This window comes from Quercus lobata, chromosome 9 (genome assembly GCF_001633185.2).
Source record: "Quercus lobata isolate SW786 chromosome 9, ValleyOak3.0 Primary Assembly, whole genome shotgun sequence".
Classification (NCBI taxonomy): Eukaryota; Viridiplantae; Streptophyta; class Magnoliopsida; order Fagales; family Fagaceae; genus Quercus; species Quercus lobata.
Window position 1 is genome coordinate 38,985,216 of NC_044912.1, and position 72,089 is coordinate 39,057,304.

The following is a 72,089-nucleotide window of genomic DNA, read 5'->3' on the forward strand; positions in this document are numbered from 1 at the left end:
TGTCTCAGTAACTTTATGACCAAAAGTTTGAATTAGATGATGAGCCATAAATAATCAGGCAGATGGATATTTTCTATGTAATTTGACATTCATCATTGGGAATTTTGTAATCCTGTGCCAGATTAATTATTTGATAGTTTGATTATTTAGAAAAACCCTTTTCTGGGGTGGTTGTTACAAACTTTTCCAAATTATATGACAATGGACTTTTTGGTAGTCAAGCAATCATACTAATTTGTGCTTTTTGTGCTATTGGCTTTGTTTAGGCAATGAGGGTAATGGATGGCTCATTCCATATTCGTGGAAGACAGTGTATGGACTACCCCCAGATATGTCTATCTTCTAGGCTGTATTGACCTGATATTGGATCTGCAAGAACAAGAGTACCCCTTGAATTCTCATTGTTGTTTCGTCAAAGGCTGCAAAAATCAAACAGTGATCCATTGTATCTTGCATATGTAAACGTTAGGTTCTTTTGTTTAGCAATGGATTAGTCAATATAGAATCAATGATTTGAATATCGTTTTCCATATGCTGGTGCATCACTTCTTTTCCGTTTTCTGTGTCTTCCTTTTTTTCCAAACAAAGTAGGAAAAAATCTACTGCATGTGACAGTTGAGATTCTTTAACCAACAAAGTAGAAAAACTAATGCATTATGCTTGTATAACGTTAAGACAATGGCGACACGACATTGCTTCATCATATGCATAGAAAACTTAATTTACCTGACCAACCCAATCCAATCCAACGTTTTACCAAATCACGTGAAACTAAAAGTTGAGATTTTATTTCCAACAAAGTAGAAAAACCAATGCATTATGCATGTGAAAGTTGAGACAATGACGACGTTGCTTTGTAATATAACTTTGCATGGAACTTGATTTACCTGACCAACCCAATCCAATCCAACGGCCAAGGATTGGTTTTTCTGGAGTTGGTAGATTGGATCGAGTTGATTTTATGTAATAGTTATATATTTTCCATGATATATTTTTATTACATATGTCTAGTTTTAATTGGTGCCTTTTGTTTCATTCTATATACGAAACCCACATTCAATAATTTTCTCACCTAAAGGCCACAACCGTATCTAATATTTTAGGTTTTCATTGAAATCTCAGATTCTCAATGAAAGTAAATTAGACTTAGGGTCCGTTTGAATGAGATGATAGAAAATGGAGAAGGGATAGAAAAGTAAGAGGATAGAAAATGGAGAGGGAGTGGAAAAGTGAGAAAATAGAAGAGATTTTAATTTTCCTTATTTGTGTTTGGTTAGAAGGGTGGAAAACTTTTTTGTTTGGTTGAAAAAAAAAATGTGAAGATAAAAAATACAGTTTATATAAATTTACTCATATGCCCATATTAAAAAAATGATGTCCAATTAAAAATAAAATAAAATACCGCAAACAACCAACCAAAAAAAAATACACAAAAAGAAAAATCATGCCCAGTACAAAATAAAAAAGTTAAAAAAAGAGAGGGAAAAAAAAATGAAGAAGGGAAAAACACCCAACCAAAAAAAAAAAAAAAAAAGCCGAAAACAAAGAAATGGTCAACACAAAATAATAGGCAAATTGATAAGAAGAGAATTAAAAAAAAAAAAAAAAAAAGAAGAATGGATCAACAAATAAACAAAAAAAAAAAAAATGCAAAGAAGTCAAAAAAGTAATGTGGAGGTGCAATTGTGTCCAAAACGAAGCCCTTTTTTTTCTCTCCAGTTTTCTCTCCTATTTGATAAAAAACATTTCAGTGGGCTCAGAGAGAAAAAACCTGGACCCCACAAAATTTTTCATTCTCTCCACTCTCCAATCAAATACTCACAAAAACCATCTCTCTCTCTCTCTCTCTCTCTCTCTCTCTCTCTCTCTCTCTCTCTCTCTCTCTCTCTCTCTCTCTCTCTCCCTAAAATCTACCCAAACAAATGGACCCTTATAGATTTTTGCAAACAAATTAAACCTTGAAGTTGTAAACATACCAAATTAAACCTATGTGGGGTCCGAGGACCGAAGAGGACTAAAACATGAAATGTTTCGCACAAACATGCTTGTAGAAGTGTATCAGCCCTGAGGACTTCACTGACCCGAGCATGGGAGGGGATACGGAGTAGCCCTTCATGGAAATCCGTGTGGAAGAGAAAGGACCATGAAAAGGGCAGTGACGGTGGGAGAAAGCTTCTTGGAGAAGTTTACCTTCCCCCTCCGCATTAAAAATCTTGGAACAACCTTATCAGTTGCATTTAATGAGGAAATGACCCCTGAACAGTATCTTCACAGCTAGCTGCCCTTTCCACCACCTTCAGCAGAGCGTTGATGGGACAAGTGTCCTTAGAAATGTCTGGAGGCATACAGATGGAAGGCTAGGATATAAAGAAGAGGGGTATAAAAGGAGAGGGATCTCCTAGAAAGGGGGGGACCTTTTGCTGGTGGAGAAACTAGAAAAAAGAGAAAGTGAACAGTGTATTATTGGATGTAAAACTCAGACTTTATATATAAGAGACTAATCCCCGGATCTGCCCGAAGAGAGATATTTTTCTTATCATATACTTGTATTATTCATTTTTGTTACTTTTAACATTATAAGGTTTAATTTGTTAATTTTTAAAACTTTAGTGTTTAATTTATTACATTATAAGGTTGAATTTGGATGTAAAGATAATTTACACCCCATGAACTATAAGGCTTAAAATAATGTGTTCCTAAAAATGATTGAAATATAAGTTTAAGCGTTTGGATGTAAAAATATGTAATATTAAGTTGTGTCTTTGAATGGAAATGCTAAAAGTATGTAAATATTATTTGAAATAAATAACTTAATGAGCTTGACAAAAGATGGTTCAAATCAACTTATGCAAACCAAATAGAGTTAGAAATGAGTCAAGTGACTCAAGTTAAGTTGAGTATTAAAAAAATGGGTCATTCTACTGCACCCCTTATATTTTTTAGTGGGTACGGTACCCACCCAAATCTAAACCATTAATTAGTGTTATTTCAATAGTGACCGTTGATTTAAGTTTAGTGTGAAACCTGTTATCGGTAAGCTAGATCAGTATATAAAAGCCAGAAACAAAAACAAAAAACAAGTGGGTCTCTCTCAACTTCATATCCTCTCTCGTCTCGTCTCGTCTCGGGTGCTTCCTCTTTCTCCTTCCCTTAAAAAACTCAAATTACTGTGTATTTAAGGTGGAAGGAAGGGTTTTTATAAAGAAATAATTTTTTTTTTCCTTTTATGTCCTAGGGAGGACACGGGTATAGAGTTGCTATTTCTTTGTTTCTATTTCATTTCTTTTCTATGCGATGTACATCTAAGCTGTAATTCTGTAGCTATTGCAGCATCTTGGAATCACATTTTGATTTTGATTTTGAGTGTTTTCTAGTTTTAAAGTTTGAGAGCTTTTGTGTTGCATTTTGGCTAGTACAGAATTGGGTTTTTTGTACTTTTGCTTGCTATTTGTCTTGTTTTGAGAATTGTGTCTCAGGTTGTTTTTGGTGTCTGTGCTAATAAAATTTTCTGATTTATCAAAAATTTTTTTTAAAGAGATTGTAGATGAAAATAACGAAAATTTTGAAACATCTTGTAATTTTATATTGACATATTGAATCAGTTAATAGCATTTTCGGATGGCTAACTAGGGTCAAACGGACTGCTACTTTTGATGCTAGTGCTTACTTAATGGCAAGGTTTTCTTTATGACTGTCTCACTAGGTAAATTGAGTTGTATCATATTCATATCTTCATATCAACAGATGCTTATTTTATTTCTTGAAAATTTGTTCATATGAAATAAAGAGAGCAGGATCCCCCGGCAAATGCTGTTGAGGACATTTCTAATGTCATTAGTTATGTTTTGTACTTAGTCCAGAGAGTTGATACACAAATAAATTATAGAACTTGAAAGATACATACTAAATTTTCTTTTCTTTTCATTTCCACGATAGTAAAGAGCAATTGATACACCTTTTCTAGTGCTGTACACTTGTCCTTTCATAGCAGTGCCACTATGTAGCTGGACCTTAGTCTTCTCGGTCTGGACCAAGCAAAAGGATATGGGTGGAGACAATTAATGGGGTTCTCATACTCTCATAGGCCCTAGCTAGCAAAATCATGCATTTCTACCCAATGTTAGTGCTGTACACACGGCAAACTTTTGTGTATATATTTGGATTTTGGACCATATATAGTCCCGAACTTTAGACTAACAGGTAGAAGAAGACAGAGACATTCAGTCTCCAAGCTAGCTAACTCTATCAACTACCATTTCCCGAACCCCTAAAATGGGAAAGTATCACTTCTAATCAAATGATGAAATGAGGGAATTGTTTTTCATGTATAATATTTTCCTTTATTCTTGATATTTGGTTCATATTTTCAAGCCCTCTGTTTCAAAGATAACTTAAAATATGTTTTATTACGTATGTTTCAGGTCACTGTTTTGACTTTGATTCAAGCATGGTAGCTTTTGTTCTGGACCTCTGGTTACGTGTCCACAACCCATTGATTTTAGGTTATAATGTGGATAATTTTTGTGAGGAGCTCAATGATTTGTCTTCTAAAGATATCACAAAAACCCTACTTTTTTCATTGCATTTTCTTTTTGTAGTGTACTTTCGTTCCATGTTCAATAATTTGATATGAGGGCCTGCCTTGCCATAAGAGGATGCACCACTCCCTTGACAAGTTTATTTTCATTGATTTTTTTTGGGTCAACATTGGATCATTTTGTTTCAATAGTAAGTTGTGTAAAAGACTTTTTGTATTTAGAAAATGAGAGGTTTGATGGTGAAAATAAGCTAGAATTTAATCTTAAATAGTCAAGACAATATATTTGATATAATTTTATGTTGAATTGAGACTATTTCATTCTATTCTAGCTCCAAATTACTTTCTGATGTAAATTAGGTTGAACCCAATCGATTTGGTCTGTCAATCAATTAATTTGACTATTTAAGTGTTTATTTGGTACAGTTTATTTTTTCAGCATTTTGAGAATGAACTGTTTAAAAAAAATTTACCTAGAAAAAAAGAAGTAAAATCTATTAAAAAAAAAAACATTATAAAAATAAAGATGGATTGGAAACGTGTTATCAAACAGACACTTGTAAAAACATGATTGTCTACCTATGAAATTGACAATCAGGCATATTGCTATAAATTTGCTACACGTATGTCTACTAGTTCAATCATTTTATAGCACTTGTAGGAATATTTTACAAAAGTGAATAAGTTATGCAAAAAGTTTTAAAGATTAAAGAAAAGAGGGAGATTACCATTTATCCATGTGGTATTGGCGTATTTCTAAATTGTTATGGCGGCCCAACAAACTTAGAGGCATGAGGCAATATATTTTTGGCCTTTTTGTTATTATTTTAATAATATTTAAATTTTTTTAATATTATAATTTTTTTATAACAAATATCCATTTTTATTTATTTATTTTGTAATATGCTTTTTTCTATTGAAAAAATGCTAAAGTTGTAACAAATTTTACTACAAAACTTACAAATTATGTAGCAATAAATGTAATTAGTAACATTTCAAGAAGATAATAAACAAGTATTTGAATGAATGATGTTAAGGATATTATAAATTTTATTACATGAGGCTTGTATCACCAATCACAAAAAGTAATTCAAAAATGCATTTAATAGGTTGTTGATTTTCACAAATCATATTAATTGTCACATCTATTTATAAAAGTTTTGAAATAAAATTTATAGTATTTCTAGCATTTTCTTATCTGAATTATTTCTTGTAATTAGTGACACATATTTGTAAGACTCATGTATTTAAAGTTGTATTATCTCTAGCATTACTCAATTTTTTGGAACTTCTTAAAATCAAAGAAAAAAAATGTAAAACTTGTTTTTTTTTTTTTTTTTAATACTTCAAATTTGCCCTAAAATTTAATGGCCTTTCTCTAGTAGGGGGCCCTATGCTCATACTACACAAATTCAGTTGCACCAACTTCAATGAGTTCATATAAATTATAATGCTACCCTAATATATGCATATTCACCACATTTGCTCTGTAATTGGAGAAATTCACTTTTCTTTTGTTTTTGATATCTCGATTCCGAATTAGTTATGAGACTTGAATAGACAACTACATAAATCCTAAATTAGAATGAAAGGAAAAAATTGACAAAGAAAAACAAAAGAGTCTTTGAGGGGCCAATGGTAACTAAATTCTTTTGTATATTCCAATGCACAAAATTGAACCTGTAGGTATGATTTTAAATAAACGAATTAACAGAATAAACTACATAGTGTTACAACAAATGGCTACAACTCTCATGACTCAAATAGAAGTCACTTAGTGGCATGATTCATAATTTAGTGTCAATTGTCCAATGACATTACATAATGTCGATAATTATTAAGGAGAATTATATTCTTAGCTTATCAAATGGAAGTTATTGAGGTGAAATATATTCTTAGCTCATCTATGAATATGTTGCTAAATAATTACTAAGAAAAAAAATGCGAGGGATAATTCTGCAAGCACAATCTCTAAACCTTTTTAAATTTTAATGGAATTTCTACCGCCAAAAGTTGAGATTATTATCATTGAGCTGTGAAAAGGCTGAAGTATGAAGAATGATGATGAGAGTTGGGAAAGTGGCAATTAGATGGGGTCGGTGAGAGCAAAAAAGTAGGATCACTTTTGTCTTTTTTTTCCCAGCAAGCGTTTACACGCCTCTTTTCTTTCCATTTTGAGGAGACAAGTTTTACGTGGGCTCGGGTGAAAAATGCATGGGCCCTACCTAAAAATTTTCTCCCCCCTCCCCCCCAACCAAACAACACACAAACTTATTTTTTTCTCTTATTTTTTCTCAATTAATTTCCATCCACCCTATTCTACATAAAATAAGGAAACAATTTGTTTTTCTTGGGCCACTTGCATCAATTTTTCACAATGCTTGCGTCAATAAAATATTATTAGGCTTTTGCGTTTTAGGCCTAGGCCCAAATGGTTCACTCATCCTTTATCATCGTTCTTCTCCTCCAAAAGAAAGAGAAAAACAGACAAAATCCTAAAACCTTAAACTTTGGTCCCTTTGTGAATCTTCTTGATGTCTCAGACTAGAGATGACAATTTTACCCCGCCCCACTTGACTCACCCCTCCTCGCTTCGCCCCGCGCAGGTTTTCCCCACCTCGCAAAGGTGGTGGGGCGAGAATGGGGACAGATTTTAGCCCCGCACCACGGAGCGGGGCGGGATGGGTTTAGACTTTTTAGACCCGCCCCGCCCCGCCTTGCGTTGATAAGGGTTAAATTGTAAAATTTTCATACCCTAAAATCCTATAGTTTTAAAAAACATATTATCACCTTATTATATTCTACCTAACGTGGTTCTCTGCCTTTTTTTTTTTTTTTTTTTTTTTCTTCTTCTTCTTCTCTCTCTCTCTAGCAATGTTGGAAATAAGGTACCAATTTTAACGTTTTCTTTTGTCTTTATTAGAAACAAATTTGTATACCATTGAATCATTGATTTTGTACTATGAGATTTTTGTTTTTATTGTGATAGTGTCTTGTTAAACAATTGGATAATATTATTTAGTATTTGCTAAAAATTAGTTTGATTTGATGGGATAAATTAATTTGTAATTTCAAGTATATATTTTTTTAATGAAATAGGTTTTATTAAAAAAAAATTTAATAACTTTGGGCAAATCAACAAAAACTAGAGTTTTGCGGGATGGGGTAGGGCTTCGCGGGGCCCCAAGGGGCGGGGATGGGGCAAAAAAAAATTTCCCGTCACGCAGGGCAAGGCGGGGATAAGGGAAGACAAAACCATGTGAGGCGGGGCCGAAGATCCCATCCTTCGGCCCCACCCCGCCCCATTGCCATCCCTATCTTAGACTACTACAACAACAGGCGTGAGCTTCTTCTAGATGACGTCGTGGAAGACATCCTGGGTCATCTAGCAGTGAAATCCATAACCCGCTTCGGGTGTGTTTCTAAATCTTGTGACTCCATCATCACCGATCCCACTTTCATTACCAAACACTTGAAGCTCAATCTTAACCAATCCGAATCATTAATATCCACAAAAACTCACGGTGGGTATTTGCTATATACTACAAAGGATAAGAATAGTTCATCATCTTCTAAACAAGGAGATTCTAGCCTATTGCCCCTATTTTGTAAAAAATTTGGCAATATGTCTCTGTTTCTAAACTATTTAGGTTCATGCTCCTGTTTTGAAACTTGATTTTCTCTAAATCAAGTTCAGCCCTATAGTGACGTATTAAGGAGCTCTATAGCGACGTTTTAAGGATGTATAGCGACGTTTTGAAACTCGATTTTCTCTAAATCGAGTTTCATGCAAGTTTTTTTTTTTTTTGGCCTATAGCGACGTTTTAAGGACCTATAACGACGCTGAACTCAATTTTGAGTAAATTGAGTTTCAAAATAGGGGCATGAACCTAAATAGTTTCAAAATAGGGACATATTGCCAACATTTTTACAAAATAGAGGCAAAATGCTAGAATTTCCTTCTAAACAATTGTGTACTGTTGTTTACAACAACGACCGCACTTTGACCCAGGTTTCTAGGTTTGAAATGCCCTCTTTTTTTGACGAATGCGACATAGTTGGTTTCTGTAATGGCTTGTTCTACCTAGCTAATTATGGTAAAAAACTTTGTCACATTATTTATCTGTGGAACCCATGTATTAGAATGTTCAAGAAGCATCTAGCTACACCCTTTACTGGTGCAGGAAACACCTGCGTTATTGAACTTGCTTATAATCCTCAAAAAAATGACTTGAAGATTCTTAGACTTGTGTCTTTTTTTTTTTTGGACGAGGCTGAAGCCGAGATTTACAGCTTGAGTACAGATTCGTGGAGAAAGGTTGTAATATCGATGGAGTCCTTAAGAGGGTATGAACCCAACTTTGGAACTATTTTTGACATTGCTCAAACCTGTATATTTTTTAATGAAGCTTTGCACACTGTAGCAGACAGTAATCACCACAGTTTCATTCTGTCCTTTAACGTCAATGATCAGATCTTTCGTGAGATAATGTTGCCTCCTAATTACTTGGATGGTGTGCCTGTATTTTCCACTGAACCTGCAGTGTTCAAGGGATCCCTGGCTATTTTATTTTACGCTTCTGATGATGGGGATGCTTCAGTCACATATGGGTTATGGAGGAGTATGGTGTGGCCCAGTCTTGGACTAGAAAATATATGGTACAAATGGACTAGAATTTCTATCTTATATATAAAAAATAAAAAAAATTATAAAGGAGTGATGTTATATTCTTATAGAGAATCGAAAATTTTTAATATAGAACATTTATGATATAAATAACAACCCAAATTTGATTACAACATCACTCCCATGTATAACATCACTTGCCCAAAGATTACATTGTTTTTCATTCATTTCAAAACAACTATCCAAGATTGATGTTTGTTAGTAACTCAGTGATTTTTATTTCCCTATTTTTCTGAGTACAACCTTGTAACTTTTGGTTTAACAAATTAAAACATCTTCGGTTTGATGTTAAACTTGGGTTGGGTTGATGAAGGATGGTAATAAGGCCACAAAATTCTTAGCCCACATTGAGACTGAAACTTATTCACTATCAAATATCACAATCAATTATATGACAAAATTCTCAATATTATGTACTTAAAATCACCCACTCTTTAATATCCAACCTAAATAATTTCAATTAGTGTGGCTTGAAAAATCTCAACTCAATATCATTGAAAATTATAACATACACTCCTGCCACAATCATAATTTCACTTTAGAGCCATTCCTAACAACCTAGCGTGCAATTAAACAACCAAACTGGGGCCATATGCCTCTCATTTCTTATTCTTGATCCACATAAAACAAGAAAGAGAGTTAGAGGAATAAGAACCCTCCCCTAAGATCTTGCATCTGGCTTCCATAAAATGAGATGGCCAGAGCTAAAAAGGAACACAAGAACCCAACAATGACTCGGGGGAAAATTGCTGGAAACCACCAAGGACAAGGTTGCTTTATCGTGCTTGTGTATATTTGGACTCTACATCATTACATATTTGGGGAAAATGGCTGTTTAGTCTTAATTTTTGAACTATGTAGCCAAATAGCCTCATTTTCAAACAATGTAGCAAAATACCCTTATTTTGAAACTTGACATTACTGATGTCGAGTTTTAATTGGAACTCAACATAATCAGTTTCAAGTTTTATGCATATTCTAAAGTGGAACTCGACAGTCCTAGTGTTGAGTTATACACAAAATTTTCGATAAAATTTAAATGAAAAAAATATACATAAAATACGATATTGTTAATGTCAAGTTCCGAAACTGGGATATTTCGCTACATAATTTGAAAATGAAGTTCTTTGGCTACACAGTGCAAAAAGTAAGGCTAAGCAGTTCCAAAATATTTGGCATTCCATAGAGTTGGAAGGAGCCGTAGCACTACCCAAAAATTCTAAATAAATACTTATTGGGCTTTTGGGTTAGACTTAGGCCTAGGACACCAAATATCAAATGCCATGGATTATCAACAAATAAAAGCCTTGTTGGGTTTTCAGATTAGGCCCAATAGATTCACTTTCCTAATCTCCATCCTTGTTTTTCTTCACTCTTTTTCTCCTCCCTATGACACGCACACATTGCCGATTTGCTCTTTATTTTACACTCAAACCTCAAACCTCAAACCTTGGACCCTTCGTGATGTCTCAAACTGCAACAACAATGGGTGAGCGTGTTCCAAACGATGTCGTGGAAGGCATCCTGGGTCAGCTACCAGTGAAATCCTTAACCCAATTCAGGTGCGTTTCGAAATCTTGGGACTCCATCATCACTGACCCCACTTTCATTACCAAACACTTCAAGCTCAACCTTAACCAATCCGAATCGTTAATATCCACAAACGCTCACAGTGGGTATTTGCTATATACTACAAAGGATGAGAATAGTTCACCATCTTCCAAACATCTGTGTACGGTTGTTTGCAACAGTGACAGCACATAGACCCAGATTTCAAGGTTTGAAATCCCCTCACTTTTTGAGAAATATAGTATAGTTGGTTTCTGTAATGGCTTGTTCTGTCTAGCTAGTCGTGTCTATGATCTTGATCACATTATATATTTGTGGAACCCAAGTATTAGAATGTTTAAGAAGCTTCTATCTACTCCCTTTACTAACGAGGATAATAAGATATATACGATGTCTGTTGTTGGACTTGCTTATAATTCTCAGAACAATGACTTCAAGATTCTGAGACTTCTGTCTGTTCTTTGGGGAGAGGCTGAGGCCGAGATTTACAGTTTGAGTACAGATTCCTGGAGAAAGGTTGTAATATCGATGGAGTCCTTAAGAGGGTATGAACCCAACTTTGGAAGAATTTTTCAGATTGATCCACCCTGTATATTTTTGAATGGAGTTTTGCACACCGTAGCATACACTAGCCGCCACCCTTTCATCCTGTCCTTTGATGTCAATGATGAGAGCTTTCGTGAGATGTTGTTGCCTTTTAATCACATAGATGTGGTTACGTTTTCTCATCATGCATTGTTTAAGGGATCCCTAGCTCTTTTTTGCTTTTGCTGTTAGTCGTATGGGTGTCTTATGCAACATATGGGTTATGGAGGAGTATGGTGTGGCTGAGTCTTGGACTAGAAAATATATGGTACCAATGATTCAGTGTAGGGTTGTTCTATGGCTGCACTGATAAGGGTGAACTTTTGATTAAGAATGCCACTGGGCTGATTTCATTTGACCCTGAGAATCAAAAGCAGAACATTCTTGCAATTGAAGATGCTGATTGGGTGGGTTTCACAGCTAATTCAATGGAGAGCTTGATTTTACTCAATGGCGGTAAGTAAATGTGAAAATTCACTTTAGCTATTATATCACTTTCAGTTTTGCCACCATCATTGTGAAAATTAACTTTAGCTAGTATTGCTGAATTTGTATATAACTTTAGCTGGTACTTTTGATGCTGAAACTAAGGTTGTAATTGTTTCCATCCTTGAGTTTAAGTAACTTCTCAATATGAATGGGTGAAGTTAGCTAAATTACATTTGAGGAATGATCAAATGGGATTTCAGATGGCTAAGCCATTCTGTTCTGTTGTGCTTTTGCCATTGAGCATTCCAAAACCCTTTAGTCTAATTGGCCCACTTAGCAATACTTAGTTCCATGGCTATATGTGATAGATTATAGTGGTCACTTGTTCTCAAGTCCAACAACTAGCAGTAGCTGAAATTTTGCTCCCTTTCAGAAGTTTAAAACAATAAAATCCTAATTGACCATAATTTAACAGTGCCAAAATCCAAAATTGCATTAATATTACTAGTAGGTGTTGATGTAACATTGAAGTAGGACAGATTTGAAGTACCTACGATATGCATGTGCTGGACTTTAATAGGAAAAGTGGGCTCTCATTTGAAGTATCTCTCATGGCTGGAGATGTATCCAGTACAGTCTCCAAAGAGTATCTAAAGATTAAAAAATGTTTTAAATTTTGGATAGTTGTGGATGTGGTCAAGACGGCCTTGATACGATCTTGATGCGGGAGTTGCTTAAATTGGGAAGAAAAACTAGTTGGTTTCACTTTGAATGAGTCAAAATCCTTCTCTTGTTTCTCTCTCTCTCTCTCTCTCTCTCTCTCTCTCTTAGACACACACACATACCCTTCGATCTTACACTTACTCATCAATTGATCATGATTTCCTGGTCATGGGGGTTGATGGATATTGTTGCATCTGTGTTTGCACTTTGAAGGAGTTTTGCATTTTGAAAATGTTTTTGAAGGATTCGATGCTTGTAATTTATTTTTGAATCTGATAACATAAAAGAGTTAGTGGAGATCTCAGGATTTATTTTTGATGATTTAAGTTAGTTTTAGACCCAAGGGGGAGTGGAAAGAATGTCAAAATTTTGATTGGAAGGTTGTTTTTTTTTTTTTGAAAAAAAAAACATATCTTTGCTTTATCACTTTGAGACATTGAAGGATAAAAACTTACAAGTACCCCCAGGCCCCAAGCTTTTAAGTGCTGGAATGTCTAGTTGTAGGGCAAGCATCTTAAGCCGTAAGCTATATTTCATAGATGAGATTAAAACATAAAAATAAGGTCAGGTTAACATCGTGTCTCAAATCTGGATTCATTACCCTTCTATGAGGTTTATGCATAAGGCTTGCCATTTGCGAGATTAATTAAAAAAAGAGTTGTTATTTAGAAAGAGTATTTCAAGCTAATAGCTCCTACTTTTCATAACTTGTTCCAATTATTCTCAAAGATTGTATTAATGGTTAGAGTTCCCGCTCACATGCTCTTTTTACTTGTGTTTGAATCCCAATGCAAGTTAAATACTATGCATGTTTGAGAATTATAGATGATTGGGTCATTAATTGCTATTTGCTATTTTTTGGTGCATGAGTCAAATTTTGTTCTGTTACAGGGCTTAAAATGTAGATTTATAAAATATGAAAACACAGGGCTTTTCTAGCCTAGTAAGCAGGCATTTTGTGAAGTTATTGACTTCAGCATTTGATAATGAACTTGTTACTTAGAATGTCAGAATGTATAACAAAATTCTTCCAAACACTGTTTGGTGCTACTGAGATGGGAATGTGCTTTGTGCCACGTAGCTTCAGAGAGTGAAACCAAGGAAAAGCCTTCCGGTCATCCATTTTTGGTACATGGATACTCTTTCCTGTTTGACTTGAAAAACTTTTTTGGCCTACTTTTAAACAGCTTTTGTCTTTTTGGTTAGTTATTTGTTAAAATGGAATCAGAGCCTAGTTTGATGTCTCTATTAGGGGTGTCTTTTGGTCTATCTGTGTAAGACTTATTATTCGGCCCCAGTTGTTAGGCAGGCCTGCCTGCAAGGGGGTGTGTTACGTCTTACCCTAATTAACATATATTTTGTATCCTCTTCCTTACTTATGTGTATTTTGGATTGGATGCTTTAAAAAAACAAAAAAAAAAATTGTAAATACCTCTGTTTCTTTATTGTTTATGTGCCACAGGGTAGAGCAAGGCAGATGGTTTTAAGCACCTGCAAAACAAGCAGAATAAATCTTGTTGATCTAGCTGGTTCAGAGCAACAAAAGTTAACTGGTGCAGCAGGGCTGCGTTTAAAGCAAGCTGGTAATATTTGTAGATCACTTTCATAGCTTGGGTATTGTAACACCTGCCTCACTTAAATTTAATTTAGTTACTTCTAGAGTGGAGTTGATGAATTATTTAATTTATTTTTAAGGTGATATTATTTTATATTATGATATCTACAAAGAAAATAAATAAAAGAAGATATAACGTAAGAGTTATTTTTGTGGATTATTTATATTTAACTTTTAATCTCCTTAGATAAGAGATTAAAACCTATTTGGATTAGGAGTTTAAGTGTTATTGGAATCCATTTAGAGTCTGTTTGGATACCGCTTATTTTGCTGAAAATTGAAAACTTATTGTTGAAAGTACTGTAGTAAAATAATTTATAAGCTAGCTGATTTTTTGGGCTGAAAGTACTGTAGCTTCAGCTAAATAGTAATGTGAACAGTACAAAATAATTCATCTGCGTTTTTCATCTTGTTGTGGGGTTTGTGAAAAATAACGTGGGACCCAAGTAATTTTTAGCCAAACACGCAAAACGTGGACGCAAAACGCTATCCAAACACTCACTTAGAGTTCTAACCTATCTAAACAACCTTAATTTGAGTTTAATTGGGAATTAAAGTCTTGGAAGCTTATTTAAGTTATAGTGGGTCTTAAACTCTAGCCCAAGTAGGATTGTTATTTAAGAGTACTAATTGGAGTGAGCTTGATCTTCCTAGACTGAATTGGAGTGTTATTTAGAGGTATATATACTGGGTCTTTTAAGTCTTTCATGTGAAAGGTAGGGAGAGACACTGGATGCTAAAAGCTACGGCAAAAAGGATCATTGCCAAACTTGACAAAGATGACATCAAGGTAACTTCTAAGGAGCTTACTATAGATTGTGTGTGTGATATCATAGGTTAAAGATACATGTTGTATATCTCCAAACAGTAGAGTCGATATTACAAGATTTACATGTTGCAGGATATCTCTAAGATGATGGTATAGGATTTCTTGAAGTTTCTGCGTTATGACTTAATTAAGTGGCATGATACGCATCTATATATATTATATGTAGAGAGTAAAGAGTCATAATTGATGTACATAGCATGGTGAGTCATAAGATTACATGATATCAATACCCCAATTGAGATCGAATTCCCTATATCCAATTTAAATAGACTATCATGAGATGTAAGTAAATACTGATGCTTGTGGATTATTTCGGATCTGATGGTAAAATATTAAATACTAATGATAGGCCTTTGGTTAAGAAACATTGTTAGGATTTGACATGTAGGTATGATGTATAAAGGTCCATATATGATTTTGGAAGAGGGATAGCATGAATGGATTATGTAAATAGAGTAAGAATGACTTAACAAAGCAAAATCATCTCTATAGCTAATGAAAGAGCTTTTGGTGGCTGGTTTATTTATTTTAGTAAGAGGATTTTTAATTAGTAGTGGAAAGCTTAGCACTTAATAAATCATCTATTTATGTATTAGGTTCGAGTGACATCGGCTTGGATAGTTGAGTTCTAATGTGTTTTGGTGATTTGAGATTAGTGGACTTCAGAACAAGATGTCTCTCAAGACGTATATATTTATATAAATTTGTGGTAAAAATATATTTATATATACATAATTGCAAAAGTGAAGTTTCTAAAAACTTATACCATTGTTGATGCTTTATACATACCTGAATTTTATTATTTTTTGTATATTATTTTGAAACTATATATGCTAAGAATGACTCAAAATCATATTTTTGAGAAAGTATTTGTCATATGATATATGATTAGTATTGACAATAGTATAATAAAGTAAGAATGTTTTCAAACGAGTCATCTAGATAGTCTGTAACCTTTGCTAACATAGGGTTAAGTGTTGGTCTTCGGCGAATGTAGTGTTATTGTAGTGTGGTGCAGTGTTATTGTTTGCTCTTCGGAGCCAGTGTTATCATTTGCTCTTTGGAGTCAGTGTTGCCTCTTTGAGGTTAGTGTTATTGTTCCTCATGGGAATCACCTTCCGAGTGTTTAGCAGTTTATGTCTTTGTCTGACTAATGTTTAACGTTTTTCATATCAAACTATTGTTTTATTGTTATTGACCTTTATAAGTAGAAAAATTGTTTATTACTATAATATATTGTTTCTACCTATTTAGTGTATTTTGGCCAATTAAAGTGATTATTATTTTATTTAATGATTACAGCGTTATAGTTAAATGTTTTATTTTTGATAGTTTTACAAAGTATATTATATTACTGTTAAAACTATTTGTAAATGTTTTGTAAAGCTTATATTTTATCAATGATACTATTGATTTGTTTTGAAAGACATGCTCATGTTATATAGTCTCTTATTAAGCTTCTAGCTCACCCCCCTTTTCTCCACCCTTTCATATTAGAGTAGTGGAATATATTTTGATGTTATATCATTGGAGTCATAGATTGAAGATTCCTTTGGAGCTATGTTAGTTGATGAACTGTTTTAGTATATTTTTCTTAAGATAGTGAGTTTAGTATTCTTGAAACTATTTGGGATTGTATTTGAAGACTTTATTGATAAAAGTTTTAGTTTGATGGATTTTATAAGAAAGACTTGATGATTTGATTCTTACTTGTGAATATTTAATTACGTTTTGTTCCATTATAGCAAATGTTGATTATTTATAAGATAGGTCATGCATCTAAATCCTTGGTATGAGTTTGGGGTGTCATAGGTATGATCAAACATATCTTCTATCTTGTTTGGTTTAGTTTACCAATTGCTCAATATTGCTGTATGTACAAAGCCGCCAAAAACATATATGATCAATTAGGTACAATATGGCATAACACATATTTGAGTTCTAAATTTGATGTCATCATGATTGATCCATCCACCTTCAAAATTATTTCAGTAATCCTATTGATTCAAAATGGGTGGGTTGATTTCTCTCCTATAATTGAATGCTACATTGAAGGAGATGAGATGTCAATGGAATGCAAAATAATGGAGAAGGAAGAATATTAATTTCAAATAATATATATATATATATATATTTTTTGAAAATAAAAAATAAAACAGTGGAGAAGGAAGCTGGTAAGAAGGTAACACATTTGAGTACAATCTATAAAAAATGAAGAGAATACTGCAAAAAAACATCCTAAACTTTTGGTCAAAATCAACCTAAACCCCTAATCTTCTAATTTGAAATTAGAAGCCACTGAACTTTGAGAAATACCCAAATTGTTCCTTAATTTAAGGATCTAAATCTCTAAGTATTGAAGTGCTTATGGAATAGGTTCAGTTCATTGCACGCTTTTTAACTGCTTGCATTGATGTTCACTTGGACCATGGTCTTGCCACAAATATTATCATTGACTAAAACAGTATTTGATGGCTCTAGTGGCACGCCAAACTCATTTAAGATTCATATAGATCATGGTGTTTCTTGCGTCTATCTGATCTTATAGAATTCTCAATTGCTCCTACTACACAAATTTAGTTGCACCAACTTCAATGAGTTCATATAATGCTACCCTAATATATGCATATTTAACAAAATTGATTTTTAATTTGAGAAATTCACTTTTCTTTTATTTTTTGATATCCCCAATTAGTTATGGGACTTGAATGGACAACTGCATAAATCCTATATGAGAATGAAAGGAGAAAATTGACGAAGAAGAAAAACAAAAGAGCCTTTGAGCGGCTAGTGGTAACTAAATTCTTGTGTTTGTGTTTTCCGATGCACAAAATTGAACATGTTTGTATGAATTTAAGTAAATGAAAAAAAAAAAAAAAAATGAACTACGTAGATTTAAAAGTAAATGGCTACAACTTCCATGACTCGTCACTTAGGCTGTGTTTGTTTTTGGTGAAAATCACTTCCGGAAATGCTTTTTCGTAAATGTGGGTGTTTGGTTGCGCATGGAAAATAAATTTTCTGGAAATGCTTTTCAGTTGACCATGTGTTGGGGTGTAAAATGATTTCCGTTTTTATTTTACCTTCAAATATCATTTTCCGGAAAACAGAGAGAGAGCTGAGTGAGAGTGAGATAGAGGAAGAAGAGAGAGGGAGAGAGCACACCCCTCCGGCCAGCCAAGCTCCGGCCAGAGAGATCGCACCCAGAGAGAGATCGAACCCAGAGCCCTTTGACTTCGACTTCGAATCGCACCCTTCGACTTCGCCGTTTGCCTTCAACTTCGAATCGCACCCAGATCGCACCCTTCGACTTCGCTAGCGAACCCAGAGCCCAGATCACACATTTGACTTCGCCAAGATCGCACCGAGACGGCACCAATTGCACCGATCGCATTGAGATCGCAATTGAGAAATGGTTGGGTTTTGATGAATTTGACTAGATTTGACCGGATTTGATGAATTTTTTTTTGTTGGGTTTTGTTTTTGTGTTTACCTATTGAGAAATGGTATTATATATTTGTTATTATATATTTGTTTAGAAGCTGAGAAAATGTGAGGAATAAGAAGAAAATGTGTTTTCTATATTATTTTCATTAACACAACCAAACACTAGAAAATATTTTCCAAAGCATTTTTTGGAATGCAACCAAACACTTGAAAATATTTTCCTTCCCTGAAAATAGCATTTCTGGAAAATATTTATTTTCTGGAAAATATTTTACATAAACCAAACACAGCCTTAGTGGCATGATTCATAGTCTAGCTCCAATTTTCCAATGACATTACCTAATGTTGAGAATTATTAAAGAGAAATATATTCTTAGCTCATCAAATGGAAGTCATAGAGGTGAAATATATTCTTAGCTCATCTATGAATAAGTTTCTGAATAATTACCAAGCAAAAATGTGAGGGATAATTATGCAAGCAAAATTTTTAAGCTTTTTTAAATTTTAATGGAGTTTTTGCTGCTAGAAGTTGAGATTATTACTATTAAGTTGTGAAGAGGCTTGTGAAGAGGTAGAAGTTTGAAGATTGATGATGAGAGTTGGGAAAGTGGGAATTGGGTGGGGTAGGTGAGAGCAAAAAAGCATGGTTATTTTTGTCTCTCTCCTAGCAGACATTTTCACACATCTTCTCTTCATTTTAGAGAGACAAGTTTTGTGTGAGTTCTATTGGAAAATGCCTGGGTCCCACCAAAAAATTTTCTTTCCCTCCCCCCTTTCAACCAAACAACACACAAACTCATCTTCTCTCCTATTTTTTCTCCATTATTTTCCATCCATCCTATTCCACCCCAACCAAACATACGCTTAATCCACATAAAACAAGGAAACAACTTGTTTTCCTTGGGCCACTTGCATCAATTTTTACAATACTTGTGTCAATAAAATATTATTACGCTTTAGGGTTGTTAGGCTTAGGCCCAAATGGTTCACTCATCCTTATCTTCGTTCTTCTCCTTCAAATCATATACTATATAATAAAAGTTGGGCTTAGAAGCAATACTTGCGCCAAGTGACTTTACCAGATAGAGGAAATTTTTTTAGATTTTTAGATTTTATAAATATCTATATAATTTTTTTCTCCTATAATTTCTAAGTTGATAAAAAACTTAATTTGGATTAATTTGATTACAATCTAAATTCTTCATCTAATCCATTCCATTTGCTATAATTTCTAAGTTGATGAAAATATTAACTTGATAGCAATCTAAATTCTTCATCTAATCCATTTAATCCTTATTTGTACCTGTAGTGTATTATAAAAAAAAAAAAGAGTTTTAACAAAACATGCAACTTACATTAAAAATAAGTGTTTTAACAAAACATGCTATCTACCTTCAACAAAACGTAAAATTTTAGAAAGAGATTAAATTTAGTTGGTTTTCTTCTTTGAAAAGTAAATTTAGTTGGTTGGTGCCATACAGCTACAACCTTCAATTGTGACTATCTAAATATTATCAACAAAACCTAAAATAATATTAAAAAATGTTTTAAATTCTGGATACAGTCTGATATGTTGTGGATGCGGTCAAAACACAGCCTTGATACGATCTTGATGCGGGAGTTGCTTAAATTGGGAAGAAAAAACTAGTTGGTTTCACTCTGAATGAGTCAAAACTCAAAACCCTTCTCTTGTTTTTCAGTACATAGTCTTTCTCTCTCTTAGACACACATACACTTCGATCTTATAACTACTCATCAATTGATCATAATTTCTTGGTCTTGGGGGTTGATGGATGTTGTTGCATCTGTGTTTGTACTTTGAAGGAGTTTGTGATGCATGTGGGAGATAATTGAGTTTCTGTTATTATTTTTTACCAGTATGATACTTGTGGGTTTGAGAAGTGGGGGACAATTGGAGATGAAGCTGCAGATTTTAGGCTTAGTGCATTTGGGCATTTTGAAAATGTTTTTGAAGGATTCGATGCTTGTAATTTATTTTTGAATCTGATAAATATTCCTAAAAGTGTAGATGAGTTAATTAATTATTGTATATCCTAGTTATAAAGCAATAAGCAAAGGTTATAAATGGCACTTCCTTGTCTCACTGTTGATGTTGGGTATATATATATATATATATATTCTTGTTTTTAGGAGTTGCCATTTCTCCATATGCTTATTGTATCTTGTGTTGGTATTGATTCTTCCTCATATTAATTTGAATTATGGTGCTGATTGTCATCAAATTTTGTATGGGTGAATACTGCCTTTAAATTCTATTCCTGCACCTTAAATTACCTATTAACAATAGAAAAAAAAAGGAAGGAATTGACTGAAGTTAGAGAATTGAATATGGTGATTCAAGGTTCTTATCCTTGATTAAGGAGTTGCATTGATGCAGAATGTTGTTGTAGTGTAATGTTAAGAAGCTTAATACTTACGATTTACATTAATTAAAAAGAGGTAATGGAGATCTCAGGGTTCATTTTTGATGATTTAAGTTAGTTTTAGACCCAAGGGGGAGGGGAAAGAATGTCAAAATTTTGATTGGAAGGTTGTTTTTTTTTTTTTTTTTTGAAATAAACATATCTTTGCTTCATCACTTTGAGACATTGAAGGATAAAAACTTAAAGTAGCCTAGGCCCCAAGCTTTTAAGTGCTGGAATGTCCAGGTGTAGTGCAAGCATCTTAAGCCGTAAGCTATATTTCATAGATGAGATTAAAACATAAAAATGAGGTAAGGCTAACATCATGTCTCACATCTGGATTCATTACTCTTCTATGTGGTTTATGCATAAGGCTTGCCATTTGCGAGATTAATTAAAAAAAGAACTGTTATTTAGAAAGAGTGTTTCAAGCTAATAGCTCATACTTTTCATAACTTGTTCCAATTATTCTCAAAGATTGTATTAATGTTAGTATTAATGGTTAGAGTTCCTGCTCACATGCTATTTTTACTTGTGTTGAATTCCGATGCATGTTAAATGCTATCCATGTTTGAGAATTATAGATGATTGGGTCATTAATTGCTATTTGCTATTTTTTGGTGTATGAGTCAGAATTTTATTTTATTTATTTATTTATTATTATTTTTTTTTTTTTTCTGTTAGAGGGCTTAAAATATAGATTTATAAAATGTGAAAACACGCGAATTTTCTAGCTTAGTAAGCAGGCATTTTGTGAAGTTATTTAGTTTAGCATTTGATAATGAACTTGTTACTTAGAATGTCAGAATGTATTACAATATTATTCCAAACACTGTTTGGTGCTATTGAGCTGGTAATGTGCTTTGTGTCATGCAGCTTCAGAGAGTGAAACTAAAGGAAAAGCCTTCTGGTCATCCATTTTTGGTCCATGGATACTCTTTCCTGTTGGACTTGAAAAACTTGGTTGGCCTACTTTCAAACACCTATTGTCTTTTTGGTTAGTTGTTTGTTAAAATGGAATCAGAGCCTAGTTAGATGTCTTTGGTTCAAATTATGTGAAATCTCTATTAGGGGTGTCTTTTGGTCTATCTGTGGAAGACTTATAATTCGGCCTCAGTTGTTAGGCAGACCTGCCAGGAAGGGGGTGTGTTACATCACCCTAATTAGCATATATTTTGTACCCACTTCCTTACTTATGTGTATTTTGGATTGGATGCTTTAACAAATCAAACAAACTGTAAATACCTCTGTTTCTTTGTTGTTTCTATGCCATAGAGTAGCAAGGCAGATGGTTTATGCACTTGCAAAACAAGCAGAATAAATCTTGTTGATCTAGCTGGTTCAGAGCAACAAAAGTTAACTGGTGTAGCGGGGCCTCGTTTAAAGCAAACTGGGAATATTAGTAGATCACTTTCACAGCTTGGGTATGGTGAAACATATCTTCTTTATTGTCTTTAACGTGAAGGTGCATTTTTGTTTTAGTTTACCAATTGGTCAATATTGCTGTATGGACACAAATCTGCCAAAAATATATATCTGCAATTAGGTTTAATATGGCATAGCACATATTTGAGTTCTCAATTTGATGCCATCATGATTGATCCATCCACCTTCAAAATTATTTCAGTATTCCTGTTGATTCAGAATGGGTGTGTTGATTTCTTTCCTATAATTGAATGCTACATTGAAGGAGATGAGATGTCAATGCAAAATAATGGAGAAGGAAGATGGTAAGAAGGTAACACATTTAAGTACAAACTATAAAAAAATTAAAAAAATAATAAAAATGATATTAAAAAAAATGAAGATTGAGCAAAACAATACATTACATAAAACACAATCTTTGAGCCACATGTTGAGGCCAAAGTCGCATTTGATAAAAGCCTATTTAGCTATGACTACAATACGTGTGTGTGTGTCTATGAAGGCATTCTTCACCAACTACTACATTGGCCGTGCATGTGTGCGTGTGTGTGCATATAGGGGGGAGAGAGAGAGTTTATTCACATTGCATATACAAATATTAAAATTTTACAGTAATATACCATTTTGGTACCTAAACTTTACTAAAAGTTTGTTTTCATCCCTAAACTTTAAAAAGTTTGTTTTTCATCACTAAACTATTAAAAAGTTCGTTTTTTGTTCAATAACTATTGAAAATGTTTTACTTTCTGTACTTAAACATTACAAAAAGTTTGTTTTTTGTCTCTAAATTATTGAAAAAAGTTCTTTTTCCATCCTTATTTTTGTCTATAAAATATTTTTAAAAAACTCTTTAAAGTTTAAGGACGAAAAACAAAATTTTTGTAAAGTTTAGGGACCAAAATAGTATTTTATCCTACATATATATATATATATATCCACAACGAAGACAACACTGAAAGTCAAGATTCATTCTCAATTCTCTTAGAACAGGTAAACTCTCAGCTGCCATTATGCATCCAGAAATCCATCTAAAGGAAGAGTATGAAACAGATAGACTCTCAGCTACCATTATGCATCCAGAAAACCATCTAAAGGAAGAGTATGAAATTCTATCATTTTTATTAATCATAAAAAGGATGAAATACTTAGAAAGCTTTTTCTAAAATGCTCTTTCCACATGTAAATAATACCTTGAGAACAAAATGAATATCCTCGTAACAGATTCTACAATTTTCACTCAAAGAAGATATTATGTCAGATTGTTTCAAATACAAAGAACTAACACGATTTAGTTGATTTCCAAAGGGTAGGTAATGGAACTTTCTTTCAAAAAGTACTTATTGAGAAAAGAAAGTACGCAGACAAAAAGGTGAATGGCATAAATTGTAACAAACAAAAAAAAATTATAAGTAAATTTTGATTTTCAAAGAAATTTACTTTAAAAAAATTATTTAAAAAAAAAAACCAACAACGATGATGCGCTTAGTGCTTCTTCAGAATGCACCAGAAAAGGCACACCAAAAAAATTACATGCTCAAGCTTGGAAGAATCAGGATTTGACTTGTGGGAACCTAGTCAAAATAGAAACCTATTTCTGCAAGTATTTTAAAAAGAAAATCAAAAGCTATGTATACAATCAACACATGAAAATTTGTGATGTGCACCAATAGCTCTTGAAAGCGTAGATGTTTCTCTGCTTCTTTTTGTTCTTTCTTTTGCTTCCTCTCCATCACTAGTGTTCTTTTCTTCTGATAAGCAAGTGCTGATTGTTCTTCAGCCCCAGCTTTTTCTTCTTCACATTTCTCATACTCTCCCTTGAGTTCATCAGACCCAGATATCTGCTCAATAAGTGCAGTAAGTTCTTTGGGATTTTTGGATGCAATGGACTCCACATCACCCTACATAATAAATTCAATTGGTCATTTGGAGTAAGCTCCAACTTCCAAAGAAATCAAATATCCAACCCATTTACTAGATGTGCAAAGACGAGTACCTAAAAGGTCCATCCAATCAAGTACCAATCTGGGGAAAAAAATGCATCAAGTAAGCACAAAGTAATATAGTGGTCGTACATTTTTCTGTAACAAAGTGACCCCTTAGACCATGTATTATTTCATCCAATCTACTACCAATCCCAGGGCCGAAAAAAGTCAAGTAAAAATGTAGACTATGTAGTAATTTAGTGTTATTACATATTTCTGTAACAGAGTGATCCCATTAGACCATGTCCTAATACTAATATGACTATTTCTTTTATTCTGTCTCTCAGAAACACAATAATATGGTGCTCTTACATGTTTATACAACCACTGTGTCTCTTGCAGTGTATTTGGAGGACGAGAAATGCTATTAGTATTTGATGGAGTACAGCTCTCAATAATTAAAAAATGGCTGTAGAAAAAGTCAAATTGTGATCTTTTTTTCTCTTCTTTTTTTTTTTTAAGTCAAATCATGATCTAATCAATTCTCCATTTTCTACATTAATGATTAGGTTAATTCTACATTTTCTTTTTTGGTAATCAATTCTCCATTTTCTAATCATCACGAAATTGTATACTATATATTATAAATCGCATCACACATTGTGGTTACGCAAAGTGGACACACTCCAATTTTTTCTTTATATTTTTTTTTTTCTCCTCATTATACGTGTACTGTCCTTCTGTCCATTTATTTTACACACTTAAAGACTATACATCTTGACAAAAGAGTACTCAAATGAATCCTCGACATTTAAAAATATTACTCCAATTAAAATTCTATAGTCAAAAGTCTAGAAATTTTATTTAAAATTTGCATTATATTCATTTTAAATTATTTTAATAATCTACATGACATGCTTTCACTCATATGACATGCTTTCGTCATGTGGTATACCATATAATATAAGCACATTCAAATTCTTTTGTTAAGTTATAAGCAAATTCAAATTATTATCATTCTTTACTCTAAGAAATTTATATACTATGATTAAAATTCAATTACCAAAGTTTCATGAAACTTATACGGAGTTTTTTTTTTTAAGTTATTTTAATAAACTATTATAATTTTTAATTTTGATACAAACGGGGACGTACATGTGCTTTCACCCTATAATTTAAAGAAATTTTTGTTCCTTTATTTTAAACATAAATTTTAATTCTTCAATTTCAATTAGTTTACTGATACGGGATTCGTAAGAGGCAACACAAACTTAACCGATATGATAAATGGAAATAAGTTGGATGAATATATTTTATATTTTCTGGTTTTATGGGATAAGAAAAACACTCAATAATTTAAAAGATACGTAAGCTCACCACCAAAGTAATCCCAAAGGGATACAGATAACACCATCCAAAGGAATTTAATTAAGGATACAAAACTATTTTGGCTCACCATTCTATGGAATAAAGATTAACACCACCCAAGAGATACAGAAACCAACACTCGACGTCCAAAGGAATCCACACAAGGGATAAGAGATGATATAGAAGAAATCCATCTTCCGAAAAACACAAGGTTTTTTAAATTCTGAAAATACACTCTGAATTTAATTTGATTTAGCTAAAGGCTTTAATAAAGCTTGTAACAGCCCCCCAGCATAGGAAAAAGAAAATAATAATAAATACATTCACTTAACTTGACTAAAGTCAAATATGACTCTTAGGAACTTAGAAACACAATAAAGTACTTGTTTACCTAGGAGGAATAAAACATAAAGTCTGCTTCATCCCAAGAGACACTAAATAAAGATTATTTGACTTTATTAATAATAAAAAAAAGTTCAAAATAATGGGTTGTTATTCTGATCTTTAAGGAAAGCTTTTTGGGCCGAACTAACATTAGATTGGATTTACTCGATCTTGGGACACTCCAGCTGGAACTTGGGACACTCCGGTGTCAAAAGGAACAAAACATAATGGTTGAATGTTTCCTAGGGAACCAATATTAAATACTCTTTGACTTCTTGGAGAAAATGACTTCAAATATCTTTTGAATTGTTGGGTGAATAACGGCTTTATTTGTTGGGCTTGAAAATCAACATGGTTGGGCTTAAGAAATTGATTGGAATGGATTGTAGGCTTATTCGGATACTCCTCATGCCACCATATTTGTAGTTGCCACTTTACTCCCATGTCATTTACATATAATTCTTGATTAACCCGTATATCACAGGCATATGCTAGTGTAAAGGACGAAAATGTGCATATAAGAGACCTTTTAACCACAATTCTCCTCTCCCTCCAAATCCAATTTCAAAAGGTTAGTCTACATTTTCAAAAAAGCAACCCCTAAGGGCCCGTTTGGTACATGTATTTAAAAACTGAAAATTATTGTTTGAAAACATTTGTGGAAATACGTGTGGGTGAAAAAGTGCGTTAAAATGCGTGAAATATTGTTTAAAAACTGAAAATGGTTGTTTAAAAATACAAACCAAACACCCCCTAAAAATCCGAAATATCAGAATCTTTTGTTCTCCTTTACTTTAATTCATCATCACTAAAACAACCACAAAAAATTACCTTTAAAAAAAAAAAAATTTTGAACAAATCAAGAGAATAAAATTTCTAAAATAGTTCCTAAACTACTAAAAGCACCTAACAATTTGAAAGCAGAAATCATATCTAATTAACAGTACAACAAGTTGAACAAACTGTATGAAATGATAGGACTCAAAAACCCTAAAAACACTTGGAACTCAACAAATCATAAAATTTTGAGAAAACTAAGAGAACTCAACACCACAATCACATGGATTCATATAAACCCTAAGAGAGAGAATAAAACCTGAAAGACGAGGAAATTGCGAGCCTTGACGAGAATTCCAAGATCCCTAAGCTTGGCATTGTAGACGTCCAAAGTGACGGTGGTGCTGTCAATCCGGTACTCGCTACCACCGGAGCTGGTGATGGTGCGAGTGAAATGGAGCTCGGAGGAGTTAGCGAACTGGTAGACCAAGCAAACAGAGGCGCGGCGGCCTTTCTGCTCTTTCTCCTTGTCGTCGAAGGCGTAGATGAGGTCTTTGAGTTGAGCGCCGCGGAGTTGGCCGGCGCGATCGCCGAGGACGAAGCTTATGGCGTCCATGAGGTTGGATTTGCCGGAGCCATTGGGGCCGACAATGGCGGTGAAGTCGTAAAAAGGACCGATGGTTTGGAAGCCCTTGTAGGACTTGAAATTCTCGAGCTCTAGGCAGTGGATTTTGCATGGGCAGGGTAGGGATGGCATGGCTTTTCTTTTGGTTAGGGTTTTGTGAGAGTGGAAATTGGCAGAGTGTTTGGGTTTTGTGGGGTGGGAATTGGCGGGAGAAGGAGGTGTGTGCAGAAATACAGGGAGCGTGAATTTCCATTTCCATCTTTGGAATTGAAGGATCAAACCGAGAAACCAACACAAAGTTGCACAAAATCAAGGAAAATGTTGCGACTCTTATGGGGATTATTTTTTATTTTCCTTTTTCGAAATTAAAATAAGATATTTAAAATAAAAAAGTGCGGGAGAATCAATTTTTTTCAGAATTAAAAAAAATAGAATTCCGTTGCCGGGACTTGAACCCGGGTCTCTCGGGTGAGAGCCGAGTATCCTAACCAACTAGACTACAACGGAATTTTGTTAATTAATTCAAAGAAGTATTAGTCCTTCATTAGTTTGCTATTTTTGAAACCTTCCTACCTCACCACCAGTAAAAGCCTACACGTTTCTTGTTATTGTGACACCGCAGGTGGCAGACTCCCATTTACGTACACCTAGAAATAAAGGGCATATGTGACTTGTGACACTGACACCTGTGGTGGTAATTAAAGACACTTTGGTTTGGTAAAAAAAAGAGTCATCCGTGATTTGTAACCATGTCTCAGTTATGATTTATCGTTTATGATCATCATCATCCAAGACTCTACCATGCGATTTAAGGAAAAATTAAGAATGGTGATTATTGTTATGGTTCATCTCTAGCCATAGGTGCTCTTGGGCTCTAGGGCACGTAGAAGCAGTTGAATGTCTTGCACCCTTGCAAGAGGCAGAGTGATCTCCTTAGGGTGAGGTCATGGTGGGGGTTTGGGTTATAGGTTAGGGCGAGGTCTTCCCCGCCGTTTGGTGATAACATTGCTGTAAAGAGGTTTGACTATGGCAGAAGAGCTGGAGGAAGCTATCTTTCACGAAAGAGGAAGACAAAGATATTGAGTTGGGAAGCAATAGCACTAAAGCTGCAAAGGAAATAGGTAAGTTTTGCGTTGTGTTAAAGGTCCTATTCCATAGAAGTGTTAGTGTAGAAACACTAAGAAAGAATCTGAGAATGATATGGAAGCCAAACAAGGGAGTCGAAATCAATGAGCTTGAGGAGGACCTGTTCTTGGTGGAGTTCGGAGATGAAAGGGATAAGAAGAAAGTGTTAGATATGTGCCCATGGAGCTATGAGAAACAACTAGTTTTGTTACAGGACTTTGAGGGCGAATTAACGCCAAAGGAGATGGAATTGAAATGGTCCCCCTTTTGGGTTCAGATCTTCAACTTGCCTCGTAAGTGCAAAACCAAGGAAACGGGGTGGGCCATTGGATCCAAGCTAGGGAAGGTGATGAAGGTGGATGTATCCGACTCGTTGGTTCAATGAGGAAAATGTCTACTGGTGCGAGTCAGGATTGATGTCACAAAAAAATTGATACGAGGAAAAAAGATTACTATAGAAGGAAGAGAGAGCAGGTGGGTAAACTTAAAATATGAAATATTGCCTAACTTTTGCTACAGATGTGGTCTACTAAGCCATGCCCTAAGAGATTGCAAGGAGGGTTCAAACTTAAATAACCAGGTTGAAAAGGAATACTTACAGTACGGTGCCTAGTAGAGGGCTGAGCCGCTAAGAAAGGGTGGTAAGAAAGCAATGAAACAAAGTATAAGGGGTAACTTGGAGATTGGGTTGTGGGCCACAGGTGGCGGATTATAGAAGGTGGCAGAGCAGCTCCAAGGGTCTAGAAAAAAGGACGTAACGGGTAAGGCACAAGTGTCAAAGTTGTCGGGCATGAGGGATAGCACCAGTGAATTAGGTAAGTCAAATTCTAAGACCTCAAAAGAAGTCTTGCAGGAAATGGGTAAGGTTGGCAGGGTAGGGGGAAAGCAAGTTGAGAAGGAAGCCCATTTGAGTGAAAACTCATTGGAATCACCCAAAAAACATGCAGAGGAGCCAGATCGCATGCACTGGGTGAATGCAACAACTCTAGTGTAGGAACCTGTTTTTAAGTTTTCCTTGGCGCCAAATACAAGCCCTATAAAAAGTGAGGGTGATACAGTAAATCAGGATACAAAAATGGGCCCTACGGCCATGTGCTTCGACCCAATACAAGGATGGACTTCATCAAAACTTGGCCCAAGGAGTGGCCACCAGAAAAGGCTAGCTAGAGAGATGAAACCAAACATGTCCACTGGAGATTCAGGCCCAAAGTGTTGAAAACATGAGGGCCTAAACCCGCTACAAGAACTAGACCCAAATTCACTCGATTAGAAAAGACGAAGAAGCAAGAAACAAATTGAATCAACCCTAGTGGAAGAGAAGCTAAAGGATGAAGAGAAAAACAGGGATGGCGGTGCCTGTGGAGCAGCATCGCAAAGCCTAATAAGCGTCATCACCTGGAATTGTTGGGGGTTGGGATCCTCCCTGGCAATTTGGTTATTCACCAATGAGGTGAAAGCTAAGGACCCTCTACTGGTCTTCTTGGCAAAAATGAAGGCGATATGAGCAGGATTCGGGGCATTCAGAACAAGATCAATTTTACACAAGGAATAATCATCCCAAGCGATGGAAGAAGTGGTGGCCTCGCGATGTTGTGGAAAGAAGGAACTGAAATTAGTTTCAAGAGCTATTCCAACTCCCACATCGATGTGGTGATCCGAGACGATTCGAACCCCTCCATGGCAAGCCACAAGCTTTTATGGTCATCTGGAGGCGAGTAAGAGGTACATCTCTTGGCAACTTCTGGAGGTCCTTAAAGATCAATGTAATATGCCTTAGGTTGTCTTTGGTGATTTCAACGAAATCACACACCATTATGAAAAGCTTGGGTGGATGGAGAGAGATGCTAAACAAATGGAAGGTTTTAGGGAGTGCTTGAGTCGATGTGGACTCTTTTATCTGGGTTTTGTTGGGCAAAGCTTCACTTGGTGTAATGGGCATTTGGGGGAGCAATGAACGCTACTCAAACTAAACAATATGGTGGCTAATGCAAGTTGGATGGAGTTGTTTCAGAAGCCAGAGTACATCATTTCTCAATGTCAAGCTCTGATCACTGCCTCTTATTATTAATCCTGAAGAAAGGTCAACCCAAGCCAATTAAAAAGCATTTTTTCTTTGAAGCTATGTGGATGAGAGATGAGGGATGTAGGGAAGTGGTGGAATTGGCTTAGGATTCGTTCAGAGGGGACCTTGAGTACAAGATCACATATAGGTTGAAGAACTGTCAAGAGAAGCTTCAAAGGTGGAATCGGAGAGTGTTTGGGAATGTAAACAAGAGCTTAAAACAGAAGCAAGACATGTTACAACTGTTGGAAGCCCTTAATTGTCTACACGAAAAGGCAGAGGAAATTAAGGGGTTGAGAAAAGAAATTAATGAAATCCTGGTCAGGAAGGAAATAATGTGGCATCAGAGGTCCAGAGCGTCGTGGATTAAATAGGGTGATCGCAACACAAAGTTCTTCCATGCCTTGGCAAGCCAAAGACGAAGAAGGAATAAAGTTGTGGGTTTGCAAAACTCAAATGGGGAGTGTCAAGAGAATTAGGAAGAGGTTGAAGGCACCATTCTGGAGTACTTTGAGGCCATTTTTAAGTCTGATCAGCCTACCAACTTTGATGCTAGTCTCGAGGCTATAAATCACAAGGTCTCCCCTGACATGAATGAAAGCTTGTTAGCAGAGTTCAAGGCAGAGGAAGTGTGGAGAGCTCTCAAACAGATGCACCTATAAAGGCCCTGGGGCCGGATGGTATGTCCCCTATCTTTTACCAAAAGTATTGGGATATTGTAGGCACTAAAGTTACAATTTGTGTGTTGAATTCTTTTAATTCTTATGTGATGCCTAGTGGTTTGAATGAAATGTATATTTGCCTCATTCCAAAAGTAAAATCCCCCCACAAATTCACGGAATACAGACCCATCAGCCTATGTAACGTCATTTATAAATTAATCTCCAAAGTCCTTGATAACAGACTTAAGAAAATTCTTGTAGAGGTGATTGATGAGTCTCAAAGTGTCTTCATGTTGGGGAGGCTTATTACGGACAATGTGCAAGTGGCATTCAAAATAATGCACAGCATTGACCAAAGGAGAAAGGGGAAAGAAGGTCTTATGGCAGTAAAGCTCGATATGAGCAAGGCCTATGATAGGGTCGAATGGGTGTACTTGGAGGCTATGATGCATAAGATGGGCTTTCATGAGAAGTGGATCTCTCTTATGATGATGTGTGTTAGCAAAGTGGAATACTTAGTGTTGATCAATGGAGAAGCTAAAGGTAAAATCATCGTCAAGGGGTCTAAGACAAGGGGACCCTATCTTCCCTTATTTGTTCTTATTGTGTGTTGAGGGGCTGTTTGCCATGCTAAAGAAGGAAGAGAAGGAAGGCAAGATAAAGGGGGTGGCTATATGTAGGGGTGCCCTTCGTATATCCAACTTGCTATTTGTTGACGACAGCATTGTGTTTTGTATGGCTACAATTGAAGAAAGCAATAGGGTAATCAAAATTTTGGAGGATTATGAAGGCGACTTGGGGCAAAAGATTAACAAAGAAAAAACCTCCCACTTCTTCAGCAAAAATACTCCAAAGGAGGTCCAAAAACAGGTGAAGCAAAAATTTGGGGCTCAAATTATAGGGCACCATGAGAAGTATTTGGGGCTGCCTCCATTAATCAGGAAAGGAAAAAGGAAAGCCTTCAATCGAATAAAAGACCAAGTGGGGAGACACATAGCAGGGTGGAAAGGCAAGTTGCTGTCAAATGCGGGTAGGGAGATTCTTATCAAAGCCATAGCTCAAGCCACACCTACGTACACGATAAGCTGCTTCAAAATCTTAGACTCACTTTGTAAGGAGTTAAACTCCATGATGAACAACTTTTGGTGGGGGTAGAAAGATAGGGGGAAGAAGATGGCATGGATTTTGTGGAAGAAACTATGCATACCAAAGGATAGGGTTGACATGGGCTTCAAAGACTTAAGAGCGTTCAATCTAGCCCTACTCGCCAAACAAGGTTGGAGAATCCAGCAAAACCAGAACTCCTTGGTCCATGGAATATTCAAAGCGAAATACTTCGCAGCGAATTCTTTCCTTGAAGCCCAGCTAAGGAGTAGGCCATCCTACGTATGGAGAAGCATAGTAGCAGTAAAGGAGATTATTGAAAAAGGGTGTTGAGGTCTAAAAAAGGGTCATAATAAAATAAGCCCAAAACAGAAGAACAAGTCAAGCCCAAAAGGAAAAATTCAGGCTAAGCCCAAAGCAATAGATACGGAAGACCCATGGGGGAATAAAAGAAAGGCCCAGAGGATCCTGAAGCCCAGAAAAGAGAAAAAGCATCCAAAAAGAGACCACGGCAAAGTATAAAGAAGCAAGGATCCTCAGGAACAATCAATAGGCATGGATCCCTTCAGGCACAAAGAAAAAGGAAGACTGGGATAGATCGATATAAAGAAGACAGAAGAAGAAAACAAGAAATAAAAGCAAAAAACGCGAGCGACCTCTCATGGCACAGACAGAAAGGGCCTCGGGGAACCAGGACAGGGAAGAAGAATGATAACAAGCGACTTTCAAAAATGGCAGAACAGGATTCCGCCCAAAAAGGAAAGAAAGGGAAAAGAGGAAGTCGCCAGAAGTGGGGATGCCGAGAAGGGCATACCTCAGCACGTCCTGAAGAGGATGACTAACCAGAAGCTTTCAAAAGAATCAGAACCAAGAGAAGGAAAGAATGAGAGAAAACGGAAAAGGGACTTACCGAGACGATGGGGACAGAACATGCTCTGTTTGCAAAAGAACAAAACAGGGGAACCAACGGTTCCCCGGGAAGCCCAAAAAACTCCATTATAAAAGGAGGGGATGGGTTGTGAAGAAGGCAGCGAGAAAAAAAGAAAGAAGAGATTTCCTAGGAAAAACTATCAGAAAAATCTGTGCAGAAAGAAAAATACTAAGGGAAAAACAAATATTACTTCCCGGTATCCTGTAAAGGCCACTATTGCACATACTCGGATTCAACAAGAATCAAATTTTGCAAATTTTGAAGGCTGAAATAGCCATTCAAGGCTGTAATTTTTGAGCTTGATTGGACCTTGTATCACGTCCTAGTGAGCTTTCTGTAATCGAACAGATAATATATTAATGAAACACTGCTTAATAATTCCCAGGATCCCCACAGCACTATTTCTTTTTATCGTTTTGCTAATCCTGCTTTCTTTCCTTCTGAACTTACGTTGTTAATTTTTGGCACTCTTCGATATCCTTGTTTGTCATTTTTTCTTTATATTGTCAAGAGCATTCTCTGCATTCACTTGATTCTTAAACAGCTCGTTAGCTGCGGTGAGTCAAGGTCCGGTCCACCAAATCCTCCCTTTTTCATTCAGGCCCGGGATCCTTGGGCTTGAGTGTCAAGAAAAAGGCACTCTCACAAAGGGTCCAGGTGGAATGTGGGGAATGGAGAAAGAGTTCATATTTGGAGGGACCGGTGGCTTCCAACTTCGGAATCATTTAAAGTGGTAAGCCCGAGAACAACCCACCCAGACTTCGAAATGGTGGCGAGCCTCATAAACTTGGAGACGAGAAGCTACTATGTGGCAAAAGTGAGGAATACGTTCCTCCCCACGAAGCTCAAGTGATTTTGGGCATACCTATCAGTCCTCGACTACCTAACTACTCCCTCATTTGGGCCTGGACACCCAATGGCAAATTCACAGTCAATAGTGCATATAAAATGGCCCAAAAATGCCTTCAAAATGATCAGCACAAAACAAAAGGGGGGGACTACTCTGACAGCTTGAGTATGCAAGCTCTTTGGAAGTTAATTTAGAGACTAAACTGCCCAAATAAGATTAAACACTTCATATGGAGGGCTTGTTTGAACTTCCTCCATACAAAGGAGCTGTTAAGGACTAGGGGCATTGCATAAGATGAAAAATGTGACCTGTGTGGCAACTGCGAAACATCTAGGCACATCTTGTGGGGCTGTAAACTTGCTAGTTTGGTGTGGGAAAATACAAAGATTAAGCTGCCAAGCTTAGAGATTACTCACAGGGACTTCATAGACATAGTATGGGAAATCAAGAACAAAAGGCCAGAGCTCGACTGGGAATTATTTGTTGTTACGGCTTGGAGCTTATGGAACAATAGAAATTCAGTGCATCATGGAGGGTAAAGCAAGAGTGCGGAAGTGATCGTGTGAGAGGTGGCTGCACATGTTGACGAAGTTAGACAGGGGAAGGAGGCCCAAGGCAACCCTGCTCCTCAAATCAGGCCAATGTGGATTCCTCTTAAGAGGGGACACTACAAAATTAATGTTGATGGGGCCGTGTTCAAGGAGCTAGGTTGCTGCGGTGTAGGAGTAGTTATCAGGAATGAAATAGGGCAATTAATGGGAGCGATGAGCAAAAGGATTTACCTGCCCCTGCAAGCCTTAGCAACGGAAGCGAAGGCGGTAGAGGAGGGTGTCCTGTTGGCGTGGGACCTTAGCCTAAAAAACATCATAGTGGAAAGTGATGCTCAAATGGTCGTTAACTCGCTAGTTGAACAGGGTCAGCCATCGAGCTCTATCCACAAAGTAATTGAGGGTACAAAAATGGGGCTTAGTTGTTTTGATTCATGGGAGATGAAGTACACTAACATAAAGAGTAATTATGCAGCACATCTTATGGCTGGATACGCCAAGTTTATTATTGACTGTAGGATATGGGTGGAAGATACCCCACCTGTTATTGCTAATCAGGTTTTATTAGATGTAAACCATTTGAACATTAGTTTAGATTAATGAAAGCAAAGTCAGATGTTTATTATAAAAATAAATAAATAGAGGGCATATATATTATAAGGAATACAAGATGTTGTAATGTAATACTTATTACAATTTATTTTAGGAATGAAAGTATTTTAAATCAAACTTAAGATATATTTTAGGAAATATCTTACTCATATAATTATATTTCCTAAAAAATAATATTTTTTTAAATTTTGAAAGAATAATTAATTATTTTTTTATGATTTTTTATTTTCATGATTATTATGTGCATATAGAAATTTTGTTTATTTGGAAATATATTAAATTTAGAAAATAATACACCTACTAAGGAATAACTATCACAACATGAATAATTATTCATCATATATATATATATATATATATAACCGAAGACTTTGACTTTTTGTTGACCTCATAAGAGCACTCTCACAATTTTACACTTCATTCTTATTTTATTTAATAGTTTAATTCAAGAATTATATCCCGACACAATTCGTGAAAGCCTCCCCAAAACCCAGAAAACAGCTACAAAAAATTCCTGCTCAATTTCCTTCTTCGTCCACTCATGAGTTCGAGTGTCATATACCTTACTTCCGTAACACAACAGGTTGAAAAATGAAAAAAGCAGGACAGAAAGAGTTCGTAAGACAGAGAGATCGTTGGCCGAAAGTGGGAGAGAGTGTTTTGATTGAGTTCTTGCCATCGTCAGACCACCAATAAGGTTTTGTTTCCATTTTTTTTTATTTGGAACTATGATTTTGAATATCAATTTTAGTAATACCGTGATCGAGTTACTTGTGGATTATATTCATGTAAATGTAAATTTTGGCTTTTAGCTTGGCACTAAAACTTGCTTGCCTGGTTTGGTTGCCTCGAAAGTGGGTGCTAATGTGATTCTCACAAACGAACTCCAATAGAATAGAGGTTATTGTCATTACTATGATAAGAGCATTCTTATCAAAGAATGCAAATATTTTAGCATTTAACATCTCAAAATCCTATTTTATCTATTTTAACATATCACTTTACAATACATCCAACATCAAAAGTTTTATATTTTTTACCACTTCATTAAAATATTATTTCTTTATTATTTTTAATTCTTTTTTATTCTCAATCTATCTTTTCCTCTCTCTTTCTCTATGTATCTGTCTTCTCTCCACTGCCCACACCCACTGCCACAGCCACCACCGCCCACATCCTCAACCCCCAGCCACCAAAATCACAAAAAAAAAAAAAAAAAAACAAAACAAACCCAAAATCAAATCACAAAAACAAACCATAAAACTCATACCCACCCACCATTAATCACCACTGGTCCACAGCTAAAACCCATCAAACAAATACCCACCACCACCGGTCCACCACAAACCATACCCATCCAAAACTAAATCACAAAGCCACCACCCAAAATCAAATCACAAACCCAAACCCAAACCATAAAACTCATACCCACCACCATTGGTCCACCACAAACCATATCCATCCAAAACCAAATCACAAACCCACCAAAATATGCCCAAATCAAAACCCCTGTACAAACCCACAACCTGCAAATCGAAACCCAAGGCGTGAGAGAAGGTTGGGCAACGTGGGAGAAGGCTTGATGGCATGGGTCTAGCATGGGTCAGGTGTGGGAAGAAGGCTTGACGGCATGGGTCAGCGTCGGTTAGGCGTGGGTTGGCTGGGTTAGACCCATGACGGCCCACAATGTCGAACCACAACCATCAGTGGCCCATAATTGTCGGACCACAACCATCGGCGGACCACAGACCACGAACCACGAAAGAGAGAAGTGAGAGAGGAAAGAGAGACATAAATGAAAGAAAGAGACGTTGGCTGAATATTAAATGATTTTATTATTATTTATTTTTACAATCTAGCTACAGTGAGCTGTTAATAACAGCTCATACCTCGGTGCTAAATTTTTTAAGATTTAGCATATTTGATGTAGGTGTGTTTTTATCATTTGAGGTGCTAAAAATGTTAAAAAATAGCATTTAGCATTTTTAGCACATTTGATAAGAATGCTCTAACTGTTTTATTATCTTGAATCCTTTGGTAAATGTGATTTCTTGCTTTTGAAATAAATCTCTCTTTCAGAGAACCATTTTTTTGGATTCAATAACTTAACATCCATATTGTGAACAAATATATAAGTCAGATGCCTACGTTATGCCCTCGAATTTTTTTTCCAAATAACCTTAAATATCAAATCATTTAGTTAGTTGTCACGTTTCAAAATAATGTGGAAAACTAGAATCTTGAGTGTCTAAAACACAAGTTCCAAGATAAAACTCGAGTTTCTAAGTCTCGATTTGTAAGTGGTGGGAGGTGATGTGGAAATAAAATCCACGTGGAACTCGAGTTTTTAAGACTCAAGTTCCACCATTTGAATTCTTCCTTGCGTCTGTTCGTGTTCTTCTATATTCTTCGTCACTGGTCACTCCACCCAGCGTTCTTCTCCAGCCAGATTGCCTAGCGTTGCTAGTGTTCTTCTTCATCGCTCCACCCAGTGTTCTTCTCTAGCCAGATCGCCCACCCAGCGTCTCTTCGTTCTTTCTTTAGATCTTTTGTGGGTTCTTCTCTTCGTCTTCATCTTCAAATTTCTTCAGAATCTCAGATCTTCATCGTGTTCTTCAGATTCATCTTCTTCTTCTATGGAACTTGACTCTTTAAGACTCGATTTTGCTTTTTAGAACTCGAGTCTTACAGACTCGAGATCTATGTAGCTAAATCAGTACACGACAGCAATAGAAATCAAGGCTTTCAAACTCGAGTTCCGTCATCGATCTCGAGTTTTCAAAACTCGAGATGCTAGTTTCCAGTTTCCTTTCCAACGTATGTTAACTTATCATATATTTTCCCCTCACTGTGCTAATCTGCAAAATCCCTCTTACGCCCTCCTTCAAACTATTTGAACAAATTCCTAGACCAAAGTTCCTATCACCAAAACTCATCAGAAAGGGGTTAGGTTTGGGCTTGGGCTTGGATGTGGGAAAGCCAAATTTTTAGTACACATCCAATCCCATTTGCATTAGGAGTAGGATATGTAAGGTAGAAAAGCTTATTTTTGGGCATCTTTGTAAGTACAATAATTGATTCAGAATCTGAATGTGGTATTTCTAAGGGCTAAAAAATCATTACTTTTAGTTGTGAGGGATATTGTATTTCTTAGAATTTAATGAACTCATTCACAACAGGATTTACTTATGTGGTCTCCAACTATGATTAGTTGCCTATGCTTATGTGCCTTGATGCAGGAAAAAGAGGAAATTACTGGACCAAGCTGACTAGGTACTGCCATGGTTAAGCTTTGACCATAAGAGGAACAAAATAAACATACTATATTACTACTTTCCTGATTAGATATTGCTTAATGATTACTATATATATGCCACATCTATGTTACCATCTAAAGGAGTGTTGTTCCTTCCCAAAACAGCCAGCAAATATTCTCAATCAACTTCGTTTTGTTTTGCTCTTCCATGAGGGATATGACATTACAAACTCATTTTGGTTATAAGTTACAAAGAAAATAATTGGAGATTGAAAATAAGCTATAATAGTTTTAGATATGAAGTGTATTGCAATAGCTTAGGAACACTTAGTTGGATATGTGGATTTAAATGGATGAGTCTCGAATTTGTCCCTTGAAATTAGAAGATATAAGAAATAATTATATCTATTGTTTTATGCAAGCTTTCAAGTTGAAAAATATGTTATGGGAAAATCTGGTGTGAAGTTTTGGAGAGAAATGTAGAGATATTCATTAGCCAATTGCCAATTATTTCAATATAATGAACAGTTGGAACCTTTAAAAGGGATGCCCTAAATAAGGCTATGCAGGACACGTTCATTAGGCTGTCTCTATTGTTTTGAGATTTGTTAGGTAAAGTAGATGTGAAAGTGCCTCTCCCTCTAAAGGAAAGGTACATTATGAGGCGCAAGGAAGGACAGAAGTTGGTTTTTGAATAAGACAATCTATTCATTTTTTATTATTATTTTTTTTTTTTTGGCATATCAAAAAGTAATAAGAATAAGAGGTGTTTAAATTTGTTATAATCTAAGGTCGAGCTATTTTTCTGCAAGACCTCCGCAACTCCTCCGTAAATGTATCATCACAGCAATAAAGTTAATTGCACTTACATTAGATTCAGCCTTTAGTTATGTATCTCATATGATAAACAATTACATGATCCAATGTTACTCCTGAACTTCATTCCTAATTGCTAAGAGTAGTATTTTTTTTTTTTTTTGAGAAACAAACACACACACATACAAGAGAGAGAAAATGGTTTTAACATAAAGGCATACCGCAACTCTACTCAAAAGTCATTGTAACTTTTAAGAGAAGTTAGGGCAAGTTATACCACACACAACACACTCTTTTAAGCAATGTGGAACAATTGCCCATTCTTTTTTTTTTTGAGAAACAAAAACACACATACAAGGGAGAGGGAAAGGGGTAAGGGTTCTAACATAAAAACACACAACAACTCCACTCAAAAGCCATGATAACTTTTAAGGGAGGGTAAGGCAAGTTATATTACACACAACGCACCCTCTTAAGCAATGTGGGACAATTACCCATTCTTTTTTTTATTTTTTCTTTTTTTGAGAAACAAACACATGCACACACATACAAGGAAGAGGGAAAGTGATTTTAACACAAAGAAGAAAAATTCAATTAACATGTTGGTTGCAAAAAGGAGAAAATATTTTCAATATATATGTAAACCTTTATTTTGAACAAAATGGCTTATCTTTATTCAATTTCAAATTCATAGTACCTTTAATAAAATAAACATTTTTAATTTTTAATTAACTATTCTGTGCATCACACGAGTTAGCAACTAGTTTTAAAGAATTCCTATTTATAAGGAATAATTATTTCCTGTAATAAAAATATAACCAAACTACTGAATAGTTAAACCATAGGAATAATTATTATATTACCGTGTTTATTAAAGTCTACCAAATGTACCATAATAGTTGCAAAGTGCAAACAAAGCCTTTTTCCTCCTCAGTTTTCGATATATCAAACTTCTCGTTAGTTAACTAAGCCCTACACATTTCTTATGTTAGGTCACAATAGAAAAACTTGTTAATAAGAAAGTATATAATATTACTTTATTTTACTTTTAGTGATTGCATTGTTAGTTTTCCTCTCCTTTATGTGTGTGTTTGTTTCTCAAAAAAAAAATTATATATATTTATAGGAAGCCCATTCTCAACCAAAAAAAAAAAAAAAGTATTTATAGGAAAAATAGTAAAACTCTTAATAAGAAAGTTTATAATATTACTTTATTAGTATTATGCTCGTGTGATGCACGGCTTAATCAAGAATTGTGTGTAAACTAAATAAAATAAGAAAATATTTCTTAATTTCATTGAAATTAAATAATAAAATAGATAATAAAAATAAATTTTTTTTTTTTGGAAGTGAAGTAATCTTTTAGTTTAAGTTATATAATAAATGCACATTTCAAGATTAAGTTTTTATTAAAAAAAAATCATATTTGTAGCTCTAAATTTATATACATTAAAAAATAATTAAAATTGAAAACATAAAGCACCACAATATTCACACAGATATAAGTGAAAATGCCTAATATTGAATATATAAATGCAATCCATAAAATAATTTAAAACATGGTTTAGTAAAAGCTTCAATTAAAAAAATTAAGATAAAATGTTTAAAAAATACACTACACTTAAAAAATAAGGATTAGATAGATTAGATGGATTAGATGAAGAATTTTGATTGTAATCAAATTAAGATTTTTATCAGTTTAGAAATTATAGTAGATGGATTAGATGAAGAATTTGGATTTTAATTAAATTAAGATTTTTATCAACTTATAAATTATAGGAGAATAAAATTTTTATATAGATATATATATATATTTTAAATCTAAAATCGAAAAATCTTATTTCATTTAAATATTTTATATGGTTCCAAAGAGAAAAACATTAGTTTTCACTCTAACATAATTAATTTCATTAAATTAGAGAATTAAAATGTTTCTACTTAATTACATCGGTTAGTATTTTTTTTTAGTAATATTTAAACTTAAGAAATATATATTATAATTAGATATAGTCTAAGGGAATTATATAAGTTTATATATTTTAAGATCATTATTACATTTGTAAGGAGACAATTTGGAACGACCCATAATAATATTGGGTTCGCACGTAAAAAGGCCCAAACAATATCATTTATAGAGCGTGGGTTTGAAAGGCTAGGCCTTGGTCACAAGATGGTAGTTTTTCGTGATGTTCATACATAATTAAATCATGTTCGTCCTAGGAGTCTTTCTCCTAGAGTCGGGCTAGGAGACTCTGATTTTTGGCCATTTTTCCCAGCCATTTTCTTGGCGTCTTAACCTTCACATTATATAGCCCCTCTTGGTTGATCTTAGCCCTCCACTTGTTAGTCAGGCAGGTGCCTACTTCTGTACCCGTCCCATCAGCTGTCCCTCCTTGCTTTCTGTTAGTTGCGATGATCGAAGTCACCCTGTCCAGGCGTCTTTTCCCATTAACATGGTCAGGACGCTGGCGGGTGCATTTAATGTGGAGGGGACGTATTTACCCTGAACCAGTTTTGCACCGTACCCCCACGTGGGTCCCATTCTACTCGCATCTCCTTCAGGGGGCTTTTTGGGGGCGGCCTTCATCGAGACGTTGCTCTTCCCCTTGAAGTCCTGGAGTGCCGAGGACATGGTTGTCCTCGGTTGTTCCCCTCAACACTTCGGCCTTTACCTATTCGTCCTCAGCACACACCCTCCTCGGCATGGGCCCGAACCCTAATAGAGAGTGGGCCGGATCATAAGTTCCCTGGCCCCACAACATTTATATTTGAAATAATTGGTAATGATTAATACCTTGATGCTACTGTTTAATGGTCCTCTTCCTCGTCTTGTTCTTCCTCCTAATCATTGGATCAAGCTTGTGGCGATTGTGTTGCATTGTTTATATTGGGAACTACTTGGGTTCATAAAATAAATTAATAAATAAATAAAAATCAAACTTGGCTTATTTGCACTCTTTTTCAAATTCAAATATTCTTTTTTTTCTTTACCCCATCCTCACACCTATAAATAAATAAAATAAAACAAAAGAAGGGTGGGTGTATCTGACTCATATGGTGAAATCCTATATCCTTATTAGCTTTGAAAATTGGTTTAGAGAATCAAAGATTCAAAGGTTTAAGTGCTAATAATCCCACCACCACTATTCTTTGTCAACTTATTCTTGTTCTCCAAGTTGATTACTATTTTGAACCATTGCATTGCATTTTCTAGATTTTTTGTGATGGACGAAGTTAATCAACTTTTTTTGTAAGGGTGAGCTTACATAATGACAGGAGTACTAAATAGCTAGGTGTATAGGAACATTAGTAGATCTAGGATTTGGGGAGAAAGAAAGAAGATAAGATCCGTGTATTAGTAAAAGAGTATCTAACTTCAACGTGAATTAATTGTAACAACAATTAAGCTTTTGTGTTTAAGATTTTTATCAACTTAAAAATTATAAGAGAAGAAGATAAGAAAAAAAAAATGCATATATATATTTTAAAAAATTATATGTTATGCCTGTGTGATATGCACGGTTTAATTAAGAATCATATGTAAGTTAAACAAAAGATAACAACAACTAAGTTTTTGTATTTATCTAAAAATCGATAAGAACAATTATAATTCTGTGTCTATCCATGAGGTGTTTTAAAAAAATAAAAAATAAAATTAAAGGTTGATATTAGTAGTTGTATACATGTAATTTGATTGTTCTTTTTTCTTTTTCTTTTTTAAATTAACGTTGATATGAATAATTAGTGTGAAACCAAAATTCTAATCCCCTAGAATGCTAGAACTCATATAGATAAATTAATAATAAAATGATTAGATGAAGAATTTGGATTGTATTCAAATTGAAATTTTTATCAACTTAGAAATTATAGGAGAAGAAGATAAGAAAATATATATATATATATATATATTTAAAAATCTAAAAAAATTTATGCAATTTGGTGAAGTCACGTGTGTGTTTGTTTTAGTGATTGCATTGTCAGTTTTCCTCTCCCTTGTGTGTGTGTGTGTGTGTGTGTTTGTTTCTCAAAAAAAAAAAGTATTTATAGGAAGCCCATTCTTGAAAAAGAGAGAATGGGCTTCCTATAAATAACAAACACACACATTATTATTATTATTTTTTGAGAAACAAACATATACACACACAAGGGAGAGGGAAATAGATTTTAACACAAAGGCACACCACAACTCCACTATTAATTTTTAATAGTGAGACCAAAATACTATTCTTCCATTTCTTACTATGTTTTATTGCTTGTTAATCAAGTACACGAGGATCATCGCACACCCTTGGTACGATAGTCACTCCACAAGTATAAATGTTTGTGGGGTGAGGGGGGGGTAAAGGTTGGGGTTTAAGTTTACAGGATGGAGTTTCACACACATATATACTTAAATTAAGTTAGAGTAGAATTTCTATGTTGTATTAAAAAAAAAAAAATCAAGTATACGAGGAAGCGTTATTAAAAAAAAAAAAAAAAAAAAAAAAAAAAAAAAAAAAAAAAGAGGAAGCCACCTACACCCTACTAGAAATCTATAGAAGATTCATACAATTACAGCAATTTCGTATGAATGGATTGATTTCACCATACCTTCATATATCTAGCTTCTTGATTTGAAAATAGCACAGGAGAAGGAAAAATGTTTATCTCTAAACCCGTTCGGAGAGAAATCTTTCAAACTCCTTTTATATCTTTTTTATTAAATGTGAATTTTAAAGATCTGACTATTAAACTGCATATTTTTATTATATCTTTTATGCTTGTAAAATTTCAAGAATATCAAATATCAATAGTTAAGTCATCAAAAAGATGTTTATATTTCAAGTTTTTGTGATAGAAAATTATGCATAAAAATAAGTTTATTGATCGAATAATAAATGAACTATGATTTAAACAAAATTTGACATGTGTATTAACAACATAAAAAACATGCAATCTAACAGTTAGATTTTCAAAATTCACATCAAATAAAAATATGTAGAAGGAGTTTGAAGGGTTTCTTATAAACCTTGTCCCAGCAACAATGACTGCATGGTGGTAAGGCAAGGCTTATTGGAGTATTAAATATGAGAGATGCTATGTTTACAATATTTTCATAACAAATCATAGGTGTAGATATGGACTAATAGAGTAAAACTACAAATCAAAAAAAGGAAAAGAAAAGTAGAGTAAAACTAGGAGGTAGGGCATTATATATTGGATTTTACTTTTAAAAATCCATAAAAAGTAAAAATTTAAAAGTAGTGTCACTACATATAGTTGTACTTGACTTTCAGTTGTTTCACTTGTTTGTGTGTGTGTATATATAAATATAATTGTTTATACTAGTACTACTTTGCAGTTTACACAAAACAATTGTATTATCCGAGCTGATTCACTCTTTTATAATGTTTTTTTTTTTTTAAATGTTTTTTTTGCTCAGTTTTGGTATTTATCAATGAACCATTCTACAGTCCCTAACGAGTCACCTTTTTTAGGGATTAACTTGAAATATGGTATTTAAAACTATGGTTATAATTTAGATGAACCAGTCGCTAATCCGTGCAATGCATGAGAAAGCTATTGCGTATGAAGATTTAAAAAATTCTTTGTTTCTTCCTCTTTGATTGTACATTAGGATTCCAATCTCAAAAATTCTTATCCTTGATATGAAACATTAAATTACTACTTGAAAAATATCAATCAAACTTAAATTTAAGTACAATACTAAATTAAATTTAGTTTACTTGAAATTGATTACAAAAAATTTAGGCTACATGAATGCAATTCATATCTAATTAAATCCATTTCTATAGAAGTGCTCTTACGTCTACTATTATAAGTACTAATAATATAAGAATTGAATATTTGGTTGTGAAAGGAACGTATGTAACTATACATCAGTTTTTTAAGCTCATTGAGCATAAATGTAGAGGGTCTCTTTCTTGTGCATTGGTCTAAGAAATCTGTAGAATCCTTATCCTAAAAATGAAAAGAGCAGGCCACAGTCATCGACTGGATGGCAGAGAAAAAAATCACAAGTTCACAAAGATTTCAAAGTTCTCAAGATGGAAATTTGACAATATCACCCCCTCAAACATTTTTTATATACATATCATACAACAAAAATACTTACCAAAAATGTTATTAAAAAATAAAAATATAGCTCTAAATTACAACCTTCCACGTACATAAAAATGCTCAACCATTTTATCTTCAAAACTTTATAACAGACATTGCTGCAAAAATTTGGGATGATTCACCTATCATGCAAATTTTGAGATAATTTTAAATTAAAAATTCTAAATGAGCTTAATAAAAAAAAATAAAGTTTGACCATACTCGCTTCAAAGAAAAAAAAAACCGAAAGAATCACAATGAGAATTTCATGGAAATTAGAATCAATCTGTAGATAAAAATGAAAATAAATTAAGCCAGCAATAATTATAATATACACAATAAGCTCAAGAGCTTAAAAATATTTCTAAAAAATAAGGACATTCACGGTAGATAATAATGAAAACAAATTGAGCCAGCAGTAGTGACAAATATGCAGTGAGTAGAGTACAAGTATCAGGCAATGATACTGTTCCTTCAATATCAAAGCTGGCTACGTTTTTTTTTTTTTTTTTTTTAAATTAAATTATAGCAAAACAATATTTGCAACTGGAAAATAATGTATAGCCCATCTTTGGCAGTGTCTCACTTAATTAAATACACTTTCCAACCTCAATCCAAAATCCAAAATAAAAGAAAGCCAACAAATTCAAACTATTCTAAGTTTAAATTAAAAGCAATGAAAACAGAGCTGAAATCTAGAACCACATATTTACCACACTCTTGACAAAGTGACCCTCTTCAGCCAAACAAAAAAATCTTAAATGTTTACATCTCAGCACCAAGCCAACCAACAAACCAAACAAAGAAAAATATTAATTGTTTCTTATTCACAATTCTGAGATCAAAGCTTTATAAACCCATCCAATTTCCTGTCATGCATGGGCTAGAACACAATTTCAAAAAATTATACACTCAAAACTGGCCCTTGCAGTAATAAAAATCTGATCGTGAAAGAATATTAGAAAATTCTATATTGGTAAGGTAAAAAACATAAAATTAAAGTAAAAATATAAGTAATCATTCTTTAAAGAGACAAAGACCAGGTAGAATTTGATCTTCTATGGTTCAGTGGTTCTCCCTGAGTTCAAGACAAAGCCTAGGTAGAAATAGATTATTATTCTTTTGATATTCTTCCTTGCAATCATTGCACCCTTTTAAACTAAGTTGCAGCTGAAACTGATTAACCAAACTCCCAATCTATCACATGCTCTATAACACGTTGAGCACATGCCTAATTAGCCAGGTCATCTATTACAAAATGTGACCTGCCAATAACTACCAAAACTTCCTCAGACTTTATATCAATTCCTGGTACAATGCTAACAGCTACCAAGTATCACAATACAGCTTGTAGGGAATTTAACCAAATTCCCAACCTGTGAGAAACAAAACAAATAGAGAAAACACACGTCAAAGAAAACAATCACACGCACAAGACAATATTTACGTGGTTCGGCAATTTGCCTACGTCCACGGAGTTGCAGGGATTTTACTATTATCAGGGAAAATACAATAGTGCATAAGAACACTCTCAAGAAACCCAAATCCCAATTACACCCTAGTACTCTCTCACAGAAAAAATAAGAATAGAAGTTGGCTGCCTCTCTTTTCTCTATTTTCTCTCATGCGGCTGCTCACTAGGTTAATTGAAATTTCTCTCTAATCAATTCTCTGCAATCTGACCGCATATAATAAAGCAATATATATATATATATATATATATATTACTTTATAAAAGTCGGCTGAAGTAGGATTCCTAATACAACTTGTATTAGGTCAATCTATGGCCGGATTGGGCTTTATGGGCTTGTGGCAAATTCAAGCCACACTAACAAATCTCCACCTTGGCTTGAATTGATCAAGCTACACTAGCAAACTCCTCCATCAGCTCCACCTTAGCCTTTAAGGGCTCACAAGCTGCAAAAATTAACCACAATCCTCCATAACATAGTCCTTCATCCCTGCAACTCATCCTCTTGTCCTCAAGCTAGAAGACCAATTGAAGCTGCGCACAACTTCAACTTTTCAATAGTGACACCTTTAGTCAACATGTCTGCCGGGTTCTTAGATCCACAAATCTTCTCAAGTATTACCAGCTTATCTTCAACAAGATAACGGATAAAGTGGTATTTTGTCTGTATGTGCTTCGACTTTGAATGAAAAGCCGAATTTTTGGCAAGAAAGATTGCACTCTGACTGTCACTGTGTAGAATGCCCATCTTCTGCTTCTTACCCAATTCATCTAAGAAACCATGTAGCCAAATCATCTCCTTTCCAGCTTCAGTTGCTGCAACATACTCAGCTTCTGTAGTAGACAAAGTAACAATCTTCTGTAGATTTGAAGCCCATGATATAGCTGTACCACCCAGAGTGAAAACAAACCCTGTAGTACTCTTTCTACTATCAATATCACCAGCAAAATCAGCATCTACATAACCCTGCAGTTTCAAACTTGCACCTGTGAAACAAAGACATGTATCTGATGAACCCTTCAGATATCTTAGAATCCACTTGACTGCCTCCCAATACTGCTTTCCAGGCTTACTCATGAATCTGCTCACAACTCCCACTACATGTGCAATGTCTGGCCTTGTACATACCATAGCATACATCAAGCTGCCAATAGCTGAGGCATAGGGCACCTTGCTCATGTGGTCCCTTTTTTCTTCTGTCTTTGGTGACTGTTCTTTGCTTAGCTTGAAATGACTACTCAAGGGTGTGCTCACTGGTTTAGCTTCATTCATGTTGAACCTGCTGAGAACTTTCTTCACATACTCTGACTGTGAAAGCTTCAATGTACCATTAGCCTTGTCTCTAATGATTCTCATACCAAGGATTTGCTTTGCAGCTCCCAAATCCTTCATTGCAAACTGTTTGGACAATTGCTTCTTCAGATTATTAATCTCCTCAATGCTAGACCCTGCAATAAGCATATCATCTACATACAACAGTAATATGATGTAAGAATTGTCAAAAGACTTAACATAGCAACAATGATCAGCTTCACATCTCTTGAACCCAATTCTATGCATAAAACTGTCAAATTTCTTGTACCACTGTCTAGGAGCTTGTTTTAGGCCATACAAGCTCTTTCTCAGTTTGCAGACTAAATTCTCTTGTCCTTGAGCAATGAACCCTTCTGGCTGAATCATGTAAAGGTCTTCCTCCAAGTCACCATGAAGGAATGCTGTCTTCACATCTAACTGCTCAAGATGTAAGTTTTCTGCAGCCACCATTCCCAGTACCAGTCTGATTGTTGACATCTTCACAACTGGAGAAAATATCTCTGTGTAGTCAATGCCTTCTTTCTGCTGGAACCCTTTAACAACTAATCTGGCCTTGTAACGTTTGCTACCATCATGCTCATTCTTTATTCTGTATACCCACTTGTTGTGTAAAGCCTTCTTTCCTACTGGCAATTCAGTCAGTTCCCATGCCTGATTCTCCAACAAGGAATCCATCTCATCCTTCATGGCTAACTCCCACTTGCTTGAATTTTCATCTTACAAGGCTTCATCATAACACTCTGGCTCACCGCCATCAGTCAACAGGAGATAATTTAAAGTGGATGAATAACGCTGTGGAGGTCTAATATTCCTGGAAGATCTGCGAACTTCAGCTACAGGTGTACTCAGATCTACCTGTGAATTTACATTCTCCTTATCTTCTTCACCCATTTTCTGGACAGTACCTTCAGTCAATTCATCTAAGTTGACAAACTCAGATTTCTTTTGATCTATCTCTGTAACATCTGACACTACAGTTGACCTGTCCTTGTACATAACCTGTTCATTAAATATCACATTTCTACTTCTAATGATTTTCTTGTTTTGTTCATCCCAAAACCTATAGCCAAATTTCTCATCACCATAGCCAATGAAAAAACATATTTTAGACTTTGCATCAAGTTTACTACGAGCATCAGAATCAATATAAACATAAGAAACACAACCAAAAACTTTTAAGTGTGAAAACTTTACCTCTTTACCGCTCCAAACCTCCTCAGGAAGTCTGAACTCCATGGGAACTGAAGGTCCTCGGTTTATCAGGTAAGCTGCAGTGCTAACAGAATCAGCCCAAAAAGTTTTTGGTAGTCCAGCATGCAACCTCATACTCCTAGCACGCTCATTGAGAGTTCTGTTCATGCGCTCAGCCACACCATTCTGCTGTGGTGTCCCAGGAATGGTCTTCTCCATCCTAATTCCCTGTGCAGCACAATACTCACTGAACCCTCCATCTATGTACTCTCCTCCATTATCTGACCTCAAACATTTTACTTTTAAACCTGTTTCTGTCTCAACCATGGCCTTCCACTTCTTAAAGGTTTCAAATACATCAGATTTATTTTTCAGAAAATAAACCCATACCTTTCTGCTTGAGTCATCAATAAAAGTGATGTAGTACCTTGAACCTCCAAGGGATGCAACTGGAGAAGGCCCCCACAAATCAGTGTGTACTAACTCCAATTTTCCAGCCTTCGGTGTCCTGCCAGTTTTCAAGAAGCTCACCTTTTTCTGCTTTCCTAAGATGCAACTTTCACACATGTCAAAATCAATGGACTTCAATTCTGGTAGTTTTCCTTTTGACAGCAGCATCTTCATCCCTTTCTCACTCATGTGACCAAGTCTGCGGTGCCATAGGCTTGTATCAGTACTTGCATCAGCAACTGCAATTGTGTCTCTTGGACTTGAGGTCATGTACAGAGTACCAGTTTTCTTTCCACGAGCCAATACCCTAGCTCCCTTTGTAACCTTCCAAGTACCACCAACAAATAGTATTGCATGTCCTTCATCATCAAGTTGTCCAACAGAAATCAGATTCCTCCTCAGGTCAGGAATATGTCGAATCTTCTCCAGTAACCAAACAGACCCATTGGGCAACAATATTCGAACATCTCCCATACCCACAACATCCAAGGCTGAACCATCACCAAATACACCTTACCAAAATCACCTGCAACATAATTCTGTATGATTTCTCGGTGTGGAGTGGTATGAAACGAAGCTCCTGAATCCAAGACCCAATCATCAAGTGGACTGTCTACTGCAAGAAGTAATGCATCCTGTACCTCTTCTGTTACAGCATTAGCAGAATCATCTTCATTCTTCTTCTTAGGACTTTTGCATTGATTCCTAAAGTGACCTGTTTTCCCACAATTCCAGCATTGTACTTGTTGGCCTGATCTAGATTTACTTCTGTTCCGATTAGAATTTCTGGATTTTGATCTGCCCCGATTTGAATTTCTGTTATTACCTCTGCCTCTTGTCTCAAGGTTTAGGGCAGAACCAGATCCTGAGGATTCACCTGCATCTCTTCTGCGAATCTCCTCAGCCAGAATTAAATCTCGTATATCATTGTACTTGAGTTTTTCCTTTCCTGTAGAATTGCTTACTGCCATCCTCATTGCCTCCCAACTGTTTGGCAAAGAAGCCAAGACGATCAGAGCACGAATCTCATCATCAAAATCAATTTCTACAGACGACAATTGATTTGTGATAGTATTAAATTCATTCAGATGTTGTGCTACTGATGCATTCTCTGCCATCTTCAGATTGAACAGTTTCTTCATCAAGTGCACCTTATTGTTTGCTGATGGCTTTTCATACATACCAGACAAAGCCTTCATCAGATCTGCTGTGGTCTTCTCTTTTACAACATTGTGTGCAACAGACCTAGACAGAGTTAACCTGATAACTCCTAGTACCTGTCTGTCAAGAAGAGCCCATTCATCAGCCTTCATAGCCTCAGGTTTTGTCCCCAATAGAGGCAGATGCAATTTCCTCCCATAGAGATAATCTTCAATCTGCATCCTCCAATACGCGAAGTCTGTGCCATCAAACTTTTCTATTCCAGACGTCTTTCCTGCTTCCTCTGCCATTGCTCCCACTCAAACCTAAACCTAGGCTCTGATACCAGTTGTAGGGAATTTAACCAAATTCCCAACCTGTGAGAAACAAAAGAAATAGAGAAAACACACGTCAAAGAAAACAATCACACGCACAAGACAATATTTACGTGGTTCGGCAATTTGCCTACGTCCACGGAGTTGCAGGGATTTCACTATTATCAGGGAAAATACAATAGTGCACAAGAACACTCTCAAGAAACTCAAATCCCAATTACACCCTAGTACTCTCTCACAGAAAAAATAAGAATAGAAGTTGGCTGCCTCTCTTTTCTCTATTTTCTCTCATGCGGCTGCTCACTAGGTTAATTGAAATTTCTCTCTAATCAATTCTCTGCAATCTGACCGCATATAATAAAGCAATATATATATATATATATATATATATTACTTTATAAAAGTCGGCTGAAGTAGGATTCCTAATACAACTTGTATTAGGTCAATCTATGGCCGGATTGGGCTTTATGGGCTTGTGGCAAATTCAAGCCACACTAACACAGCTCACACTAAGTACAACAAAAGCATAATGGATATAAGCATGTACAACAACAACAATGCACAAACTGCAGCACCAGCCATCAGTATAGCAGCACATAGCAGTATTGCACACAGGTGCTGACACCCACTGAGAAAGCATCAAATAGGGCCAAAAAAACCCCTTTCATAGACCTTTTCTTTTAAAGGGATAGATAATATGCTATACATAAGCAATGGATTTGTGGCAAACTATGATGAAATAAAGTTTCAAGGCCCCAAGGTTTATAAATTAACTACTTAGGTCAAGAGGTAAATTCCCACAGCCATAATCTATATATTATTCTAAAGATAATCACACACATATATATCTAAATGCCAACAGTTCTATATAAGCAAATTTTTTTTTTTGGCTGAATTCTATATAAGCAAAATTTTTTTTTTTTTTTTTTTTTTGGCTGAATTCTATATAAGCAAAATTAAAACTTAAAGAAATCAACAAAGACATGTAAAGAATATAATGCTAGAAATATATCACAACTTAGCCTTAGCCTTGAGTATTATCAATTACCAAAATATTAGTCATCTTTAAATTACAATATCACATAGACACTATTATAACAACACACAGGCTTTGACTAAAGAATAGAACATGCCACAAGCATACATAAATCCAAATCACTTATTAATGTAAAAAAAAAAAAAAATAGTGCAAATATAATAAAAATATAATAATAATATGGCAATCCAACAGAGAATTATTCCTAGGCATCAATCAACAAAATTACAACTTCGAATGACATACCACAGAAGCATCAACTCGATTTAAATAAAAAAAAAAAAAAAAAATTATACCGAGGTTTTCTACAATAAATCCGAATCTAGCGAAAATATTTGGACTATGAATTAAAATACCACCACAAATACCAAAATACTGCAGTATTTGGGCTGCACCAAGGGCGGCTGGGCTATGTTGACATGGCCATATACAAATCAATGAAATTTTAGGGCCATCTGAGCAGTGACGGCTCTAGGAATTGTTTTTAAGTGGTCACTAAGAAATTTAAATTATCACAATATTTTTTTTTATACCTTTTTTTTAAAGAAAAATGAAATTAGAATTTACTTTTATTGAATAGGTTGGACGAGTTATAAATTTTATTTTTTGTTTTATAATAGGCTTTTTGTTGAATAATTTTTTCACTTCTTGTTGTTTGGTCTTGTCTTGTTTTTGTTTGATTTATATTTGTTGTTATTTGAGCTAATATTTATTGTCATTATTTAAGCTTAAAAAAAGAAAAAAAGGGATTAAGAATTATGTTTGAAGGCAGAATTAATTTTAGTGTAATGCTACGTCCACAACATTTTTACAATAAATCTTATACCAAAAACTGTTATTGGTAGGTAAAAAAATAATATTAGTATTTGGCCCAAATTAGAATCAATAACAGCTTACTACATTATATTTGTTGTAAAATTATTGTAAAAATGTTTGAATGTAGTAGCACTACTCTTATATTTGTTGAACCCAAATTTTTGTAATTCTCAAGTTAGGGTGTTTAAAATTTTTATTAAGGTGATCACAATAGATTAATTTAGCATACAATATTTTTTTGGCAAGTGTATATATACATTTTTTCTCAAGTCAGGGTGGTCCTGGAACCACCCTGGCTTGCATGTAGAGCCGCCACTACTTCTGGGCTGGGAGCCTGGGACAGAGTACCTCGCGTTGTCAATGAAGCAGGTAGAGATGGATGGAGCTCGAACTAGTGAGAATTGGGGTTACTTTTTACGACAACCATTCAGTTCAATTTGACTCATATTCGATCTTTGTGTTTGAAAGAAAGAGAGATTTTGATCGAGTGAACTTGCGTTTGAAAAAGAGTGAGAATTAATCGGGTTTTGTTTTTGGGGAGATGGGAATGAAAGGAAGAGAAAGAGTTTATCAGGCATTTTTGGGAAGGAGAAGGAGATTGGTAGGAGAGAAATAGTGAGAAATAATTTTTTTTTTTAAATAATGCTGATGTGGAAAAATATGAGAGCTCCAAATCCTACATGGCAAGCTCTAAAGAAGTCAAAAAGAGTGATAACTATAGTATATATAAATGACCTATTTTTATTTTATTTTTTTATTTTCTATATTTATAAATATATTTATTAGTTAGATAATAAATTTATAATTCAACCAATGAACCACTAGTTAAACTTCGGTTATGATAAGTGATAACTATGGTTAGAAGTATTGGCAAGAGAAAGGAAACACAAATAAAAAATGAGATACCAGTGGCAACACGCAGCTCTAGTACCAGAAAAGTAATTGAATATTAGTGGCACTAGGAAGAAAGATCACAAACAAGTTAGTAGCCATTATAAAGGTCAAAGATACACCATGCCATGTATATTAGTATGTTTAGGGAATGATTAAATACAATAACCTAAAATTAGATTTTACTCCTCAGTCCTCACCAATTACAATAATTTGATGCTCAAGTCATTGGCAAAAAAGGAGCTATGAGTTAATAGAGGATGTGCCCCCTGAAAAACATTGACAAAGCATACATACAGGCAGAAAAACCACCTCACTACCCACTTCCTCATTTATCATTTATCTTCTCATTGCTTGGTTCAGCACTCTCTCCTTTTGGGAAATCCACCAACTTGTTCTCATTATGAGCTCCTACAAGAGCAGGTGATTTGGCCTCAGATGCATGAGCCTTTTCTGGTAGATTTCCTGCAAGGCTTTGAGCAGCTTCTAACTCACTCTTAGAGGCATCAGAATTCTCAGGCAGTTTTCCTCCAGGCTCTTGGCCAGCTTCCAAGTCCTCACAGTTAACAGGATCAGAGTTTTCAGGTTGTTGTTCTCCTGTCTTTTGAGCAGCTTCCAACTGCTCATACTTGGAAATCACCTGCGCAAGCTCATCATGAAGATATAGAGCCTCAAACAGCATCCCTTCATCATCAGTGGTGCTTTCTATAATCGCCTTAATGACAGGCTGCGACTGCTTGCAATTCTCCAACATGCTTATTGTAAGATCTTCCTGCATTAGCACAAGAACTTCTATCAGTTCTCACTTATCTTCCATCTATACACATATCTGGGGATTAAGGTGAGAAGTCACACAACTACTTGATTACAAGGTTAAGTCAAAAAACTTCCTAGCAGGCTAGCACATTTATGACAATGCATTCAAGGTATATGCCATAAAATATAAATACAGAAACACACACACATACACAACATCACATAAATCAAAAGAACCCAAACACTGAAAAGATTTTCATCTATATTAGGTAGTTATATTTAGATAAATTGGGGAACAGGACCTCCTCTGAGAACAATGTCATAGAATTGTGCATTTATTTGAAGTTAAAAGAGTACAATTTGATGCTTAGAGGAACAGATGAAACTACTGAAATTTTGAGTAAAAAGACAATCTATTTATTTATTTATGAATACTACTTTCTTGTTAGAAGTCAGAAAAATACCTTCAAAGGTTTGGGCTCTGTTTCGGTGTTCAATATGCTGGAGAATAGTTCAAGGCTGTTTCGAGTTACAACAAGATACTCTTTCTTTTCTTCAACAGATAGGATTCTATAACTAAAGGGGAGTGAACTACCTCCTGTGTCATGCATTCCTGTGTCAGGAATAGGGTATCTCTCAGGTGGAGACAGAGGCTGTTGATCATATGATTCCAAGGAATACTGCATGGGAAGTGAATTCCCTTCTTGTACAAGTGGAGGTATGCTTCTTCCTTTCAAGCTCTGTCATAACATCCAGAACAGAGATAGAACATCAATATCTTTAGACACGAGAACTAAGAATGACATAAAACGAAGTGTCAAGAGTCATTAAATTCAGACAGTAATAAATGTAACAAACCAAAAGGCACCATCAGTAATGAGTAAAACGAAGTTGAACATAACTTATACTTTTAACAGGCCAAGGCAAACACATTTTTGGTCCTGCTTATTATCATTTATTTTCAATTTAAAAAAAAAAAAAAAATTTAAATTTTTATCTTTTTTATTTTTCCTTATCAAGAGAGAAGAAGAGAGGTAGGGTAAAGAAGATTTCAAAAAAAAAGGTTCAAAAGTATCAAAATCCAAGCCAACTGAAAATAAGCTGACCCATTATAGGTTATAGCTTATCTGTTAAGAATGTTTAAACTGTGCAGGAGTCCAGCTGTAATCTAATATGCACTAATTTCTACCACATCTCAAATTTCTTTTGGGTTGGGCCCCATCTGATTGAACTGATGGAAAATAGAGAGAATAGAAAAAATAGGAAGGTTAGAAAAGTAAGAGGATCGAGAAAATATCAATTTTCTATCACGTGTGTTTGGCAGTAGAGATGAAAAAGTGGGCAGATAGAAAATGGATATATATTTTCTTTGTTTGATTGAGAGGAAGAAATATTGTTTATATCCATTTACTGTTTTTCCCTTATTACATAAAATAGAATTGTTCGTTCATTGTACACGAAATAATTATTTAATTATCTTGTAAGAAAAAAATAGTGTAATTAGCTAAATTAGTTAAGATGATACTTTATAACTGTGAACCTATCGCATATTTTATTTTGTTTCTTTACCCATCCACTTTGTTTAGTCCCAAATAAAAAGAAAGTCATTATCCTCACTAATCTCATTGACAATTATCTTTTATTTACACATAAAAAGGAAATTATTGTCCTTATCTTTTATCTATACAGATAATGGTTATTTACACAACTATCACATATTTGACACACCTACAATAAAAATGATACCCTTTATTGTACCAACAAAAGCCTACAACTTCTAAATAAAAATCAGAACCCAATGAGCATTGTTAAAAAAACTCTCAAAGCAATCAAAGAATGAACCAAATAAAATGATTATTCTAGAATGGCTATTCCTCATAATTGCTCACTGTGATGCAACGGAACCATGGTAATTACAATCTCAAGATGTGGCAATGCCTATGACCCTCCAACAGAGTGTATGAAGTTGAAATCAATGCTACAGTAATATTGAGATTTGAGAGCAAATACTTTGGTATTGTTACAATTAAGTAGTGCTTCTCCAAGCAGTCACATGCAATACTTAGCCTGTTTTTAATTAATTCAAATCTCAACACCAGACATGGTAAATGGAAAAAGAAAACAAAAAAATGGCTGCGGAGATTATTATGTTAACAAAGCCAAGAAAGGATTGAGCAGCACAAGCTCTCAATCCTAGCAGAGGCGAAAGCTCTTAGGCGACCCTCGCAAATGTTTTGAGAAACAAACCTTGGATTTGTCATCATCAACATTAACATAGATAATGCACCTATGTCACAGCTTTCTAATTATTATTAGAATAAAAACATATGGTGCTCAATTTCAAACATTAGAAAATCATTATGACAAGTTTCAGTGGCATAATGGAAAGAAAAAAAAATCTATTTAGAAAGGAGTTTTAAACTATAAAAACAATATCACATAATATGATGAGATAAACACCTCAGACATACAAGGAAGTATTGAAGGAGCACTAGCTCTCTAGCATAGCAAAGGTGAGAAAACTCTTAGGTAGCCACTGCCAAAGGTTTAAGAAACAAGTCTTTGGATTATCATCATATTATATAACAAACTAAATAACTACATCTTTTTTTTTTTTTTTTTTTGGATTGGTAATTTACGCACACACCCAATTGGTCTTGAACCCAAAACCTCACCCTATGCCTTGAACTTAGAATGGGAAGAGAATAAGATGTCATCTTACTAAAAGATAAGACAATAAGATTAACCAATTTGAGAATAAAACTTTTACAATTGTGCGGAAAAATAAGAAATTACTTCAACTAAATTTAAGCAACTTAGTGTTGGGAAATCTAAATAACAAAGAAAAGGACCTGACTAACTAGGAAATTTGATCAAACCACACCATTGCCACTAATGTCTGTATTCTGAGGTGAAGTGGGTAATAATTTCAGACATTCAAGGAATTAATGAGCAACACTAGCTCTCAAGCCCAGCAAAGGCGAAAGCTCTTAGATGGCCACTGCAAATGTTAGAGAAAAAAGCCTTTGGGGTTGTCATCATCAACATTTTTCCAAAAACTATAGAAATATAATGTTCAATTCCAGGTATAACACCTGAGGAACCCACAAAAGAAAGAAAAAATGCTTACACATAATCTAACAGGTTAAAATAATCATACAATTTTCAGAAAGGTTAAAAACGACACTAAACCGCTGAAAAATCAACGTGCATCAGTGTTAAAGGCCTTAGACATCCAAGGAAGGATTAAAGTAGCACAAGCTCTCAAGACCCATCAAAGGCGAAAGCTCTTAGGCAGCCACTGTGGGATTCTCAATGAGACAAATATTTTACAAGACTGCATATGTAAAGGTTACTACTCAGTATCTAAAAACAATAGCATCTTAATATCTCCATACATTTGCAATCAAAAAAGGATATTTAACATAGCAACAACTATAGGTTCTAGATCATAATGGTATACAAGGTAAATAAACTAATGAACTCAAAGAAGCGAAAATGGAAAGTTAGGAAGTAAGATTGACAGTATGTACCACCCTATAATGATCAGCAAGACAACAAAGAGACAGCTGACAAAGTGATTTAGATGGATTAATATGAGGGGACTTGCTATCCCTGAAGCACTCAGCATACTGCTAAAGGGAATATGTGAAGTCCCCAAATAAAAGGAACACCCCCCCCCCCCCCCCCAAAAAAAAAAAGATATTAACAACATGAAATTCTCATACCAAGGGCTATGCACAGTAACCATTGCAAATTCAATTCCTAAACATTTTTTAAATATAAAAATATACTTTACAAGCACCCCCCAACCCCCCACCCAAAAAAAAGAAAGGAAAAAAAAGAGAGAAAGAGATAGAGAGACCCACATAAGCAAGAATTTTGAGGACCAAATAAAACAAAACATTGTTGAAAAAAACATTGAGCTTGCCAAAACAAACAGACAAACAATGAAACATGTTTGATAAAATGGGTCAATGAGCTGCAACGTTATTATGAAGGAGAAGGGTGGTCCTCAAAGCTCCTAGTTCTTTTATGTTCCAAAATTTTTTCCTCTAATGATCTGTGTGCATATCTTGGTTGCAAACAAGACAAATTAAAAAGAGGTACATTAGAGATTTTGTATGATTGCCTTATTTGCCTTTCCATTTTCCCTCCTCCATCAGGCAGATTTGTATTGGTAGGCCCGGTGGAAAGCACCTGGTCACACCCTTTTCAGGCCAACCAAATGGAGGAAAAAACCATCACCTTACCATTTTCTGTCCTCAATTTTCCACCCTCCCCCTTTTCACCTAAACCAAACACACCCTTAGTTTTTAACCGAATACTTAAGAAGATAGATTAGGTTGGCACCGTTCAGAAAATTCCCTGTAGAACTTTCGGGAGAAAAATGCAGGCGACTGGACCCATCAGATAGATGAAACATAGCGTTCAAGTTAATGGTCATATAATCACACCAAGAAAATACAATATGGCCAAATGTACTAATGGACCCAATCAGGAAGTTCTTCATAGCTAAATGGTTGTTACCCAAGTGGTCACTAAACATACCTTACAACAGTTACAGTATTGCAGGGTGCGCCTTTACTCTCACTAATTTTTAGTTGCTATTACTATCTAACACATTAAAATCATAACTCAATGATGTTCACTGAAAAATCACCAATTCAAATCTGAGATTAGCACCTAAAAACCAACCTTGCTAACTGTGCCCTAGGCAGCAACCCCCTAGGTATTTTGCACCCAGAAGTCACCTAGCATTGTTTAACCATTATTCTAACACTCGTCCGGAACCAGACCTTTAATAAGTGAGGCCCAACACGTCCAAATTTCAGCTTTTTAAATAGGGTTTGAAATCAAATTACTTAATAAATTATTGTCCCAAAAGGTTAAGCGGTTAGAAAATAATAAATCTAAGACACGCACAAAAAACCCATTACAAACATGAGAATAGAAAAATCAGCATGAGATAAACTGACCATGTAAGTCTGATGAAAGACAGGTAGATAAGCGAGATCCTCGGACTGCCCCCAAGCCCGAATCAAATCCAAACCCCTTTTCCTATTCCCAAGATGGGTCTGCGGATTCTCTATCATCTTCACCATCTCGTCCAACACTTTCTCAGAAGCCACCTCAGAGAAAACCTTCTCACAGTTCATAGCACAAGTCTCCAACAAATCCAAACTCAGGCTCTGGCTGACCACCGCGCCATTGTTGTTACTCCCAGTCCCAGAAGAGATCTTCTTCTTGATGGCCCTCACGATCTCAGTCCCGCTAATCTCTTCCGCGTTGATCAACTTGCATATCCGCAAGTTGAGCCCCCAGTTGGGACCCATTTCCTCTAGCGTCTCAGAAGTGGCCTCGTCCACCAGTTTCGACTCCGGCGTTGGGGTTTGAAGGATTTCCTTCACTTTTCCGGAGACAATTCGACCCATTTGAGCTCCTTGGTTCTTCAAACGCTCACCCAGTTGCGCTAGATTCAACTTGTCCATTTTTTTTTTTTTCTCTGTTTCGCAGTGTAGAAAGGAAAAAAACGAAATTGTTGAAGCTCTCTAGCACTGAGAGATTTTTTTAAAGCTTTATACTATTGTTAATGAAATTTAGTTTCTTTGTTGTTAGATTGAGAGAGAGAGAGAGAGAGAGAGACAAGACAGAGATGGGAAATGTCAAATGAATCTAAGATACGCGTGGCTTGGTCTGCCGCCTCACAGTCGTGGGCCCCTTTTTGACACGTTTATTCGGAGACTTTTATCCATTTTCATTTGGTAATAATCTGTGGAATTAACGACTTGCCGCTCTTCGGGCTTGGACTTATCTCCTCTAATCTATTTATAAAACTAACTATATCTATTATTTAAGTAGGAAAGTTACATTATCCACTATAATTATACTCTAAATTATACTTTACACCTTAAGCTTTCAAAATACATGATTAGCACCTTAAACTATAACTTGTCTTATTACTTTACAAGTTAAATTTTGTTGTTACCTTAGATGTCATCATATGAAAATACCCAGTTATCTTCTCAATCCTTTAAAAATAAATAAAAAATTAAACTTTATCATTTTAAATTATATTTGCAATTACACTTTGTACCATAAAATTTTGAATTGATGGGAGGGTGTAAAGTGTAATACGAATTATAATTTAAGGTGGTAATTATGTCTTCTGAAAGTTTTGTGTGTAAAGTGTAATTCGGAGCATAATTTAGAGCTATAACATGTAATTACACCTATTTAAATAAATCACATACGTAAATGGGTTTGAGGAAAATATCTCCAAACTATTTTTGAGTTAAACTTTTTTTTATTTGGTTTATTCTGTTATCCTACATTGACAATTTACTGTTTTGTGTAAGTTTAATTTTATCAATGGGATCAACTATTTGCTATTACCAATCAACTTCCTCTCACTGGAAGTGTGAATTGTTTGTTGTTTTCCTATTTGATTTATACTGTTGGGCCCACCACTTGATGTTTACGGTTTTGACCGATTTTCATCGGTTTTGATTTTTTCTGGACCAAGCTAGTGATTGGTTCCCAATTCAACCGATCGGATTGGCCGATTCAGTCCGATTTTTAAAACCATAGTCTTAGGAGATACCTTTCACTATATAAGTCTACATATTTTGATTATTGATAAGGGCACCTTAGAAAATAAAATTACCTCAAATAATATATGGGTTTTTTATATTACTATTATAAAGAAACATATATGGATAATTCAAATTACAGGTTAATATTTGGATCTTCATTTCATATTCTATTTGAAGAATTTAAAAACAATTTACTAATAACTCGAATATTTTCTAAATTTTCGAGTACATAAATAATTTTTAAGGTGATCATTTTAAGCCCTATACTCTAAGGACGTAGTAAATCAAACACAATTTTTTTTTTTCAAATTAACAAATTAAACTTTATAGTTTCAATAAAAATGCCACTGTTGTAACTTGTAACCTCGAGAAACTAGTCTATCACTATATCACAAGTTAATAGCCTATTTCTCATCGCAAGCCAACAAAAGTATGACAGCTTTAAATCAAACTAGTTTATAGCATAATCCACCTTGAGAAGTTTAAATATAATCTAATTTTGTGTTGAATTGTAAGTATGCCTTCTAAACTTGGAACCCAAACACCTGCATCTTCTTGGCCTAAACAAATTCGGGTAAGCCAGCTTGGATATTGACCAAATCATTCGATGTGACATGTGGCCAAGGCCACTGCTCTTGAATGTACAAAACTTAATCATTATACTGTTATACATGGATTGATGAGTGCTCTTAACATTTTAAACTTTGACATTCGTGGAGTGGCAAGATCATAAACCGCTCTCAAACAGTACTAGGGGAAAAGATCACCGTCTTGATGCTAGTTATAATCTAGAGAAAAACTTTGTTCCCCATTTCAATGGAGTGCTTAATGAATAGTTTTAATTATTTATATAGTTTAAACAACTTCTTCCATCCCAAAAAACAAAGTTCAAAGGAATTTTGTTAGCCCAAATGCTCTTGCCTTCCCCCTTTGTATTTAACATCATTGTTAACTACAGTAGGACAACATAGACATCTCATTTTAAGGCATTTAAATAACCATTTTTTTTTCCTAATAAAATATTAAAATTGGGGAAAAAATGGATCATGTTATGTATTTTGAAAAGTTCAAAATTGACCTAGGGCTAAAATATTACTATGTACTAGACTGTCAACCAATTGCCAATATATGGCAGAATCAATATAGGTGGTTCTTACTACGGTGACGAAGAATCAAATTATCACTATAATGCGCATTAAGTTCAACCAAAGTATTGGTAATCTTACTATCTATAAGGCCCACTTGAGATAAGAGGTTGTGGATGTACTTGGATTGAGTTAGATATAAGCCATCAAATGAAGAGATAATTTCAAGGTCCAAAAAGTAGCTAAGATTGTCAAGATCTTTCATCTCAAATCGTTGGCTGAGAAAATCATTGAGTTCTTGAATGCTGCTAAGGTTATCACAAGTAATGATCAGATCATCAACATAAAGAATAAGCAAAATGGTGCCACTATTGACACAATGAATGAAGGGGGTAGATTCATAGGAACTAGTAAAATAACCTTTATTTGATGGATGAAAAAAGCCAAGTGAAGGCTGCACTTGGACTTTTTCACTAAAGTCCCCAGTAAGGAAGACATATTTGACACATAACTAGAAGAGGCATCATTGTTGAAAGGCTGCAATGCAAGGTTATCGATTCCGTACCGTACCGACCGGTACGGCCAGAATATACCATACCGGCCAACAATCCGGTACACTCGACCCCCCTGTTTCGTATCGAAAAAAATACCTGCCTCGTACCGGTCGTACCGGCCAATTTCAGGCAATACCAGCCAGTACAGAAAAAAGTTTTTTTTTTTTTTTTTAAGTTTTGTAATTTTTGAATTTTTGTTAGGACAGAATGGTAACTTATTATTATTATTTGTTTTCTTAACGCTCTGTTTGTTTCAGCATTAACGTTTTCTGGAAAATGATTTATTTTCCAAAGAGCATTTTCTAGAAAAATGTCTTATTTTCCAGTATTTGGTAATAACCTTGAAAATGCGCTTGAGAATGTTTTTTGATGTTTGGTATGCAATTTTTTAAAAATATTTCTTGTATAATTTAAAACATGTATATTATGTAAACTAACTAATGTAATCATTATAAATAAAAAACCAAGAATGAATTTGGTTTTCATACTAATTAATCTAAAATTTTGACAATGAATACAATCAAAATTAATTAGTTGTCAAATTTTCATGATCTCTACTACTCATCTTGCTCATATATATAGATAATAACGTACGTACACACACACACACACACACACACACACACATCAACCATTTGTCTACTATGGTCAACTACAAGTCTTCAATATTACTCTAAATTATGTATTTACATAATGTACTGCATAATATATCATCACTATATAGTATTTGCTAACAAAAAATGTATTTGCCAACGAATGCAATTCTCCTAAAAAATTATCATTCATTATATAATAATATTATTAGTCCACGGTAAAAATTGTCCCATGTAAAAGAAATTTAGAGCAATATAGTTACTATGTTTAAAATTTTCATCTTTTACTTCTTTCATTCTTTCTTCTTCTTCTTCTATTATTTCTTTTTTAATTTTATTTTTTTGCACTTTATGTACGAAAAAGAGGTAACTTCTGCCTGGAATCCATCAAACCGAAAATTTCTTAGAGAAAAAAGAAAATCAAGCTTGAAATTCAAAGCAAAGAATTGGGATTTTGGTAGAGAAGAATGAAATAATTACCACTACAAATTTGTTCTCCTTTGCAAGTTGGAGCTATTGATCGATCAGTGAAGTAAAGAAAAATCTAATCAGAGAATTGTGTTACAGAAGGGAAGAGAAAGATGGAGAAAAGAGAGAATAGAGACAGTTAAAGAGAGAGATTTATGGGAAGAGGAGAGACCAGAGTTAGTGACGGTGAGGGTGTGAGGAGAGAGAAAGTAAAGGGAAAAGAGAAAAAGTGAGAAAACTTACCATGAGAGAGAGAAGGCGCCAAAAAATTATGTTTCTCACGACTATAGACGAAGATAATATCTATAGGAGATGCAATGCATGAGAGAGAGATTGTTTTCCAAAAAAATTTTTTGGAAAACAGCTTATAGAAAATAAACCTTATTTTTATTAGAATTTTCCATTGACCAAAGATAGTTTTCCATTGACCAGGTTTTTTTGTGCTACCAAACACTGGAAAATGTGGAAAAGTATCTTTACAGAAGGTTTTCCAGCGAAACAAACAGATCTTACTCCAAATATCTTTAGTATGCAATGATAATTTTTAAGCTTTCTATTTTATTTATTTATTTATTTTTTTCCCTTTTAATTGATACTAAAGTCTAAAACCATGAATAATTAATTCTGAATTGAGGAAATATTTTATGGTAAACTTTTATATTTATTATAATATATATATACACAGACACATACATACATACATACATACATATAAATATATATATATATATATATATATATATATTTTTATTTATTTATAAATATAAAAAATAGCGGTAAACCCGAAACGGTACACCGGTATTAACCGGTATCCGAAATATATCGTAACGGTGGTCAAACCGGTACAGCCTCCGGTACGGTATTGACATCCTTGCTGCAACGGCCAAGAGAATTCAAAACGATGAGAGACAAGTATTTAGAGCAAAGGTTTATTAACAGTCAATGTCATACTCCCGTGTGAAACTTTTGCTATAAAACAGGTAAATGGGTTTAATCTGGCTATTGAATCACCTTTAATTTATAATCACCTTTAATTTATGGTTATGTAGTGTAGAATACAAGGACAACACATGAGGGTGCCATTGGAAAACAAATGGGTAATAATGAATTAAACAAAGGAAAACAATTTATAGGCACGAATCAATGTTGTCCTTAGACAATATTTGCTCCCATCATAAGGGTTGCTAATAGATTACTACAAGCTTGTCCACACAAGATACAACTAAGATCCGTATTCTACAAGTAGCACTCTTGAAGAAATTCCATGAATTCCTCAATAACGACGTGTCTCACTCAGAACATTTGTAAGTGCTTTTGAAAGCATGAAAAAACTGACACTATTCCTAAATCATGAATACGAAAAACTATTAATAGACAATGTGATATAACCCTTTAACAAGCACATTTAGAGACTCACTTTGGTTGTTTCAGGTCTCAAAAATCATTTCATGGCTTTTTTCTCCAAAAAAAATCATTTCTTGGCTCTTATTAGTTGTTGAAGTCTTGAAGACAACAAAAATTATATTGTGAAAAAAAATTAAAAAATGGTAAGGGGTCATTTGAGTGGAAAAAGTTTGGAGAAAAACTTTTTAAACCTCTTATATATATTTTTATTGAGTGTGAAATATAAAAATCTGACCATTAAATTGCATGTTTCTTATGTTCTTAACAAGCATGTCAAATTTTGTTCAAATCAAATTTACTATTCAATCAATAAACTTATTTGTTATACATAATTTAAAACCACAAAAATTTGAAATTTAAACATTTATTAATAACATAGCAATTAATTTTTGATTTTCTTGAAATTTTACAAGTACAGAGGATATAATAAAAGCACATAAGTCAACAGTTATATTTTCAAAATTTAAATCCAATAAAAAATTATATGAGCAGTTTGAATACTCTCTCTTCAAACTAGGTTGAAGATACCTTTTGAATTCAAGTGGGACTTAGTTCAATTTGAGCAATTGTTGTTGTTGATTTATTATTATTTTTTTCCAAAACAAAGAAAGTCATTTCAACAAGTTGAAAAATAAGATGTAGTAAAAAATCTTGGGGCTCAAACTTTGGAAGGGGGACAAATGAAGACCGAATTCCTTATATTCTTAATTATGAGTAATGACATAAGGGTTTTTCGTATTATACTTTAAATTTTGTCTAGCCTCAAGTGAACACTGAACACAGAGAGAGATTTGATAGGGAAAAAAAAAAAAAAGCAAGCATTTTTCTTGTGTTTTTTTTTTTTTTTTAGGAACAAGACCACCCATGGCTATTTTATTAAGAAGCTAGAAAATTAACAACAATAACAGAATCAATATCTAATGGAGTGGACTCCATCCAAACTAAAAGAGGAAAAGAAATTCTCGTTCTCTGGGCTAAGGCAAGTGTTACAGCATTGCCTTGCCTCACAGTGTCAGAAAAATAGAGACTTCTTAAGGAACTAGCTAAAAAAATAGTATCCCGAACTAAATGACCAAAGGATGATAACAACATATCTTCATTGCATAGGGCCTTGATACCAATTTTTGAATTGCCTTTGAAATGGGATTTGATGTAAGCCGATTTCATGGACAAAACTGATAGCACGCCTAGCTGCCATCATTTCCAGAACCTCAACAGAATGTGATTTCTGTATTTTTTTCAGCCATAGCTGCAATAACCTGTCCAAGTGAGTCTCAGACCGCAATCCCAGACCCTGCATCATCATTTTCATTGAACATAGCACCATTAAAATTCATCCCGAATTCACTTGGTTTAGGAGGCACCTAATTCTATTTCCTTGCATTTTTTGATCTTCGTGGGATAGCTTGATTGGCGGTAAAGTCTTGGAGGAATTTTTTTGTTGCTGCATTGTGGACTAATAGAGTTGCCACCTAGATTAGATCTAGAAACCATAAATATAACGCCCTTACGTGGAAGGACTAGTCTTACTATTAGAGTATAGGTTCAGAATTTAGGCACCCAACCCTACTGACCCGTGGGTCGACTTTCAGTAATTGTGTCTTAGGTCTTAATCTCATTAAAGGCTCATTCAATATTGTTATCTATACTCACACACACACTAACATACATCTAGCAATCAACATGGCATCAATCATCCCAAAAACCCTAACATACATCTATCATGACAACTCACATCAAGCCTAGCATACATCTATCATGCATATCATATCATCTCATCCAAGGCAGTAAACAACAAGATATCACAAGGGCAAAAACATAGACATGAAAACATTAAAGAAAAAAATTAGTGATTGCATTCTAGACATCAAAAATACACCATCCAACCAAGCATGTTCAACTCATCATTAAATAAATATCCAATGCATATTCATGTGAATACATGACTAACCTTACTACATCTCAACACCTATGCGTTAATGAATGGGCATGTGAATGCATGTTCATGGTATTAAAGCAAGAAAAGAAAATAAAACCCTTATCTAGCTTGTTAAAGGCAAACAAACAATTAAATAGAGGAACAAATACTCAAAAACATAATAAAAAAGAAAAAGAAAAAAAAAGAGCCAAAACAGAGGCATATGACACAAGAAAATAAAGAAAAAGAAGCAGAAAAACTAGAATTAGGGTTTCTGGGCCAAAGTATGCGTGCGCCTACATAAGCCTACGTGCGCATATAAAATTATGCATGCATAGACACACCCCCAAAAAACCCAGAAACTTGGAAACACAAAAACAACGCAGAAATGAAAACTAAGGAAACTAACAACCTAACATGCTTCTAATATAAAAATAAACAACCTAAACTAACAACAAAAATATCCAAAATAAACAAAACAAAATCTATTCTTAAACATGCATTGGATTTAACAATAAACAAGAACACACTTAATACATCAAAACATGTTCTTCAAAATATCCAAACATTCAACTCTCTTATCAAAATATGGTGAGACACAACAAATCAAAACCAAACATAATCAAATCATATTTCTATAGAATACACAACATATAAATCCATTAAGAACAATAAGAACAAGTTATAAAAGATCCAATTTAAGGAAAAGCCTTGAAGGGAGACTCACCTTGCTTATGGAAACACACTTGATTGATATTTAATTAGCCCCTCAGTTCCTAAAACACAAAGATTAAGTTGAGAGAACAAGAGAATTAAAGAATACAATAGTTTTTGATAATCACAACTCAAGAATAAGATTAGTTTTGAAAAAAGGTTTTGAGAAATCAAATTGGAAAAATAGTTTTTGCCTTAGAACTAACTAAATAAAGGTTTTTAATTTGTAAAAAAAGGTGCAAATGTGCTATGTGTGTGTTTTAGAAAAGAGAATTAGGGTTTTGGAGAAGATGGAGGCTAAAAAATGACTCTCTCTAACTAGGGTTTTGATTGGAGGCATAAGATGAGTATTTATAAATTAAAATTAGGGTTTTCAGACTTTTTAATAATTTTTGGATGTTCTCAAGGGTCCATGGCCCGGCCCACATAAAAGCATTATGTTTTGGGTCATTAAAATGAAGTTTTAAAACCCAGAAAATCGGACTTCTTAGTTGGCCCACCTTCAAATGATCATAACTTACTCAATATAAGTCCAAATTTGTGTTCGAATTGAATCCCAGGATGTCTAATTTCCAATAAAACAAACTTTACTTATTCTTTGTGGATCAAAAGTTATGGTCAAAACAGTGAGGAAATGTCATTTTTCAGTATCGATTTCAAAACTAGTTGGCCCACCTTCAAATGGTCATAACTTACTCAATATAAGTTCAAATTTGTGTTCAAATTGAATCCTAGGATGTCTAATTTCCAATAAAATAAACTTTACTCATTCTTTGTGGATCAAAAGTTATGGTCAAAACAGTGAAGAAATGTCATTTTTCAATATCGATTTCAAAACGATTTGAACACTTTTGAGTTGTGATTACTTCCAAACTATTGTGAACTCTTTAATTACCTTTGGTTGATATATTTCAAGCTCATCATTGGGGTCAGGGACAAAAATTTATTAACGAGTGCAAAATGTGGTGTCTATATGCATTGATGTTGTTGCTCGGTAAGGTCGGCTCATTCAATCTTGTCATGTTTCTGTGTGTCCAAAGGAACCACGCAGTGCTAGCAAATAGTTTAGGTACCCTTGGTTTTTGTAGACAGTGACTAATCAGATCAGCGAACGATCCTTGCAAAGCTTCAAATTCATTAACCCAACTAAACTCATCACATCAGACATGTTTAACCGACTCACAACCCCACAAAGCATGCATGATATCCTCAGGTTGTTTCCCACAGCAGTGACACAATGGATCAACAAGGACTTTTCGCTTCATGAGATTGACTTTAGTTGGCAAACTATTTGTGCAAGCCCTCCATAAAAAATTCTTCACCTTTCCAAGCATTTTTAGTTTCCAAATACCAAACCAAAACACCATGTTTGCTGCAGAATTTGAACTTGATGCCTCTCCCCTTGATGAATCCTCACACAACAGTTTATATCCTGACTTCATAGAGTAGCTTCCATTCCTTTCTAGTAGCCAATGCAAGTAATCTTGCTGAGACGAAATACACAATGGTATAGATTTTATGCTTCGGGCTTCAAAAGGAAGAAACTGCTCATCTATAATCCTTGTATTCCATCCGCCTAAACTGTCATCAAACAGATTTGCTACCCAAGTCTCTATGTCTAAAACCAGAGGTGGCGATGTCACACATCCACCAGAATTTCCAGGCAACCAGCAGTCTTAAAAAACCCGAATGGTCTTTCCATCCCCAACACTCCATTTTGCCCCCATCGAAATAACCTTTCTTGCCTTTAAAATGCTATTCTAGGCATAAGAGCCCGATGATTTTTTAGCATCAAATATTGTATCATTTGGGAAGTATTTTGACTTAAACACATGATAGAACATGGAATTTGTATCATGGATAAGTCTTTATACCTGCTTTGCCAACATTGCGTCATTGAATTTACTAAGCTCCTTAAAGCCAAGGCCACCCTCTTGTTTTGGTTTACATAGAGTTTCCCAATTTTTCTAGTGTATCTTCCTTCTTTCCCCTTGTTGTCTCCATCAGGATTTCCTTATCAATATTTCAATGTCCCTACAAAGACCCATAGAGAGTTTAAAACATCCCATGGCAAAGGTGGGGATAGCCTAAACTACTGCCTTTAATAGCACCTCCTTTCCTAGAATCTTCTCCTTCTACCCTTGTAGTTTACCCCACACTCTATCTTTAATGTAATTTAGACAGGCTCTTCTATTTTTGTCCACCACCGCAGGAAGCCCAAAATACTTCTTATACTATTTTATCTCTGGTACACCAAGTAAATCCTTGATGAAATTTTTACCATCTCACTAACTAATTTTCCAAAGAAAAGAGTAGTCTTATCAGAATTAATCTTTTGTCTCAAAGCTTTCTCATACACTGCCAGAATTTCTTGGAATTTTTGAACTTCTCTCAGATGAGTTTGACAAAATAGCAGGCTGTCATTTATAAAAAAACAAAAGAGATATTTTTGGCCCATCCCTATCCAAAGAGAATCCACGAATCTGCCCTTCTTTTACAGATGGCCTTTTCATGTGATGCACTTTTTTTAAAATAAAAAATAAAAACAAAAATGGAAAACCTACAGATTGGATAGGACTAAAAGTTATAAAAGTGGTTTAAATTATAAAAGGAGTAAAAATATGGTGAAATTATAAAAATCATGGACATGGGTGGGGCCGAAATATAAAAAAAAAAAAAAAAAGTTTAGGGGTTTAGAAAACCCCCGAGACTGAAACTAGTACCAGTTCAGCATAACACTGACAGTCTTGTTTCTTTATCAACTTGGTTTCGATACAAAGCGCACATGCTTGAGTACTTCGTCTCTCCTAGCTGTAAGCTCCTTCACTTCATTCTCTCTCTGCTCATGTATCATTTTGTGATTTTTTTGGGTTTTGTTGATTTTGTGTATTTCATATCCTAGGTTGTTGTCCTCTCCTTAGGATTGACATTTATTATAACATTTGTTTTGGTTCCTGTTGATTTTGCATTTGGGTGTTATGGGGTTTTGGTCTAAATGGCAAATGGGTTTTTTGGGAGATGCTTGAATATTAAATTTTTTAAAGCTGTTTATGCTCCAACTTTCTTAGGTTGAACTATTTATATCAAAGAAGTGTCAATCAAAGAAACCTAAGATTGAAAATAGAAGATGATGGTTCTTAGGATTTTTTGCTTATAGATAAAATAATTGGGGTTCTTAGGATTTTGCATTTGGGTTTTCTTTTGATTATGGGGTTTTGGTTTAAATGGCAAATTTTAGGACATGCTTGAATCATCATTTTTTTTAAAGCTGTTTACGTTCCAACTTTCTTGGGTTAAAATGTTTATATCAAAGAAGTGTTAGTCTAAGAAATCTAAAATTGAAAATAGAAGATGCTGGTTCTTAGGATTTTTAGCTTATAGATAAAATAGTTGGTTTGGGGGATGTACAAAAGGTGAATTGTGTGCTATATGAGCGCTTTAACATCTGAGGATTGCTTCTTAGGAGATCTAAGGGTCAAGTATGAACAGGGACGGCTCTAGACATTTTAGGGCCTAAGGCGAGAACTAAAAATGTATGTATATGTGTGTTTACGTATGTGTATATGTATGAATGCGTATGTGTATGTGTATGTGTATGTTTATGTTTATGTGTATGTGCATGTGTGTTTATGTTTATGTTCATCTATGTTTATGTATGTGTGTATGTTTATGTATGTGTATGAGTGTGTATGTGTATGTGTATGTTTATGTGCATGTATGTTTATGTTTGTGTTTATTTATGTTTATGTATATTTATGTATGTGTGTATGTATATGTATGTTTATATTTATAAACATAAATATAAATATAAACACACATACACATAAACACGCATAAACAAACATAAACAAAAATAAACGAACATGAACACATATACACATAAACACACACACACATAAATATAAACACAAACATACATAGACATAAACACACATACAGACTGAGA

General features: G+C 34.6%; 3 protein-coding genes, 1 long non-coding RNA gene and 3 other non-coding genes across 8 annotated transcripts in view; 2 read left to right on the forward strand and 5 right to left on the reverse strand.

The window, feature by feature from the left end:
• The window catches only part of LOC115961714 (proteasome assembly chaperone 2-like), a 10,269-nt gene extending 9,737 nt beyond the window's left edge, over positions 1-532 (forward strand). The window contains exon 8 of the mRNA XM_031080643.1: positions 267-532. Within this exon, the coding sequence (XP_030936503.1) occupies positions 267-346 (80 nt within the window). The 3' untranslated portion in view covers positions 347-532. The remainder of the gene's footprint in view (positions 1-266) is intronic.
• A 10,093-nt stretch (positions 533-10,625) lies between these two features.
• LOC115960819 lies at positions 10,626-22,377 on the forward strand. 2 transcript variants are annotated; one of them, XR_004085242.1, is made up of 3 exons: positions 10,626-11,834; positions 13,993-14,113; positions 22,120-22,377. It is a non-coding gene; the product is annotated as an uncharacterized LOC115960819 (long non-coding RNA). The 2 variants fall into 2 exon arrangements; XR_004085241.1 differs by lacking the exon at positions 22,120-22,377 and having other exon boundaries at positions 13,993-17,855.
• A 1,374-nt stretch (positions 22,378-23,751) lies between these two features.
• On the reverse strand, positions 23,752-27,671 carry LOC115960817 (structural maintenance of chromosomes protein 1-like). Its single transcript, XM_031079811.1, has 2 exons — positions 27,040-27,671; positions 23,752-24,167 (listed from the first exon to the last, which is right to left on the reverse strand). Exons 1-2 carry the CDS (start codon positions 27,475-27,477, stop codon positions 23,841-23,843), a joined length of 765 nt encoding a protein of 254 aa, XP_030935671.1. The 5' UTR covers positions 27,478-27,671; the 3' UTR covers positions 23,752-23,840.
• A 108-nt stretch (positions 27,672-27,779) lies between these two features.
• On the reverse strand, positions 27,780-27,852 carry TRNAE-CUC. Its single transcript has one exon. It is a non-coding gene; the product is annotated as a tRNA-Glu (tRNA).
• Positions 27,853-54,131: 26,279 nt separating this feature from the next.
• On the reverse strand, positions 54,132-60,448 carry LOC115960391 (TOM1-like protein 2). Its single transcript, XM_031079274.1, has 3 exons — positions 59,791-60,448; positions 55,276-55,551; positions 54,132-54,827 (listed from the first exon to the last, which is right to left on the reverse strand). The coding sequence occupies exons 1-3, from the start codon at positions 60,301-60,303 to the stop codon at positions 54,384-54,386; spliced, it is 1,233 nt and encodes a 410-aa protein (XP_030935134.1). The 5' UTR covers positions 60,304-60,448; the 3' UTR covers positions 54,132-54,383.
• LOC115962349 lies at positions 57,737-57,861 on the reverse strand. Its single transcript, XR_004085393.1, has one exon. It is a non-coding gene; the product is annotated as a small nucleolar RNA SNORD14 (small nucleolar RNA).
• On the reverse strand, positions 58,337-58,435 carry LOC115962378. Its single transcript, XR_004085419.1, has one exon. It is a non-coding gene; the product is annotated as a small nucleolar RNA snoR99 (small nucleolar RNA).
• Positions 60,449-72,089: the final 11,641 nt, after the last annotated feature.

Excerpts from the sequence above, each read along its gene's own strand:
- LOC115960817 (XM_031079811.1), bottom strand. The coding sequence starts at position 27,477 with ATGCCATCCCTACCCTGCCCATGCAAAATCCACTGCCTAGAGCTCGAG. Across the intron at positions 24,168-27,039 it reads GCAATTTCCTCGTCTTTCAG|GGTGATGTGGAGTCCATTGC; the intron begins GTTTTATTCTCT and ends TTTATTATGTAG.
- LOC115960391 (XM_031079274.1), bottom strand. The coding sequence starts at position 60,303 with ATGGACAAGTTGAATCTAGCGCAACTGGGTGAGCGTTTGAAGAACCAA. Across the intron at positions 55,552-59,790 it reads TCTTTCATCAGACTTACATG|AGCTTGAAAGGAAGAAGCAT; the intron begins GTCAGTTTATCT and ends ATGTTATGACAG. Across the intron at positions 54,828-55,275 it reads CAGAGCCCAAACCTTTGAAG|GAAGATCTTACAATAAGCAT; the intron begins GTATTTTTCTGA and ends GTGCTAATGCAG.